This window comes from Dreissena polymorpha, chromosome 6 (assembly GCF_020536995.1).
Source record: "Dreissena polymorpha isolate Duluth1 chromosome 6, UMN_Dpol_1.0, whole genome shotgun sequence".
Taxonomy (NCBI): Eukaryota; Metazoa; Mollusca; class Bivalvia; order Myida; family Dreissenidae; genus Dreissena; species Dreissena polymorpha.
Genome location: NC_068360.1, coordinates 104,521,307 through 104,593,395, shown reverse-complemented (window position 1 = coordinate 104,593,395; position 72,089 = coordinate 104,521,307). Strand labels below are relative to the sequence as shown.

At 33.9% G+C, this 72,089-nt stretch overlaps 1 protein-coding gene and 2 long non-coding RNA genes across 20 annotated transcripts in view; all 3 read right to left on the bottom strand.

The window, feature by feature from the left end:
• LOC127835092 (uncharacterized) overlaps positions 1–2,630 on the bottom strand; it is a 6,050-nt gene extending 3,420 nt beyond the window's left edge. Inside the window, exons 1-2 of one of the 2 annotated variants that reach the window (XR_008028344.1) lie at positions 2,090–2,630; positions 1,349–1,572 (exon numbers count right to left, since the gene is read on the bottom strand). This is a non-coding gene — a long non-coding RNA (uncharacterized LOC127835092). The remainder of the gene's footprint in view (positions 1–1,348; positions 1,573–2,089) is intronic. The other variant, XR_008028345.1, reaches the window with a different exon arrangement.
• Positions 2,631–27,070: 24,440 nt separating this feature from the next.
• LOC127835090 (uncharacterized) lies at positions 27,071–44,980 on the bottom strand. 17 transcript variants are annotated; one of them, XM_052361344.1, is made up of 8 exons: positions 44,853–44,980; positions 43,604–43,936; positions 42,454–42,786; positions 41,303–41,635; positions 38,990–39,155; positions 37,671–37,837; positions 32,772–33,104; positions 27,076–28,470 (listed from the first exon to the last, which is right to left on the bottom strand). In XM_052361344.1, the coding sequence occupies exons 1-8, from the start codon at positions 44,899–44,901 to the stop codon at positions 28,331–28,333; spliced, it is 1,854 nt and encodes a 617-aa protein (XP_052217304.1). In that variant the 5' UTR covers positions 44,902–44,980; the 3' UTR covers positions 27,076–28,330. The 17 variants fall into 17 exon arrangements, with proteins under 17 accessions (XP_052217314.1, XP_052217312.1, XP_052217313.1 ...); XM_052361337.1 differs by having other exon boundaries at positions 27,078–28,470; positions 37,671–38,003; positions 38,823–39,155; XM_052361342.1 differs by having other exon boundaries at positions 27,078–28,470; positions 37,671–38,003; positions 38,823–39,155; positions 41,303–41,469; positions 42,621–42,786.
• A 26,283-nt stretch (positions 44,981–71,263) lies between these two features.
• The window catches only part of LOC127835093 (uncharacterized), a 4,260-nt gene continuing 3,434 nt past the window's right edge, over positions 71,264–72,089 (bottom strand). The window contains exon 3 of the long non-coding RNA XR_008028346.1: positions 71,264–71,558. This is a non-coding gene — a long non-coding RNA (uncharacterized LOC127835093). The remainder of the gene's footprint in view (positions 71,559–72,089) is intronic.

Below are 72,089 nucleotides of genomic sequence, written 5' to 3'. Positions count from 1 at the left end.
AACAGAATCAAAATACAGAACGGTATGTAGTATACGTAATATAGAGTGAGATATGTAAATTCCACGAGGTTAAAACAATTGACAAGAACACATCTTTTCTGAAACTACGTCACTGGCCTTGTTTTATCATGTGGATGGTGCCCATTCCCCTGATAGTGCTTATTATTGATTACGACTCATTAATATACTCTGGTTTAAGACTAAACTATCAAAATGTCGCAAACACATGTTATATATATATGATTTCGAAATGTGTAAAGGCTTATTAAAATAGTATTAAAGAAAAAATTAACTCTCACATGGGCTCAAACCACTGACCCCTGGAGTAAAAGTCTAACGCTTACCCCACTCGGTCATCCGTGCATATACAATGAGTGATGTATTTTAAACTTTATATAAGCAATCTTCGTAGTGTCACAAGATATAGCGACAACAACAGAATTCTTCAAATTATTCAACCGTTTCGAGTCGCAACGCTTTATCAGGTTTTTAAATCGTCAAAGGATGCCTATAATGGATATTTTAGAGCATGGTAAATGTTCAATATTACTGTTTCCTCACAAATATCATAGCTACAACGAAAATTTGCGAATCTAAAACGTTTTTTTTTATAATTATTTGTCTGTTTATCAAAACGTAGAAAGGTCAATTAAATATACAAAAGGTTTGTTTTAAAGAGTTTAACTTACAAAATAACATTTTGACTTGTTACTAACATTACTACCATAACCATTTATAATAATTTTACGCAACTTTTTGTACGTTACTATAATATTTTAATATCTAAATAGTGTGATTGTTCTTCTTACAGATTGCAAATGAAAAAGCTATACTTTTTTCAATTCCCTTCCGTTGTGTGTTCTCATTCTGATTACAAATACAAAACAAGTGTCATCTATAACAAAAATATTCTTTTTCCTTTTATACATTTAGGAAGTAAATTCAAACTTAAATTAAGTTGTAAACAAACATTTATATCATTCGGCTTTTTACAACAAACATTACAACTACTTCCTAGTAGTGAAGGTGATTAGAAAATAAAATTACACTTTATGATGCTAAATCGTATTTACAAATCACGAGATGTAATTGATACATTTTGTTTCATTTCATTTTACCTAGGAAAATTACAGCGCTGGTAATCTACTTAGCATGCGACTGGGAAAAGGCAGGAATACGCCATCTTTAAAAACTTCACTAGTTGTTTATTTAATTAGTTTCCTCGATTGTATAATACTAGCTGACGTTAACAACAATTTACAACCTTGATAATGTTTCTTCAGTTGCAGTATTACAATCTAAACTTTATTTTATACACTGTAAATTATAAATTGCTTATTCCCCTTACCAGTACGCGGCTACTGCTATTTTCACATCCGTTGATGTTATAGTTAGGCTGATATATCGATAATGGTTCTGCTGAAAAGTTCTTTGCCAAGGAACGAAAGTCTAACGTTATCAAGTAATCTGTACAGTTCAGTAACCTGTTATCTGAAGGTTTTAATGAAACATGTGCTCTCAAGTTAGCGTTGACATAAGTCATCAAGCAAATCATCGAGCTGTGACTGGTAGCTGTAATAAAAAGAAATGTGCAATTCATTAATTAAGAGCGAAATACTGCCATAAAGCAGGTGTAGATAAACACATTGTTAACATATCTTTGACAATTTGAAATGTATTGTTTTCAACTGTTATTCATCAATAAATATATGTAAATATTAATCTAAAATATGTAAATTATAATCTAAAACAATAAACCTAACATGAATATGTTTCTTCTTTGAAAGTTTTTAAGTGAAAGAACCGTTATTTAGTTTTAATTTAAAATGTTATTTTAGTTCAAAGGGTTCAAAAACACGAGCGTACACAGAACATTAATGGCTGAAATTAGAAACGCATTAGCGTTTTTGCCTATTCACAGTTCTCTTTGAACATCCGTTCATGATAATATCGTCTTTGTCAGTATTCAAAGTTTTTTAGCTGATTATTCGGTCACTAGAAAGTGATAATGTACTCTGTAGTATGTACTATTTTTTTAACTATATGAAGTTAAATGCTTGGGGGAACATAGACGAATGATTATCCTTACCTTTAAATGACACCACAAGCAATATGGTAAGCCACACGTGTCCAAGCATCTTGGCGAATATGAGTAAGGTATCGATCTACGGACAGACATAACACGTATTTATTTCAGTTATCTTTCTAAGGCAATGAGGTATCGATCTACGGACAGACATAACACGTATTTATTTCAGTTATCTTTCTAAGGCAATGAGGTATTGATCTACGGACAGACATAACACGTATTTATTTCAGTTATCTTTCTAAGGCAAAACATTGTAACATTCGTTTGTAAATCATAATGATTTAAGATGATTACATTTAAATAAACGTGACATTACTTATAACAAGAGAAACTCGTATACTACGTTAAAATAGCCTCATTATCCGTCAACGATGCACACAAAAAACTCTCGTTTATTAGCTTAACGTTAAAAATCCTATTTCCATTCTTTAAATTGTCCTTATAAACCAACACTTTATTACATTTTCTAATTAAATAAGGTAATAATAAACTGTCCGCAATTATTAAAATAAAGTAATAATATTTATAATAGTAGTGAACTGAAAAGTTTGCAAAAGAGGACATTTATAAGCTGATTCAAATTATATCTATATTTAGCTTAAGCTAAACATTATTAGCATATGGAAGATAAAATCATAGATTTAGCAAAAACGTAGCGTTGCAACTCAGTCTCCGTCTGTTACAGATGTATTTACATTTGTTCCTACCTTCTCTCCGCTAAATTCGCCCGTATCTGCAATTTTGTTTGTTTAGGTTTGAATCAACGTGTCGAATCATGAATACTAATTAGGTCGTTTTCGTACTTTACCGTACTCGACCCTAAAATAAAAATCGCTATATTGTTTGTTTTTACGATTTCAACAGGATTTTCAGCGATATCCTAAATAAAAACACGTTTTCTTACGATTCTACCCATAAATATAGCTATGAACGGGGACTTTAATAGAAAGGCTGAAAAGTTCCTGCATAGAATAAAGTAGTTTTCTAGGGTTTAACCAAATTGGTGTTTGGTTCTGCCATCCGGGTAAAAGACTATTGCAATTATTTGCGTGTACTCGTTATGTTCTACGCGGGTTTTTAAACTAACCGTTTAAATTCAATGCCCGGTGTGTAAATTTGGTTTAGGTTGTATAAGATTTAAATAGCACAGCTTATCACAATAACAGTACACCCTAATTAGAATAAAACTTATAAATAGAATTACAAAGATTGCTAGCCTTTTATATTTCTTCATTCACGAAGTTTAATCACGACAACCCGTTGTTTAATAAACCGTTAATTTACAAAATATTATCTTCAAAGCTTACTTCATCAAATGGTATGTTGAAGACATATATTTATCTATTTATATAGTTTAAACTGATAATCACCGTAAAGCAATTGCTCGAAGACATCATTTCAGTACTATTACGAGTTTTCAAGTGTTACGCAGTTTAGCCAGAAAAAAAGATTTGTTTCCATTATGATTTATGGTGTGTTTTTTGTCGTTTGCAACAAACTCAACAAAAAAGTTGCATCTTAGTTATGGAAAACATAAATGAGTCTCGCTCCATGTCAAGATTTCGTAGTCAGGGACGTCAAATTCCGCTTTCATGGTATTTTGAAGTATTTTTTTAACGAAAATCCAGTTTAGGCTGAACGAGCCGTCACTGATTAGCCGGTGCAGACTGCACATTCGAAGCTTGAACAATACGCATATGCATTACGTCCGGTTTTCCCAGTTCTCTCATCACATTTCACTTGAGCTTCTTTCCTAAACAAACTGTATCTGTACATATTATGTACGCATAATTAAAATAATTAGGCGCAGGGCTTCATGTCACATCTCCGGTGTTGATAGCTCCGAAGATACCTGTATGGGTATCTAGCTTGCCTCGTAATACATTACACATCACCACGTGCCAAACAATGCATAAGCTCAAAGTAATGTAAACATTTACGTTTTCATTTGTTTTCTTTGTGACTATTAAGCACCTATTGAAGGATACGTTGACTCTCAATATATATTCACTTCTCCTGTCTTTGAGTAACGAATATAACCTTGACGTAAATGAGTATTAACCATCATGGTTTGTATGTTATCGTGTATTTTTAGTTATGAATGTTACGTTATGCAATCAACAAGTGGTCGTCACCCTTCATATACAGAATATGATTGAACAATGTTACAAGTAAAATCGAAATTTTCTTTAATTTGCACCTTGACTTTTACTATTTATATAGTTATGCTTAACTCTTCCTTAATCTAATCTTAGTCGTTTTGGGGCGAAAAATAAAACAACACAATACCAAGTCATGATTTTTAACTATGATTTAATTGATTGTGGAATGATAGTTAAAATTTTAAAATAGAAATGTGCAAACACAAGGGCAACTCATACGTATTTGTTCGCAGGATCGCCATTTCATTTAATTGAATCTAAAGATAAAACCCGCACATTTTATTTCAAAACATAAACATCAAATTCAATAACAAAATGGTACGATTTTACATTGTACATGAATACAACTTAACACATATAATAGAAGCAATGGAAACTGTATAAAATAAAATACAATAACATTTTTATAATATTTTCTTTTATTTTTTAACTACAATATATACTTCAAAGACTACCCTATGCTCTTTTCTTATTTCAACATAAATGTTTGTTTATAAATAAGTAATGAATTTAATAATTTGAACATAATATAAATTTAATTTAATTAAATAAGTACATATTTAGCCTTTCGAAATACAAATCCAAAAGTTATCATTTTCACCCCTGGCAAAGGTAATATTTTGTCAACGATCATGTAGTGGAGCAGGGTAGAAGTTTATCGTCTATTACAATTCAATTCATACAAATAAATTAATGTACGCAATACAATGTAACTTCCCTTTCTTATCGTTCATTTAATAAGCAACTCAATAATTTAAAACAAAACAAATACAGAATAATATTTTTCAATAACAGAAAATCCATATTCGAACCTGCGAAAAATAGTCACAACTTTTCATGCACAATTGTATGTTTAACCAAACATCACATATATGCAGCATCATGTGATAAACACATACAAACATTATATGTGATATGTATATACATCTTAACAAAAATAACAGCAACATATCGTGGCCAGCCTATGTGTGATGTTATCTTACGAAAGTTATTAATATAAATATAATAGCAAATTTACTACGTTCCGTACAGATGAACATGATCTTGAAAGCCTTGAAACAGCAAGTATTGGCTGGAATCGAAATGAAAAAGACTATATTGCACGAATGAGAATAAAGGAAAAGGAACACATCTAATGAGAAAGAGACTGTGCGCTTGTCTTAGAATTTGAGTAGCCTTATAGAAGGGAGATCAAATACCATCCATCCTTGATAATAAAGTTAGAGAGTGAACCGGCGCCATTTGCGTGTACTTAAAATCTGTTTCCACCCAGGTCAACACGAACATGCGGCAGGCTAGAAAATCAATGCCAAATGCCAAGGATGTGTGTATTTACAGCCAATTGAAGAATTATGAATCTGTTTAAATATCTGCTGTTTGAAAACCGAAAGTCCCTAGTTATTAACAGAGTCATTATGAGCTAAGGCATGTCACGTTTTACAGACATTATTTTTTGTGTTCCGTTCCTTCTAAAATTCAAGAGAAAACATCTGATGAGATATATTAGATTATTTCTTGTCTTCGATCCCAAACTGGTTCCGTTTGTTTTATGCCGAGTATACCGCTTCGTAGCTCATATTCATTTGAATCCTCTAAACGATTCGAAATGATTTGCATTAAAGTTTGACACATAACACCAGAGGAAGCAATCGAGAAAAATGTCCGCACATATGGTATGGCAACGTTTCAAGCTATTCCCCTTCAGGTCATTGACATATTTGCATCGCCTGTGAACGTCTTTACTGCAGCCGTATTGGCAATTCTCAATAGAAGGGGCGTATGTCTCGAGCCTGTGAATGCGAGCCAAAACAGAAGAGCGAACCCCAAGCACAACAGGTGAAGGCACAGCGCTTGTGATTGCTGAAATAATCGTCAATATGGGGTTTAAAAGATATTTGCAGCTTTCTGCATAAACCAAAACACAAATGCATACGCAAACAATATATTCAAATAGGATATATTTATTATAATTTAAAGAAAACGGTATACGTTGCCTCGTATAGATCATTAAGTGTCAAATACAATGGTCGTCATGCTCCATAGACGAGACCGGTTTGAAGCACCTAGTACACGTCCACTCGGCTATTCGTCTCTTGCAAAAAATGTCGACTTAAATGACTATTTTTCTTCATATACGTTTTATTATTCCATAAGAATAAATTTACATCATTTGCGAATGTTGGTAATTAAAATTTAAATGGAAAAAACATTTAAAATAAAATTCGCAACTTTATATTAAAAATGAATATTAAAATATAAAATGTTCCTTTTATATTGTAATTAAATGTTAAATTCAAATGTACTTGAACTTTTTTCAGGTTTCATAGAGCACCTAATGAAGTTGATATTATATGTCTAAAGTGTCATTTTTGTAACCGGCATATGTCAATATCTGAATATCGAAAATCATTGCAACGAAATTAGATGCTTGGTTCCCAGGCTTCTTTGAATTATTAAAGTAGATGCCGAATAAGTTCAATGGCCTATATCTGAGGCAACATACGCTTAAACTATATCAACACTTTGAATCATATAGCCCATATAATCGAGTGTCTGACGGTCGAACTCCGTGATAAAGAAATAATTGTGTTTTAAGCAAAGGCATAACTGACAGGGGTATTAAAAAAAGCTTTTTCTTTTTTTCCGTTTCAGTGACTTTATTCATTACGTTATGTATGCACATACAATCACATTACAAAGACAAGTGTATATATATATAAATATATATATATATATATATATATATATATATATATATATATATATATATATATGTATATATATATATATATATATATACTTATGGAATAAATGAAGATGAAAAAGGTGGTATGTTTTGAACAATAGAGGACACAAACCTAAATAAGTAAAATGGCATATAAGAAAAATATTAAAACATGTTTCTTCTTTTTTCCCTGAAATTTAATAATATATTATTGAATTACAAAATTATCCAATTTCTGTTTATGTTTTTCAGTTTTACCCTTCCAGCTTGCGATTATCTCTTTGATTTTAATTTTAAATTTCAAATATTCAAAAAATCTATCAAAAATTGGTGGACATCGATGATATTTGCATTTAAATATAAAATATTTTCCTAGTAACACAATACAATTGACCCAGTTTGGGCAGTTCTTATTGTTTATAAACATATTACAAAGTGAACTACATTTATAAGACAATCTGAAATCAGTATAAATGCTAAGTTGAGTTTATATATATGCCTCAATGTTGTTCCACAAATGTGAATATTAGGACAATTCATAAACAAATGCATATTTGTTTCATCAGACATTGAACAAAAATCTCGAAGACTAGATTCTTCAATGTCATATTAAAACTTAAACCGATTTTCGTTGTTAGGAACAATTTCCATCAGATATCGATTGTGATTTGAATATAATTAGTAAATATTAATTCCCAATGTAACTGTTTATTAAAAGCATTTCCCATGTTTGTTCTTGTTTTTTTAATGTTTATTCTTTATTAACAGTTCGTTTGTAAATTTGCATATTTTGGTTGTTGGGGTAATTTTATTAATTAGGTAACTGGGTATTTATGTATGACTTCTCTTCATTGTTCTTTTTTTTCTTTCAAGAATTTTGGTATGAAACAAACTAATATGTGATATTTTTATAAATCAGAACGGGGCAAATCATATAATTCTTGAAGTTCTGCGAAGGTAAGAAAATGTTTGTTCCTGTAGTTTAAGATATGTTTAATTTGTATAATACCTCGATCGAACCATATTTTGTATAAAATAAAAATAAATAATAATATACTCGAATTGTTCCAGAGTATATATGTCCCTATGATTGTTTGATTTTCTTTATAGTTCGCGCGGCACCATCTATTTAGGCATTCATTTAGAAATTTAGATTTCAATTCCAAAGAGTCTTAACTCCAAAAAGTTTGATGATTTTAGGTTGCATTTAAAGATAAATATATCGTCATTATTTTCAAGCATGTCACTGTAAATTCTTGCCCATTTTGTAGTTGGTTGATATAGCATTCTTTTCACTCAGCTTGATTTTAGCGCGTCTATAAAATTTTCGAGATCAATCATTTTGAGTCCCCCATTTTTGTACTTTTGAACAATATATGTCTCGCGATTTTATCTGGTTTATAATCCCAGAAAAGTGTAAACATTGATTTCTTTATATCTTTTATAATTTCACTGTTTTGATTGTTTAAAAATTTTAATGGATATATAAGTTTAGGAAAAGCGCATGTTTTTAAAATTGTTATTTTTGCCATTTTTCGAGGCAATTTTTAAACGCTTTGATTTTTGGTTTCATGTTTTACTCGGTCATTTCGTCAGTTTTATTCCTACATGTTATTCCTAATGTTTTTGCAGTTTCCAATGTCCAAGAAAAATATGTTTTTTTTATAGAAAATAATGTTTGAAAATTTCATACGTCCAATGTGCAGAACAGTGCATTGATATGTATATAATCTTAGGCCTGATATTTTTGAAAAATTGTCAAGGGTTGCAATAAGGGTTTATAATGATAATATGGATCCATCCAGGAGGATACATGCGTCATCTGCGAATAGCGTTTGTTTAATTTCGGTATTTTAACCCTTATACGTGAGATAGTTTCATTTGTGTTTATTTTATTTGCCAATAATTCTATACAAATAATACATATAAAAAAAGACAGCGGACAGCCTTGTCTAACACATTTGTGTATGCTAAATTGTTCAGAAAAGTGACCATTGTTTGTTATGCATGACTTAGCATCTTTGTAAAACAAATTAATCCAATTAATAATTGCGGAGTTAAAACCAAATTTAATAAACTGTTCCTCGTGAAAGCATTATTTAGACGGTCGAATGCCTTATTAAAATCTAAGACAAAAATAGCCCATTTTCATTGTAAATATTCACGTTTGCATGAGCTTCTAACTCGCATCTTACATTTTCTCCTACATATATATCTACAATGGCCAACATTACATGTGGGTTGCCTCAAGGTTCACCTTGGTAAAACTGAATCAATTCTCTTTGGTACCAAACATAAGCTAAGGTCAAATCCCAGGTTATATATAATATGTAATGACACAGTTATAGAACCTACAACCGCAGTCAAGTATCTTGGGGCCAGTATTGACCAGAATTTATCATTAATCAATATGGCTCAGTCTGTTGTAAAAAAATATAACTCTAGGTTAAAGTGTTTATATCGTAAAAGCAAGTATTTAACCCAGCATACCAAGAAACGTCTTGTGATGCCCTTAATCCAGTGTCATTTTGACAATGCTTGTTCTATATGGTACAGTGGTCTTACACAGTTTTGGAAGAATAAACTTCAGGTATCCTAAAAGAAATTGAACCTTTTTGTGATTAATCGTGATTCTAGAACTTATATTAGCCAGGAACATTATACTTCTTTGCAATGGTTGCCAGTTGACAAACGTGTGGAGCAAATAATGCTCTCCCTTGTTTTTAAGATAAAAAAAATGGTCTATCTCCTGATTACCTGTCAGACCAGTTTACTTCCCAGAATTCTGTCCATTCCCATAATACCAGATTAAGTAATACAGGTGCTTTCTCTGTACCAAAGGTTAAAGGAAATGGGAAGAAGTCCTTCAGTTACTTGGGTTGCACATTGTTGAATAAACTACTATCTTTTATAACACACATGACAGTATTGTCATGTTTTAAATCTGCAATAAAACAACATCTTTTAAATAGAGTAGTTTTATCTATCTTAAGTTTCTTTGCTTTACCTTTTCCTTTACCCAATGTCTTATCATTTAAGATTAATAAACATTCATAATTAATGTGACTTTTTAATTATTGTTTGTTGTAGCAACCATTACATGTTTAACCCATCCAAATTCAATCTGTGATATGACGATCATAATTGATACATTTGTGTTCATTGATCTGAATCTCAGTATTATATGTATGTATTATTATTAACATAGTATTTAGTATTCTTTTGCTACTAGTGCCTCTCTATGTCGTGCCACCAACAACAAGGGCCACAATGGAAATAAGGGATATTGCTCTTTTTTGTGTAATCCTTGGCGTTAGTGTGCATGCCATAATGCATTATATGCATGTACTTTTTAATTATGATTGTTTTTTACTTCCTATTGTTTTATGTACATGTTGTTTTAATGCATTGTGTGTATGTATGCTATCTCCGAAATCTATCTATCTATCTATCTATCTATCTATCTATCTATCTATCTATCTATCTATCTATCTATCTATCTATCTATCTATCTATCTATCTATCTATCTATCTATCTATCTATCTATCTATCTATCTATCTATCTATCTATCTATCTATCTATCTATCTATCTATCTATCTATCTATCTATCTATCTATCTATCTATCTATCTATCTATCTATCTATCTATCTATCTATCTATCTATCTATCTATCTATCTATCTATCTATCTATCTATCTATCTATCTATCTATCTATCTATCTATCTATCTATCTATCTATCTATCTATCTATCTATCTATCTATCTATCTATCTATCTATCTATCTATCTATCTATCTCTATCTCTATCTATCTATCTATCTATCTATCTATCTATCTATCTATCTATCTATCTATCTATCTATCTATCTATCTATCTATCTATCTATCTATCTATCTATCTATCTATCTATCTATCTATTTATCTATCTATCTATCTATCTATATATATATATCTGTTTATCTATCTATCTATATTTCTTTTCACAAAGCCAGTCTGTTATGTGCCTAAACTGATTGGTAGTTTTTTTTAAATTATATTAGCAATTGTTTTGATGCTAATTTGTAATCACAATTATGTAGAGAAATTGGTCTCCAATTATTTAAAGCTAATAGATCTCCTTTTGGATATAACGTTATGATTCTTTGTTTTTGAATTTTTGATAAGTTTCCATTATCATAAGAATAATTTAGTGAATTTACTAGGTATTTCTGTTTACATCTCCAAAATATTGTATAGAAATCCGCAGATATACCATCGGAACTCGGGCTTTTTTATCTTTCAAGGCTTCCACATTCGTATTCTGTAATATGCTCTATATTATCAGAATTATTGATCCTATTTACATTGTTGTTAAAAATTACGAATGGCTGCTCTCCTCGATATTACTATCTTTTTTAAACAATTTTTGATAAAAACATTTTATATGGTGTATGATTTTCTCAGGATTTTCTTCCATTTTATTTGTTTTATTATTTTCTTTCAGACTTAAATTTTCCAAATTAGCGAAATATTTTGTATTCGTTTCGGCTCCCTTTCCATTCAGCTTTACTTCTTAACATATAACCTGTTATGTTATTATTATTAAACTGATGTAATGATTGTTCTGCAATATTTAATTGTTCTAAAAGTAAATTATCGTTTGTATTTGATATTTACTGATTTTCAATGTTTATAATATTTTGCAGTAGCTCATTTTCTTGTTTATTTTTAATTTTATGTTTATGACTTGAATATTTGACGGTTTTATCCCTTATTCTTCATTTAATGAATAAGGTGTTTGGGTTGGCTTCTTGATTAAACAACTAGATTTATTGCATTTTTAATTTTTGACTGATATTCAGTATCGAGTTGTAACGAATTGTTTAATTAAAAATACCCGGGACTCTTTCTTGGTTGTAAGTATTTAATATCATTTCAACAATAAAATAATCAGAACGATAACCAGGGTGTATTGGGCAGTCCGTCACGAAATTTAAGATATTGTATGAGGTTTAAAAATAATCTAGTCTGCAAAATATTGGTGGGTGTTAGAATGCCATGTATACACCTTTGAAATTGGATTTTGTGTTCTGAATATAACACTCAGATCATAAGTTACTATGATGCTAATTATTTAATTTGATGTTTTATGGTTAGAATTATCCCTTCCATTTAATGTGTTGCAGCTATAGTCTAAAGCGGCATTAAAGTTACCTCCAATTTATAATGTTTCGTCTTCGAAGTCTTTTATAGTATCCTCTAATGTGTTATTGAAATTGCAGAGATACATATGTGAGAAATCTAGTGCTTATTATTTTAAGTTAACATTTATTTTTTAAACGATGTGAAATATCATTCATTAATGTTTCCAATCTGTGTTTATTGTGAGATCTTTGAACGCTGTAGTATACCAGATTCTGCAGTACCGTAATGGCAGCGGTAATAGCCAATATGGCGGTGGTTATTTTGACTATTCTGGCATTGTCTATAATAACACAAATTATAAGAACACTATTTAACAAATTTAAGTTATATACTTTAATAGATTTAATTGTTATAAAATTAAGACATAGTCATCACAAGATACTTCTTAAAAAGCCTATTATGCTTTGTTTAACCATTCCTTTCTGGCCCGTTTAACAGACCCGCAGATCCAGCTGAAAAAGGCCTGAATATAAATGATGCTATGCATGCTGTAAACAATTAAATTTAGGCAATGCAACATTTAACACTTAGTCATCTCTGGCATAGAAATGACGATTGAAGGCATGAAGATGAGTTCGTACCTCCGCAGGCAATTTGTGTACATCCTATAGATCCTTTGTCCCTTGAAGTAGCACCGCATGCCAGTAAATTAGTGCTTAGTTCTTTCAGATACTCTACTCATTTGATTATTTCGAATGTTAGACAAAGCATAAATTTTTCGAACAAATAGACAAAACAAAAATCAATATCAAGATCAGAAATACACAAAGTAGATGCAATTTTGCTAGAAATATTGCTCCGTTGGTGGCATTGAAATAGCACAACTAATTATAATTTATTGGATTTTATTGAATTTATTTTGCACTTATCTGGTTTGGTTTTATCGCAATGCTGATAACGACCAAAGGTGCCTGATATATAGAGAATAACAGGTTACTGCCTGATCGTTTTGTAATATATCAGACGAGGCTTAGAATACAATAACGGCGAGGCTCGCCGAGCCGTTTTTTTTTTCGTGCCGAGCCTGATATATTACAAAACGATCAGGCAGTAACCTGTTTTTCTGTTAATCATACCACTGACACCACTCACCCCGTTTTTCAAGAAATAACGACAAATTATCACTACGCCCTGGAGCCGCTGCATTCGTTAATCGCGTATGACTCTTTCTAAAAATAGAATTGTACCTCAACACGAAAAGCGCCATTTAATGTAATTTAATAACGCTGTTTATTTCTCATTCTTCTTTAATTCTGCAACAAAACTTTAAGCATCAATACTATATTACACATAATGAAATCATATATTATACATTTTAAAGGCAAAACTTGATCACCGTTGTTACACGTCAAGGCCAGTGCAGTCGCTCAATTCTTCGCAGTGTGTCAACACGTGTAAAGAATTGAATGATGTTTTTATTAGAATTTTGAATATATACTGCGCGTTTGGTTTACGGTGGTGGTTGTGCGTAGATATTGAGGCTCTACACGTAAAGTCTAACTCCAAACAATATGCCATTTATTGGAGTTTAGCCAGGAAACTGTGTTGTGAAACTGCCGGGTGGGTGGGGAGAGAAATGTTCATTTCGGAAGTGTTGACAGAAGTGCATGAAACAGATGGACTTGCAGTAGAACATGATGCCAAAAGGTTAGAACATCTTTTTTGTGTTTGTTCGGTGGCTCGGTTTGACAACACTTGGATCCAGACGTCAAATGGCCAAAGTTGTCGTGATGTACAGGATCGTTAACAACTTAGTGGACATCAACGCCAGAAGTGTACTTATACCAGCAGGAGTGCACACCAGAGGCCATGCAAACCGCTACATAGTGCCATTTACCACCGTCAACGCCTACCAGTTTTCCTTTTTCCCAACTGGAATACGCCTCTGGAATGGTTTCCCAGAACACGTGGTCACTTCCCCGTCCATAGATGTCTTCAAGACTATGATGGGAGAGCTGTACACATAACTCTGGACATTAACCGAGAGATAGAGATTTCACTGTAATTGATTATTGACTGCACGTTTTTGTTTCCTGTTATTTGCATGATTTCGGTGGCTGCGATATTTGAGTCCCTTACTTTTTGAACAAGGTGTTTTCTAGCAGAATGATTGTTTATGTTTTTGTTTTGTTTCATAAAGGGCCATAGTGTTCAACATATTGGCTTTTTTTCCCACCAAATTTCTGCCGTAGGTACAACTGATCAGAACTGTCAGTTAAGGGCACGGTTCTTGTTTCCAGGTAGAATGGGCTATCATCAGTGCTGAAGCCAGTTGGCCTTTTATCACTGTAAAGTTTTTACATGTAAATAGAGTCCATATTTCCTAATTGTGGGAAAGAAAATTCTTAGGATATTTTTATTGGCATCTGATGCATTTGCTCCAATGCGGAACTCCAGAAATTCATTTCCTGAAGCATCTGTCTTGAGTTTGAATGGATTTCCTTAATTCTTAGACAGAACACCCTTTTGGACAAGACCTTTCTGTTGACTTTTTTAGCTTGACCCCTGCTTGACATTGACCTTTAGTATCCAATTGCTCAAAAACTAACATTTGCCATATCTGACTTGATACTGAATGGATTAACTTGAAACTTTGACACACACAGAGGCCCGTTTACTTAGGCAAGAACGATCCAGAAACCTTACTGTACTACATTACTGTACTACTAAGAAATTACTGCAATGCTTGTCTTTATCAAAGCTATGTCAAGTTTGGAACTGGGTTGACTTTTTTACCTTGAACCCTGGTTGACATTGACTTTTAGTATCCAATTGCTCAAAAACTAACATTTGCCGTATCTTACTTGATACTGAATGGATTTACTTTATACTTTGACACACACGGAGGCCCGTGTACTTAGGCAAGAACGATCCAAAAACCTTACTGTACTGATGAGAAATTACTGCAATGCTTGTCTTTATCAAATCTATGTCAAGTTTGGAACTGGGTAAGTGTATTACATCGTCGCAGTTTAGCTATCAATTGGCAAATATGATTTGTTTTATAAAGCATCATTTACATTTAACCCCAATAGCTAAATTATATCATGTTGACAGCCTGTCACCCTTCCTAGCTGCTATGGTTGGCATCACGGTGTATAGTGTTTAACGACCACAAGATTTGAGCAAAATCGCCCCTCATTACTTTGAGTACTTTGACTAGAAATTGTAATTGATTCGATTGTTATCCATGACTATCACGACGATCATTCTCAGGATTTTCGGTGTTCATTGGAAAGTAGGTCATGTTTATTTCAGGAATGATGTTTAAATTACGTAACACACGTAAGTAGTTTGTTTATAGTTTAATAGTAGCTTGATCAAATGTGTTATATGTCGCCTATTTTTCAATAAAATGTAAAAAAAATGAGCAAGTGTTTCGTTTGTCTATTAGGTTACTATTTTTAGAACAAGCACGTGTGCATAGTAATAAATCTTAACAACCAATCAGAAGGGCCGATGCTATGAGACAATACATGAAACATATTACTAAAGGGAGCTAAGTTTAGCCAGTATTTTGTCAAAACATTGTCGATTTAAATGCAGTATTGAACAAATACAAAAAACTGGAAACGCCTATTAAAAGAATGTTCTTGGATGCATTACCTAGGTACTAAAGCTCCCCTAGGTATGAATTCTAAAGTTCTCATCTTATTTTTAGTTGTTAAGGTAGTTTTTACTGGTTCATTTAACATTTTCGCATTCAAACTGCATGTTTCCAGTAATTTTGTATCATAACTGATCCTACTTTAATAATCTAGTTAATTAGATAACATATACATATATGAACTATATGCTTTTTATAATTATGTTATATATTATTTTGGTTATATGTTACGCCAAATAGTATGTAACACTTTGACGTTGTTGCAGTTGACGTCATGTGATTGTGACGTCATTTCCTTTATTTTATAACAAAATGTGTACTCCTGATGAAGGTCTAAATTGAATGAAACGTTGAGTGAATAGATATTAAAAAAAAAAACAAGAAGTTGTTTCTCTGTTACATATAATTATTTGTTGTTATGTCGAGGAATACACATTTAACTTAACATTGACATATAACAAATGCGTGTTTTTGAATGTGTTCACTTCCAAAATTCGAAAAATTCATTAAAAGGGCCGATACTACGGATAGACATGCTAACTATTTTTAATGCCTACCATAAATCAATGTGATAACAACGACAGTATATACTATATATATACATGCAACGATAAAACGAAATATTGTATTTGATTTGAGTACACTTCAACACCGTTATTTCGAAGTCGTCGGGACCGTTAAAAAAACTTCGAATTAACGATAATTCGAAATAAACATTTGACAGAAGACTTCTTTGATTCTGTAAAAAATGAAACGTTGTGGAATTCACATGGTTCGGTTACACGCTTACTGAAAAGCGTAAACTAGTCAGATATCAATAGATATCCACTTGTAACAAACGGAGGAATAAAACGATTATTTTTCTTGTTTTTATTTTTGTCTTATTACAGAACATATAAAATATAATGAATAGCACAAATTATCAGACATACATACATAATGATACATTTTCGGAAATTAATTAACATTTTTTTAACTAATACGCGATGTCTCTCTGAACACCGGCGTTCGCGCAGACGACAAAGGTGTAATTATCGGCTTTTGACGAGCAACGACAAAGGTGTGAAATTACGCTCAGTATTTTGCAGTTTTGACTTCGGATTAAAGATTGTTAATAAGGTGCGAATTATAGTGTTGGGACCGACTGAATCACTTCGAATTAACGATTTCTTCGGTTTAACGAAGTTCGGATTAACAATGAATTTTACATTAAACAAAGAAGAACCAATATCGGGACCCGAAAAATACTTCGAAATAACGGTGATTTCGGATTATCGGTGTTCGAAATAACGGTTTTGAAGTGTTTATTAACTCAAACAAAAAACTGTTCAGCACAAATAAAAAATTCTATATGGGTTGCTCTTATGATGACGACGTTACCATATTATGTTTTGTGTGGCGCAGCCAGTTTATTTTGTTCGTATTGAGTGCATAATACGATTGATTAATTGCTCTGCGTAATTTATTATATAGGGGCTATATGATTGCAAGATCGAATCATCATTTTATAAGTGATCACATCAAACATTTTCCAACGAGTAGAAACATCCATTTTTATATGACCACAAATGAAAATATAAACGCTTTTGCTCTGAATTCAACACGTTTTTTGTTTTATTTCATGCTCTTGAAAGAAGATTTTGAAAAATACGCAAATATTCTGAAGCGCCTTTAACATTTGTGTAGAGTATAAATATAACTATTTGACTGACTTTAAAAAATTATTTGTATATTATATTTACGTGTTTTACACTAACGATGAGGTTATTCGCATATTGTTAATATAATAAATAAACAGGAAAAATCATTGGCATTAAGCCAGAGTGAAATTATGAAAGTACGTCATTTCAATCGAGCTAGAGTGAAATTATCAGGTACTCGTTCTCTATTATTGTCATTTACTGCATAGTCCGCAATAAAAATATTGTATGGTTGTGGAATTCTGATTTTTGTGTTGGTATATATATATATATATATATATATATATATATATATATATATATATATATATATATATATATATATATATATATATATATATTTGATTTCAGATTTCGCCTGCCTATGTACAACAAATGCCTATGTACACATGTACACAGTGACCTCGTGCTATACACGTCTCATGCATGCCACACTAATAATCAATTATGTATGTCACACAAAGAAGTTGAACTAGTAGTTACAGAGCTAAACAAGTAAACAATATGTAACATGCATATAAACGAACTTACCTTACTATATGATCAATTGCAACGCGAAGCCAAATAATTATAATACAACGTGGACGATCGGTTTTTATATAGAGTTTGAGTTTCATTTACATGACTTAAGAGAAATGCTTATCTTAAAGGCTTAGGAATAGATCTTTCAAGAATTTGCGATAAACATTTCTACATGGCAATTAAATAAATAGAAACAATACTTTGCATATAATTAAGCTTCAGCGCTTCTGAAGGCACACTATCTTTCCTTGCGTGCGGAATTTCTGTCTGACAATGCAGCTGAGTAATCGCCAAGATTAATATTTCGATAATGAAAATAAATGTGTCTGTATGAGCTATTTCTGCCGATAAGCCTTAAAAACAAAAGCGGGCTTACAACAGGCATTTAAAATTACCATAAATATTAAATGCCATTCTGGTTAAGCTTGTTCCAAAATAATCCGTAAGCAACCGTTGCTGTTGACACTGCAACATGTGCTGCTTCTGCTTCTTTCAATCCGATGCTGTTGGTAATACAACATGAGCTGCAATTCTTCTGTTCAAATTAACACCTTCTACTTATTCTACTATTACATAAACTGCTACTAACAATATTATAAGTACGACTACAAGTACTACTGCTGCAACTACTATCGAATGTATAAAATAAATAAAAATAGAATAAAACATGAAATAAAATAAGTTAATAAATAAATATAAGTTCTCTCAACATATATCACCTTATCCCATCGAGTAGGATTAATCATTTTAAATATTGTCGACACTTTATGTATATATTGTATTTACAAACGTTTTATTTCTTCTGTTTATTGCTTAACAACACTTCTGATTCAGAACTTGTATATTGGATAAGTATCACTTGGCAACCTTCTTAACTAGCAATCTGTGTTATTTATTAAATATTTTTGCTATGTTTACAAATTCCAGCCGAATTATAAAAAACAGATCGGACATAATGATGCTGCATAAGATCGCGACAATACAATTTTCCTGCACACATGTGTTTACGAAGAACACAGTGAGCCGTTGTCATTAACGCAAGGAATGTGCACTGTTCAACGCATCAGGTTTAAGCTCCGTATGTACATCCATTTTTAAGTCTTATATTGTATATTGCCGACAGATTCTTTTTGTTAGCTTCAACATATTGTGTTGCGCATGAGCATTCAGAGGAAGTTGTGACAATCAGACTATATAAATAACTCGAAAGCCTTGTATTAACAAAATATAGGCGTTTATTAATAAAACTTTTTTTAAATCGATACTGTGATTCGCAATTGATATATCATGATTTCAAGATCACACAATTATACATAATTATATATATATCTATTTATATAGACAATACGCCAATCTTATATCTAGGAATAATGACCCTTTATGTCGATCATTACTGTTATTGATTAGTAATAACTGTTGAAATAATATAAATATTTATCCGAAGCAGATCTGTTTATGTTCTAGACCTAGCTTGCCAAACATTATCTACTGTATCTTGTATTCAATACTATCGTAACATTATAGAGCTATTATCGTATCACAAACATATTGATTGCTTTTACTAATTTATGTATGTGTATAAATGAATACGGCATGTATATCACTTCTCACTCCAAACATAAACAACAAGTAATAATGAGTTAAAGCATGCATAAAATGCATTAACGTCATTAAGTATTAATTGTATAATTACATTAATGTGTAAGAAGATCTAACATGTTAACATGTACACTATTTATGTCACGGACCTATGCACGTGTTTTATTAGTCTAACAACATTACGGTACTTTCCATTCAAACCTTGGAATATATAAGCTCCCGACATTTGATTTTATCTGTATTGTCACTGGTAGTGTTCGGAAATTTTTTGAATTGACGTCGCGAAAGCGTCACTCACTGACAAGTTATATTTTGCCGACAAAGTGACATAAATATTAAAGAAGAGTTGCAAACCACTTAACAATAAGAAAAACAAATGTAAAGCCATAAACAATCAGAGTAATAGTTTTAAGACATTAAACAATAAAACAAATAGTTGAAAGACCGTAAACAAAACTACAAATAGCTGTAAGACCGTAAACAATAAGAGAAATAGTTGTAAGACCGTAAACAATAAGAGAAATAGTTGTAAGACCGTAAACAATAAGAGAAATAGTTGTAAGACCGTAAACAATAAAAGAAATAGTTGTAAGACCATAAACAATAAAGAAAAATAGTGGTTAGACCATAAACAATAAGATTAATTGTTGTACAACCGCAAACAATAAGATGAATAGTTGAACGACCATAAACAATAAATGTCAAGTATTTTCATTGACTGGTGCTTTAAATACAAGCTTTTATCAAATGTAGTTAAGGATATTAGTCATACAAATTACACGTTTACAAACTACCTACATATCAACTATGTTTTCGTTATGGAACTGAACATGTTACAACGTGTTTAAGGCCTAACTAAAACGAATAATTGTATCGTGTTTTTTGGGCATACAATGAATGTGTTAACAAATACACAAAATTTGAGGTTAATATCCACAAAACAGTCCAATAATTCACATAACAATATTTTTTTTTGCATTTTTAGAGATTGAATAAACAGCAACTGAAAAGAAATATTGTATCAATATTACATATGCAACATCTTGATCAGTTATGACAGACAGACAGACAGACAGACAGACAGACAGACAGACAGACAGACAGACAGACAGACAGACAGACAGACAGACAGACATTTTATTCAAGACTTGTACATAGTACATCGTCTAAACACATACATTTACAAATAACATGTCAACATGCTAAGACATTTTCTTTTCCGCATTTCCGATATTTAAAAAAAAAAAAAAAAAAAAATAATAACAACAACAAATCAACAGGAAGGAAAAAGGTGTGAAGTAAACATACATGACAATGCCATCTCTGTAGTGGAGATGAGCTAGTAATGAATATACATTTGAATTTGCAAAATATATTTATACAGACGCGGTTAACAATTTTAATAAATACAACTACTATTTGCTCTATGCGTATTTAATCTCAGTTAACGATTTAAATGTAAATACAATTACATTTGTTGCAATCGATCAGTTCAAACAATTGCTCCATGTGTATTAATACATAAATAGATCAACAAACACTATACGTATTGGATATATCAGGAGCATTTAAAATTTCAGACCGCATAGTGAGTGATTCTTTTATAAAAAGTGATAGCTTAATAAGTTCTGCTCTGTTACTTGTTTTAAATAATTCTAAATATTTATATACTGATGCCCTTATATAGTATTTACGTTTGATATATTTTTTTCTTACTATTTCATATCTTGGGCACACACATACGAAGTGATATTCATCTTCTATATCGTTTGTGCTACAGATTAAACAGTGTCGTTCCTGTCTCGGTGTGTTATTTCTCGCATATCTACCTGTCTGAATACGTAATGGATGTGCCGACATGCGCAGTCTACAAAAATAAAACCTTAGACTTTTGGGAAGAGCATCAAGATATATTTCATACTCCAGCGTTTGTTTGAATTGCATATAGATTTCTAAAACAGAGCTCTTTTCTAGGGTACCAAACCATTCTTGTTTGAAGGTGTCAATCACACGTTGTTTAAAAATGTTTACGAATTCTTTAGGGTTAATGTTGCAAACGTTATTAAACACATCAGCAAAACCATGGTTTTCCAACATCAGCTTAATATTATATACCCAGTTACGGTTACCTTTCGAACAGTTATCAAGTGCTTGTTCGTAAACCTTTTTTAAAATAATATTATCTGTAGCTATAAGCTTAAACCAATAATTTTACAAACGGGTGTACCTATTTACATATAGTGGGTATCTACCCAATTCACCATAAACTGTGGCATTACAAGTATTAGGTTTAACATTAAGTATTCTTTTACAAAATTTTAAGTGTACTCTTTCGATTTCTTTCGATTTTGAATATCCCCATGTTTCTGCTGCATAATTTAACGTAGATCCAACAAAGGCATCGAATAATTGGCAATAAGTTCTAGGTTTTAAATCAAATTTATTACACTTACTTAATAAAACATTCATAGCTTTAAGTGCCTTACCCACTAAGTGCTCTTGATTTAGGTTAAAATTACCAGTATAGTTAAACACAGTACCTAGGTAATTAAAAGCATTAACTACTTCAATTTGGTGCCCATTATAATGCCACTTTTCAGATTCTAAAAGGCCTCCACGTTTCCGGAAAACCATAATTTTCGTTTTTTCAATGTTTACATTTAAACCCCATGAATCACAATATTGACAGAGCTTATTTAAAAGATATTGAACTTCACTAGGTGTTTTACCAATAATCGCCATATCATCGGCAAAAAGCAAAAGAATTAAAACAATGTCATCAATAGGCATACCAGATTGAACATCTTGTTGCAGGAACATTTCTAAATCTTCAACAAATAGGCAAAACAATAATGGGGACATTACCTCCCCTTGACGTAAACCAAAGGCATAATTAAAGTAATCAGAGTAGTTAGAGCATGATTTAACACATGATTTTACATTACAATACATATCCTTAACAATTCTTAAAATTTTGCCCTGTTTTCCAGACTTATACAATTTTAGCCACATACCATTTCTATAAATTGAATCAAAACATTTCATCATATCAACAAAAATAACGTAAAGCCTTTTGTTTTCAAACAAATAATCCTGAACAAGTGACAAGGGAATAAATATAGCGTCAACTGTAGAGCGCCCCTTGCGGAATCCAAATTGGGCGTCGGAAATTATATTATTTTGTTCACAAACGTGCTCTATAAGTTTATTTAAAACTGTAGTAAATATTTTAGATAAACAACTAACAAGAGTTATGCCCCTGTAATTATTAACGTCAGTAGTTGAACCTTTTTTATGTAATGGAATAATAATTCCCTTTGTCCACTTCTCGGGGAAAAGCCCGAATCAATAATTTTGTTAAAAATCTCACATAGATGACCTGATAAAATAACAATTGTTTCAATAAGTACTCGTTTAACAAGTTATCACATCCATAAGCTTTGTTACGTTTCAGCGATTTCACAGCAGTAATGATTTCTTCTGTGGTAATCGGATTATCAAGTTCAGGGTAAACAGTATTCGGTATATTAAAATCATTGCTAATATTGAAATTCTCTGCCTCTTCATTTACACAATCGAATAAATTTCCCCCTAAATTCATGAAATAATCTCGAAAATCATTTAACGTTATATTTCCAGAGTTTTTACTTGAAAATAATTTGAAGTGTTTCCAAAAATCCTTTGGCTGACTGTTTTTCATACGTTCAAGCTCACGCATTTGCTTCTTAAAGTTAGCATTCTTTTTCTTCCTTATTATCTGTTTGTAATGTGATTTACATTCACATAGATTAATTCTATTTAGTTCCGATTTTTCGTTATTAAAACTATTAAGGCGTTTATGTGAATATCTCTAGAAATTTTGCATTCAGTATCAAACCATTCAGTATCAAAGCGCTTACACTCATAAAAATACGTACTTTCTTTATAAAAACATTTTTTGGAAAATAGTGGGTTTGCAATCTCTTGCAAAATATTTGTAAAGTCACTAAGCATACTGTCGACAGATAATTTATCAGTACAATTTGTGTTATTAACAATCTCATTAAAGTTTGAAAGATTTACAATAACACCCGATCGAAATTGATCTCTTAACTGTTCATTCCATTTAAATTTTGTTGCTGTAAAAGACGAATCTACTGAAATAACATTGTTACATTGTAAAGAAAACAATAACGGTGCAGGATCACTCCATTCAGTAAAACTACCAATAGTGAAATTGTTAATTTGCGCAAAGTTGCAATCACAAGTAAGCAAATATCATAGAACAACCGTTATGTGAAAGAAATGTATAATTGTTCGAATTGCCTAGTCGACCGTTTACAATGCGCAGACCGGTCGCTATACATAAATCCAAAAGTTTAATCCCGTGGTTATTGTGTCGGACATCAATTGAGGCCCTACCTGAGGTGTTATCAGGTGTGTAATCAATATCATCCATACACATATTAATTTTATCATGTATAATAAAATCATTCTTTTGACCTACCCTACTATTAAAATCTCCAAAAATATACACTGCTCCTAAATTACTATACACATTAATATCATTCTCTAATGCATTAAAAAGGTTGACGTTAAAAATATTATAAATTGGCGAATCTTCAACCCAAATATATGCACCACATAGATAAATGTTTTGTTCTGTGTGAAAGAAATCTCGATCAAGCTTAAGCCAGACGATTGTATCGTAACTGCTCTGAACTACTTCAATTCCATTTTTTAAGTATTCCTTGTAGTATAATATTAAACCACCGCTACTACGTTTAGCATTTCTATGTTGGTATTTTCTATAAAAATTATGAGAAATATAACCGTTTAAATCACTGTTAGAGTTTGAATTACACCAAGATTCATAAATAAAACAAATATCATTTTTACCTAATATATTAACAAATTCAGCACATTCTTTTTTGTCCCTCGTTAGCCCGTGAATGTTCCAGGAAATAATCGAAAGTTCATTTCCTGCGTAGTCCTATTGGTTCACTGGTCGACCATCAATATACAGCGTATCATACGCAATCCAGGCTCGCTTGCTATCCCTCTTGGCTTTCTTCATCTTCGGAACGAGACGCCGCCGTTTCTCCTGAATCTCAGGAGGAAATTGTTCGAATACATTGTAAGGGGTACCTTTCAAATACGGCCACTGACGCCTCACCACCTCACGATCTTTAAAGAAGGCAAATTTCGCAACGACTGAGCGCACCTTCCCTGTAACCGGATGCGATGGTGAACGGTGGACACGCTCGAAGCGCATCGTGTTTGAAAGAACAAGTTATTTTAACCCATTTATGCATAGTGGACTCACCCATCCTGCAAAATTTGATCAATTTATTTCCAAAATTAGGGATGTCTAGTATATTTATTTCTATATTTAGAAGAGTTCTCACAGAAATATATTTAAGCAAACAGCGCAGACCCAGATGAGACGCCGCATCATGCGACGTCTCATCTGGGTCTACGCGGTTTGCCAATGCATTTTTTCTAGACGCTAGGCATAAATGGGTTAAACACAAAGTAACAATTGATATCAGTATTATTAATTTCACTACGAAAAACAAACAGTATTTAAAACGGTTTAAACGGTTTTTATGTTTTTAATAAAAAGCATGTACCTTATTGGCACCTACATGTTATGCTTCCCGATTGTTTATATAGAGCTATCGGTGGTTTGATATACTCACAAATTATGAAAGTAAATTAAGCGCAGGTTGAATAATGACAGGCTTGAATGACGTTATTATTTTAAAGTACTGATCTAATTTTATACGCACAAATCTTTCATTGAAAGCCTTTTATACTTATAAAGTGTATAAGTACCTAGTTTTTGTTTCGAGATTTGTATACATTTATGCTTATGGAAAATAAATACTTGTATTCCTGGTAGCGCTACACGTCAAAATTTCTTTCTCAGATAACTCGTCCATTACAACCGTTAATCGACATAAACTAACAAGTCCTCTTTATTCAATTTCCACTTTTAATCTCGAATTATTGATCAAATTGAACGACATAACAATTATTTAAATTATTATTACAAAAGTAGCAAATTTACGTTTATACCTTGCTACGTTTAGCATCTTTTTAATAAAGCTCCATAAACACTCAACATCAGAGAATAGTTTGTAAAATATTTCGTTAAATATACTTATCACACAAAATTTAGTGTTCGTTATAACAGTAGCAATAGCCAAAGTTTCAACGCTAAATTTAGTGTGGTCACACAGATTTAAAAAGATACAAAACACTGTGACAACATCTTCCATGTGAATTTCACGCAACGCTATCCGCCTACGTTTTGCTTCCGACGCTATCTGAAGCCAATCTTGCGTTTGCTCGTAAATGTTCGGGTATCGTCGCAGGAAATTCGAATGGAATATATTGTTACAAACAAAATAAAAACGAGCATTTTGTATCTTGTTAAATGTAACCAGACTACATCTAGCGTTGAACTTTATGCCATTGCTATAAAGGACACTGATTTTAGTGGGTTAACTTTATTTTACGAAGTATTTTCCGAAATATTCGTTGATTTTGAGTGTTCATGGAGCTTTAACTATAAACCATTATTATGCTTACTATTAATGTTTGCATATTTCAAGCTCAATAACGTTTACATTTGTGCTTTCGTGTAGTACGATTTTCTCGAAAAACTGGTACCATGCCAGTATTTTAGTTATGACTTAATTAATTTATAAATAGCATTAACCCAGGATTACACGTATAATGATCGAAAATAAATAATTGCATTAATGGCTGCTCTACACGTTAAAATGTATTCATCGGATCACTCGCTCATGATAATCGATGTTATCTACAGAAAACACCCATTCCTTTATTTATATTTTCCACTTTCAATCGTAGGTTGGTCAATTATTTTCATCTTTAAAGGGCATGAAAGTTACGTATTATATTATTTTGTTAACGACATGTTAATTTTGTTCAGACATCACGATAGTAGCAAATATATGTTTGTACCTTGCCAATATATCATCTTTTGATTAATTATACTAATGGTCACAATGCAAACCTGAATAATTGAAGAGTTTGTTTTGTTTGCTCGATATCAACACCATCAACAAGATAACTTTGTACACTAGTAAATAATGCGTTTTACCAAAGATCTATCAATTGATAGATCTTTGATTTAACATACAACTAGACAATTATACTGACGTCACTACATTCACTGTAGGTCACGTCGAAGATGATCAAATGGAAACTGTATAGAGAGCGACGAAATAAATACTTGCTTCTTGGCAATGGCTTTACAAGAAAGACATGTCTTATATTATACGGAAATATTTATCCAGTCTAATTAAAGAACGCTTATTTCCGGACATGATGACACAACTGACTGTAATTCAATCAACTAAAGGCGTCCAGTCGAATACGCCTAAATACACTAATAGAATTAATATATAAGTGAAAACCAACTCAGCTTAAACGAAAATAACTAACTTTTATTCTAAGAACTAGTAAAATGAAGAACAATGACAGAGAGTAAGAACAGGTACAAGCCAAGTCTAAAGAATCTAAGTATCATTAAAAATGAACAAAATACAGCGAATACCTTAATGAATGTAAAAGAAAAGAAGTTCACAATCTGTCAAAAACTGATATAATTATAAGTTACTGTAAGTCTAGCAGTTACTTCAATAATCTAGTTTAGAAAATAGGTCTAACTTAATCTGAAGAACACAATTTATGGAGAGTGGTAAAACTCAAGTGAATCAAATGTAAAAATATAATAATTTACTTAAGTTATTTAAATAAAATAGTCTTTCTAATTTAGAAAATAAAAATAATCTAAATAATAACAATAATTTGGAAAATAATGCCGAAATGTGCTGATGCTGGTGTTACAATAATTTAGAGTTTCATTAATTATTTATTTAAAAAATGTCCCACCTTTGACTAAGAGTTGTTACCTTTTCAAGAAAGCACCAAGAAGTGATTAATTCAACCAAAACAGCTTATTTTATACTGTTCTAAGACCACTCACAGAACAGTCTATTTTCCCTTAGATCAGTCCATTTACAGACATTTTGATTGGTTAAAAATATAATCTCTACTCATAGACTAAAAATATAATACAAACACTCAAATCATCAATGTTATTTAAATTGAACATAAACAACATACTTTTTATAAAATATGCAAAGTGCGCATGAATTCAACTATCAAAACACACCAATAATTAATAATCAATATCTTAGCTCTAGGGAACTCTGCAGGGGATTTTCTCAAAGAAGGCTTATCAGTAATGGTTCCCATTATTGATTAATTTGCAAAATACTGATAATAACAGTGATAAAACAATTAGTATAGATTTACACAAGTAAAGTATAAATGTCATTATATTAGAAAAACATGCATTATGAATGATGAGACCTTAAAGTGTTTTGAAACCCAGGGGTTTAACAAATTCCAAAGTTGATCTAAAAATAGATAAGGGAATCTGAGTAACCAGGTTAAACAAGGGAGATAAATACTGCAAACTTATATACAGGTTGTCTTTCTTTTAACTATCTCTTAGTTGATAGGCGTATCATAAGTGCTGATGACTAACTGTTAATTATGAAAAATCTGTGTAATGAAAAATGACATCATATAATTAAAGAAACATAATAATGACATAATAAAACTAAACTTTACTACACATATATTCCGTTATATAGCAGAAAAGGGTACTTTCTATAGAATCATTTTTCAGCCAAACGTTGTGTAACTGCCTCTTTAGACTGCACCCCTGCACTCATTTCCGCAGCCATTGGAACAGCATTTTTGTGCCCCCGGGCAGTCATTATCGGAACTGCACCTTTGCAGGCATATCCCAACGGTACCAGGCCTTGGTCTAGGACATCTGCCTGGTTTGACTAAAATCAGTACACTCACAATAAAGCTCATTAGGTCATTGTCGGCTAATGTACTGGTTAAAAGTACCTCGGCTACCCTTAAGTATACTTTAAAGTACACGGAGTACAGAAATATTCTAAAAAGTACCCTGAGTATGGCCGGAGCCTTCGTATTTTTCCGTACCCGGGGTACATTGTAGTATACCTAAGAGTACCCGGGGTACTTTTAAGTTATACCTCAGCGGACAATGGCTAATTGAGCTCAAGTATAGAGACACTAGCCTGGCGCAGAAAAATACGGTTGACTAATAACATACATTTAATATTATGCGCAAGTTTACAATAATACTTGTTGAGAAATGCACTAATCGTGAAAAGTTTATTTTCTCTAATCCCTCATGAATCGAGTCGATAATATACCTCAAGCAACAAATATACTCAATGTTTTATTATATAAAGGTTGCTCTTTTAATTAACAGATACATTTGAATATGCCGATCTTTGTGCGCGTGTTTATTAACAATGTCGTGTTATTGTATTTTGTTAAAATGTCACCAAGATTCCGATTAAATAATGAAACATTGCAAATTACAAAACTTATTTCGTCAGTTTATTGTTTACAATTGTTAAAGTAAGAATATCGTTTTATTAGTAAGAACTGAACGAATTTAAATTCATGAATATAATAAAATGTGCAAAATGTCCCAATGCTGGTTTAGAATACTACCTAACAATCCATGTCGTTATAGAATAATGCTAGCTTAGAATACCACCAAACAACACATGTCGATGTAAAACAATTTAGGCTTGGAATACAACCTAACACCGCATGTCGTTGAATAACAATGCTGACTTATAATACCACCTAACAACCCACGTCTTTGTAGAACAATACAGGCTTAGAATACCACCAAAGAACCCATGTCGTTGTGGAACTATACTGGCTTAGAATACCAAATAATAACCCATGTCGTTGCAGAACAATGCTGGCTTAGAATACCACCTAACACCGCATGTCGTTGTAAAACAATGCTGGCTTAAAATACCACGAAACAACCCATGTCGTTGAAAAACAATATTGGCTTAAAATACCACCAAACAACCCATGTCGTTGTAGAACAATACTGGCTTAGATTACCACCAAACAACACATGTTGTTGTTGAACAATTCTAGGTTAGAATACCACCAAACAACCCATGTCGTTGTAGAACAATGCTGGTTTAGAATACCACCTGGAACTAAAAGATTTTAAATTCATGAATATAATAAAATGTGCAAAACGTCCCCATGCTGGCTAAGAATGCCACCTAACACCGCTTGTCGTTATAGAACAATGCTGGCTTATAATAACACCAAACAACCCATGTCGTTGCAGCAAAATACTGGCTTAGAATACCACCTAACAACCAATGTCGTTGCAGCAAAATACTGGCTTAGAATACCACCTAACAACCCATGTCGTTGCAGCAAAATACTGGCTTAGAATACCACCAAACAACCCATGTCGTTGCAGCAAAATACTGGCTTAGAATACCACCTAACAACCAATGTCTTTGCAGCAAAATACTGGCTTAGAATACGACCTAACAACACATGTCGTTGCAGCAAAATACTGGCTTAGAATACCACCTAACATCCAATGTCGTTGCAGCAAAATACTGGCTTAGAATACCACCTAACAACCAATGTCGTTGCAGCAAAATACTGGCTTATAATACCACCTAACAACCAATGTCGTAGCAGCAAATGACTGGCTTAGAATACCACCTAACAACCAATGTCGTTGCAGCAAAATACTGGCTTAGAATACCACCTAACAACCAATGTCGTTGTAGAACAATTCTGGCTTAGAATACCACCAACGAACCCATGCCGTTTTAGAACAATGCTGGCTTAGAATACCACCAACTTACACATGCAGTTGTAGAACAATGCTGGCTTAGAATACAACCAAACGACCCATGTGGTTTAATAACAATGCTGGCTTAGAATACCATCAACAACCCATGTCGTTGTAGAACAATGCTGGCTTAGAATACCATCAAACAACCCATTTTTGTATCGTTGTACAAAAAAAACTGGATAATAATACAACTAAACAACCAATGTCGTTGTAGAACAATGATGGCTTAGAATGCCACCGAACACCACGAGTCGCTGCAGAACAATACTGGCTTAGAATACCACCTAGCACCGCATGTCGTTGTAGAACAATGCTGGCTTAGAATACCACCAACAACCCATGTCGTTGTAGAAACAAACTGGCTTAGAATATAACCAAACAACCCATGTCGTTGTAGAATAATGCTTGCTTAAATTACCACCTAACAACCCATGTAATTGTGGAATAATGCTGGCTTAGAAGACCACCTAACAACCCATGTCGTTGTAGAACAATACTGGCTTAGAATACCACCAAACAACCCATGTCGTTGTAGCACAATGCTGGCTTAGAATACCCCCAAACAACCCATGTCGTTGTAGCACATACTGGCTTAGAATACCACCTTACACCGAATGTATAAGCAAGTTTTCCACAGAGGCATGGTTATAGAGGACCCGTGATGCGATGTTACAAAACTTAAAAGTAACATGTGGTTACCGAGAAAAATATATTTTTATGCATACGTTTATTAAATCATGTGACCCTCTGGGTGTTGCCAGTTTTGACATTTAAAAAATTTGGAGGACCACAATCGCATATTAAACACATACGCCTGGTGATTTCAGAGGAAAATATTTTTAAAGCTATTCGGTTCTATAAGTATATATAACATTGCAACTCCCATAGCGTGGCCACTGTTTAACACATCAACATAAGTTCACAAAACTCGGTAGATGAATACTTATATTACGATACCAAATATAACAACTTTGTGGTTTCCGAGCAGTTATTTCGCATATCGTTTAAATTAATAATAATGAATGAAACGTCTTAGTTGAAAAAAGGGAATATTTTGTAATTGTTAACGTAGGATGATAAAAATCACACATGAACAACGTCATGAGAGTAATGCCTGCATGTTTGAATGTGCATAGTGAAAAGTGAGGACAAAACGTCTTTGTCTACGGCCAGACAGACAAAAAGATCGACGAAAAGGCGTACAGACCGGCAATTAAAAAAACAAACAGCTGTCGCGCAGACGTCTATGCTGATTGCACTGTACCCCTCTTTACTTCGTAGGGTAGTATAACTATCCCACAGTTAACGTACATCCAGGAAAATAACAGATTTCTTACCTTACGTGGTATCATTAAATCCGATTTTTTAAAAAGCAAACAAAAATTAAATATACTTAAGCTGGGTTTCCATGAAATTTGCTTTAAGGGTTAATAACACGCGGGGTACGTGACACAAAATGACAATTGTTTTTTGGAAGCCGAAATCATGAGCGGGTTATTTGTACAAACCTGCGAGAGTGCTTTCAATATCATTTTCTTAAGCACAAGATGTGTTTGTGAAACACTATGTCTCCCCCCCCCCCATATATTTGACCTTTGACCTTGAAGGATGGCCTTCACCTTGACCTTTAACCACTCAAAATGTGCAGCTGTATGAGATACACATACATGCCAAATAACAAGTTGTTCAGTATTGCAAAAGTTATGGCCAATGTTAAAGTTTGACGCAAACAAACCAACAAACAGACAGGGCAAAAACAATAAAAAGTACCTAAAATGTCATGGGGTTTCGTCGTAGTTCTGCTAAAATATTGTGTTTGTTTAAATGATCTCCTCATCATCTCTTTAAGCATTATATACATGTATAAGGTTACGTTAAAATCTTCGTATAGTGTCCGTGCATCGCTGATTAACAAGAAAATCGAGAAAATGACGTTATATAAGTAGTGTTTGTTCATGTTTGCACAATAACATAAGCCATTTTCTTCGGCGAAGGAGAAACAGTTCAGACAATTTTGTAAATGAAACACGACCGAATTGAACACAGTTTGGAAGCCGACAAAATGCACCGGCGCTTGCGTTGCTCTTTACTCTTGTTCCGAGATCTCGTAACAAGTAAACCAGGTTTTACAGCTTAATTTTGTATATCATTTGATTTAACAGTACTTAAGTTATCTTTCTCGAATGAAAGAAGTTTTAAAGCATACATAATACGGTTACACTGGAAAGCATTTATACAAAATAATCATTCGAATGCATATTGAAATCGTGCACGCATGCTTCAGATAATTGAATCGAGTGATTTAAATAAAACTTCCGCTTTTGTATAAGCTATAACAACCGTCAACGTAAGTTCTTTCAGTTTTAAGCAATATGGTAATACAAAAGTAACAATTATAAAATAGTAACAGTAACTTACTTGAAAAGCTAATGGTATGAGTGTTGCTGTACATTGTCGTACTATTAATGCTTGCCGAGCAACGCCATCGCTGTCCGTCGTTGGATAAATTGACCGAATTGATCGCGCAGGTAAACAACGTGGAATTGCAAGTACACGTTAAGTTTGAGTTTGGGCTCTGGCTACACCTTCCATTGGAGAATTCCTGAATCACAGCCACGGTTTCAAAATTGTTGCTTTTGTCTGACGAATGCCAGGTCACAATGGTCGCGGCTGATGGCAGGGTGCAATTCAATAGCACTCGTGTATTGAGGAATGCGTCGCCGCCGTTCAATTGGAGTTGAGTATTCGCCGCTGAATTAGATGGAAAACCAATAAGTATTGAATAAATCAACATATACAATATCTTGCTTAGAATAACACCTAACAACCCATGTCGTTGTAGAACAATGCTGGCTTAGAATACCACCAAACTACCCATGTCGTTGTAGAACAATACTGGCTAAGAATACCACCAAACAACCCATGTCGTTTTAGAACAATGCTGGCTTATAATACAACCAAACAACCCATGTCGTTGTAGCACAATGCTGGCTTAGAATACCACCAAACAACCCATGTCGTTGTAGAACAATACTGGCTAAGAATACCACCAAACAACCCATGTCGTTGTAGCACAATACTGGCTAAGAATACCACCAAACAACCCATGTCGTTGTAGCACAATGCTGGCTTAGAATACTACCAAACAACCCATGTCGTTGTAGAACAATGCTGGCTAAGAATACTACCTAACAACCCATGTCGTTGTAGAACAATGCTGGCTAAGAATACTACCTAACAACCGATGTCATTGTAGAACAATACTGGCTTAGAATACCACCCTAACAACCCATGTCGTTGTATAACAATGCTTGCTTAGAATACCACCTAACAACCCATGTCGTTGTAGAACAATACTGGCTTTGAATACCACCAAACAACCCATGTCGTTTTAGCATATACTGGCTTAGAATACCACCTCATACCGCATGTCGTTGTAGACCAATACTGGCTTAAAATACCACCGAACAACCCATGTCGTTGTAGAACAATGCTGGCTTAGAATACCAAAAAAACAACCCATGTCAATGTAGCACAATACTGACATAGAATACCACCAAACAACCCATGTTGTTATAAAACAATACTGGCATAGAATACCACCAAACAACCCATGTCGTTGTAGAACAATACTGGCTTAGAATACCACCTTACACCGCATGTCGTTGCAGACCAATACTGGCTTAGAATACCACCAAACAACCCATGTCGTTTTAGAACAATGCTGGCTAAGAATACTACCTAACAACCCATGTCGTTTTAGAACAATGCTGGCTTATAATACTACCTAACAACCCATGTCGTTGAAAACCAATACTGGCTTAGAATACCACCAAACAACCCTTATCGTTTTAGAACAATTCCGGCTTAGAATAACACGAAACAACCCATGTCGTTATAGAACAATGCTGGCTTACAATACCACCTAACAACCCATGTCATTGAAGAACAATACTGGCTTAGTATACCAACAATCAACCCATGTCGTTGCAGACCAATACTGGCTTAGAATACCACCAAACAACCCATGTCGTTGTAGCACATTTTGGCTTAGAATACCACCTTACACCGAATGTCTTAGTAAATTTGTCTACATAAGCATGGTTATAGAGGACCCGTAATGCGATGCTACATACTTAAAAGTAACATGTAGTTACCGAGAAAAAAATACTTTTAAACATACGTTTATTAAATAATGTGAATTTCTAGGTGTGGCCAGTTTTGACATTTAGAAAATATTTTGGAGGACCACAATCCCATATTAAACACAAACGCCTGGTGATTTCAGAGGAAAAGAATTTTAAAGCTATTTTGTTATATAAGTGTATACAATATTGTTACTCCCCTAGCTTGGCCACTGTTTAACACATCAACATATTTTCACTAAACTTGGTAGATGAATACTTAAATTACGATACGAAATATAACAACCTTGTGGTTTCCGAGCAGTTATTTCGCATATCGGTTATATTAATAATAATGAATAAAACGTCTTAGTTGTAAAAGGGGCATACTTTGTAATTGTTAACGTAGGATGAGAGAAATCACACATGAACAACGTCATGAGAGTGATGCCTGCAAGTTTGAATGCTGCAAAATGGAACGTGGCGAGAAAACAAAACGTCTTTGTGTACGGACAGACAGACAGACAAACAGATCGACGAAAAGGCGTACAGACCGAGAGCCAGCAAAACAAACAGCTGTCGCATAGACGTCTATGCTGATTCCACTGTACCCCTCGTTACTTCGTAGGGTAGTATAACTATCTCACAGTTAATGTACAACCAGGCAAATAACAGATGACTTACCTTCCTTGGTATCATTGATTCCGATTTTTTAAATAGTAAACAATATAAAGAAGTGAAACTCCAGCTGCTGGAGCGGTTTTGAATTCTAACATATAAACAAGGTCTCTGAAAATAACAAAAATAACAATACCGCTAACAGCCTCTGAAGGCTGAAAATATAACAACATCGAAGATGTGTACGGGGATACACGCTACTTCATCCACGCAGCACACATCAAACTGTTGTGCAATTCAATATAAAGAAGTGAAACTCCAGCTGCTGGAACAGTATTTAATAATTATTATATAAGCAAGGTTTCTGAAAATAACAAAAATAACAATACCGCTACCAGCCTCTGAAGGCTGAAAATATAACAACATCGAAGATGTGTACGGGGATACACGCTACTGCATCCACGCAGCACACATCAAACTGGTGTGCAAATCAATATAAAGAAGTGAAACTCCAGCTGCTGGAGCAGTATTGAATTCAAAAATTAAATATGCTTAAGCCGGGTTTCCATTAAATTTGCTATTAGGGTTTAATAACGCGCCGGGTACGTGACACAAAATAACAACTGTTTTTTCGAAGCCGAAATCATGAGCGGGTTATTTATACATACCTGCGAGAGTGCTTTCAATATCATTTTATTAAGAACAATATTTTGTGAAACACTATTGTAACACATGTATACCTTAGTGGTTGGGGTAATGTTTATTTACTGTTTGATATTTAACCTATATTTCGAATGCTGTCTGCAGTTAAGCTTTACAATTGTATGAGACTCTAATGATAACATACTTGAAAATTTACCTGAATTACCAGCTACGAGATTGTTTGAGTTTATATCCATTTTTTTTTAAGTTATTGTATACATGTTTATTTAGTGTTATTTAACCCTAGGTGGCGTTGTAGCCGAGAATGACCTCACTATTACGTAAACAATCTGCTGTCAACTTTTTTATACTGTAATAATTTTTATTGTTTTAAAGAACTATTTGCATTAAAAATAGCAAATATGCAGGTAATTTATGTAGTATTATACATTATTTTGTTGATACATAGTGAAATGTTATATTTTTCATTGAACAATCCAAAGTTATTGGTGATTCTGTCAGTCTTCTGCTTTTCACGTTATGACATTCTAATATTTAGCAGAATTCTGCGGTAACAGAATTTCTGAGGGTATAAAAGGCCGTGATTTCTGAGTTTGAATCACTCTAACCAGAACGGTTGGGTCGGTAGGTGGTAACACAAAAATAAGAGAACAAAAGAAAGACAAAAGCTTTAAAAGCTGATGGTTTATAATTAACATCCTCATTAGAAAAAGAAATTACAAACAAATATAACAGAAAAACTTGCAGAATTTTAACAGAAAACTGGCAGAATTTTAACATAATTATTAATTTATAACTAACTTTTCTCACGTAATGTTATCATTGACATGACTGTATTATGATTATAGATGCGTGATATGAAGAAAATAATAAATGATATATTTGAAAAAAAATACATAATGTGTTTATTTTTTCACTTCTTAACTGAAAGAAATAAGAAAAAAGAAATTTATTTTTAAAATGACATGAATCGCTGCCGCCACCGAAGATATTTTATATTCACAAAAGTCAGAGTCGTGACACTATGCCACCCCCCCCCCTATTTATTTGAACTTTGACCTTGAAGAATGGCATTGACCTTGACCTTTAACCACTCAATATGTGCAGCTCCTTGAGATACACTTTCATGCCAAATATCAAGTTCCTATCTTCAGCATTGCAAAAGTTATGGCCAATAATAAAGTTTGACGCAAACAAACCAACAAACCAACAAACATGTGTACATTTGTACCGAAAATGTCATGGGGTTTTGTCGTAATTTTGCTTTAATATTGTGTTTGTTTAAATGATCGCCTCATCACCTCTTTAAGCATTATATACATATATATGGTTACGTTGAAATCTTCGTATAGTGTCCGTGCATCGCTGATTAACAAGAAAATCGATAAAATGACGTTATTTATGTAGCGTTTGTTCATGTTTGCACAATAACAAAAGCCATTTTCTTCGGCGAAGGAGAAAACAGTTCAGACAATTTGTAAATAAAACGACGGAATTGAACACAGTTTGGAAGCGGAAAAAATGCGCCGGCGCTTGCGTTTCACGTTACTCTTTTGTTCCGAGACCTCGTAGCAAGTAAACCAGGTTTACAGCTTAATTGTGAAAATCATTTGAGTTAACAGTACTCAAGTTAACTATGTCATATGAAAGAAGTTTGTAAAGCGACTACATAATACGGTTACACTGGAAAGACTTTATACAAAATAATCATTTAAATGCATATTGGAATCGTGCACACATGCTTCAGATAATTGAATCGAGTGATTTTAATAAAAATGCCGCTTTTGTATAAGCGATAACAACCGTCCACGTAAGTTCTTTCAGTTTTAAGCCTTTTCGAAAACAATATTTTATTAAATTATTTCCATTTGGTAATACAAAAATAACATATACAATGCTAACAGTAACTTACTTGAAACGCTAATTGTATGAATGTTGCTGTACATTGTAGCACTATTAATGCTTGCCGAGCAACGCCATCGCTGTCCGTCGTTGGATAACTTGACCGAATTGATCGCGCAGGTAAATAACGTGGAATTGCAAGTACACGTTAAGTTTGAGTTTGGGCTCTGGCTACACCTTCCATTCGAGAATTCCTGAATCACAGCCACGGTCTCATCATTGTTGCTTTTGTCTGACGAATGCCAGGTCACAATGGTCGCGGCTGATGGCAGGGTGCAATTCAAAAGCACTCGTGTATTGAGAAATGCGTCACCGCCGTTCAATTGGAGTTGAGCATTCGCCGCTGGATAAGATTGAAAACCAATAAATATTGAATAAATAAACATATACAATATTTATGCATATTTGTTGAAAATGATACTATTTCACGTTAGACTTTGGAATAATGACAAATTGCCGTATGAAATAACCTTTCTTCAATAAAAGAAAATCAAACTCTTTGATACAATAACTATGCGTTCGTTGTTAACCACGTGTTACTAGAAAGTGCATTACTGTATTTTCTCAGTTTGTACTGATGTGATAAGTTAAATTGTGTTAAATGGGAAACAATAATTAAAGGGAAGTGGTTCAACCATTTTTTTAATGCAAAAGCTGCAATACAATGTACATGTTTATTCGTATATTAAGTTTTTATTAATTTATTTGCAGTTCAGACAATTTTGTATATAAAACGACGGATTTGAACACAGTTTGGAAGCGGAAAAAATGCACAGGCGTTTGCGTTGCACGTTACTCTTTTGTTCCGAGACCTCGTCGCAAGTAAACCAGGTTTCCAGCTTAATTTTGTAAATCATTTGATTTAACAATACTCAAGTTATCTTTGTCGTATGAAAGAAGTTTGTAAAGCGATTACATAATACGGTAACACTGGAAAGCATTTATACCAAATAATCATTCAAATGCATATTGAAATCGTGCACACATGCTTCAGATAATTGAATTGAGTGATTTTAATAAACATGCCGCTTTAAGTGTAAGCTATAACAACCGTCCACGTAAGTTCTTTCAGTTTAAGGAATTTTTGAAAACAGTATTTTATTAAATCATTTTCATTTGGTAATACAAAAGTAACAGGTATACAATGGTAAAAGGTACTTACTTGAAACGCTAATGGTATGAGTATTGCTGTACATTGTCGTGCTATTAATGCTTGCCGAGCAACGCCATCGCTGTCCGTCGTTGGATAAATTGATCGAATTGATCGCGCAGGTAAACAACGTGGAATTGCAAGTACACGTTAAATTTGAGTTTGGGCTCTGGCTACACCTTCCATTGGAGAATTCCTGAATTACGGCCACGGTCTCATAATTGTTGCTTTTGTCTGACGAATGCCAGGTCACAACTGTCGCGGCTGATGGCAGGGTGCAATTCAATAGCAATCGTGTATTGATGAATGCGTCGCCGCCGTTCAATTGGAGTTGAGTATTCGCCGCTGAATTATATTGAAAACCAATTAATATTAAATAAATCAACATATACAATATCTGGCTTAGAATACCACCTAACAACCCATGTCGTTGTAGAACAATGCTGGCTTAGAATACCTCCAAACAGCCCATGTCGTTGTAGAACAATCCTGGCTTGGAATAACACCGAACAACCCATGTCGTTGCAGAACAATGCTGGCTTAGAATACCATAAAACAACCCATGTCGTTGTAGAACACTACTGGCTTAGAATACCACCCTAACAACCCATGTCGTTGTAGCACATACTGGCTTAGAATACCACCTTACACCGAAAGTCTTAGCAAGTTTTCCACAGAGCCATGGTTATAGAGGATCCGTAATGCGATGCTAAAAACTTAAAAGTAACAGGTGGTTACCGAGAAAATATATTTATATACATACATTTATTAAATCATGTGACCCACTGTGTGTGACTAATTGACATTTAGGAAATATTTGGAGGTCCACAATCACATATTAAACACATAAGCCTGGTGATTTCAGAGCAAAAGATTTTTAAAGATATTTTGTTATATAACTTTATATAACTTTGTAACTCCCCTAGCGTGGCCACTATTTAACACATAAGAATAATTTCACAAAATTTGGTAGATGAATACTTATATTACTATACCAAATATAACAACCTTGTGGTTTCCGAGCAGTTATTTCGCATATCGTTTATATTAATAAAAATGAATAGAACGTCTTTGTCGAAAAAGGGGCATATTGTGTAATTGTCAACGTAGGCTGATACAAATCACACATGAACAACGTCATGAGAGTAATGCCTGCAAGTTTGAATGTTGCATAATGAAAACTGAGGAGAAAACGTCTTTCTCTACGGACAGACAGACAAACAGGTCGACGAAAAGGCGTACAGTCCGACAACCAGACAAACAAACAGCTGTCGGACAGACGTCTATGATGAATCCACTGTACCCCTCGTTACTTCGTATGGTAGTATAAGTATCCCACAGTTAACGTACAACCAGGACAATAAGAAATGATTTACCTTCCGTGGTATCATTAAATCCGATTATTTTTTAAGCAAACAAAAATTCAATATGCTTAATACGGGTTTCCATGCAATTAGCTATCAGTGTTTAATAACGCGCCGGGTACGTGACACAAAATAAAAACTGTTTTTTCGAAGCCGAAATCATGAGCGGGTTATTTATACATACCTGCGAGAGTGCTTTCAATATCATTTTCTTAAGCACAAGATGTGTTTGTGGAACACTATGTCCCCCAATATATTTGACCTTTGACCTTGAAGGATGACCTTGACCTTCACCACTCAAAATGTGCATCTCGATAAAATACACATGCATGCTAAATATCAAGTTGCTTTCTTCAGTATTTCAAGAGTTATGGCCTATGTTAAAGTTTGACGCAAACAAACCAACAAACCAACAAACAGACAGAGCAAAAGCAATAAAAAGTACCTAAGATGTCATGGGGTTTTGTCGTAATTCTGCTTTAATATTGTGTTTGTTTAAATGATCGCCGTATCACCTCTTTAAGCATTATATACATATATAAGGTTACGTTGAAATCTTCGTATAGTGTCCGTGCATCGCTGATTAACAAGAAAATCGATAAAATGACGTTATTTATGTAGCGTTTGTTCATGTTTGCACAATAACAGAAGCCATTTTCTTCGGCGAAGGAGAAAACAGTTCAGACAATTTTGTAAATAAAACGACGGAATTGAACACAGTTTATAAGCGGAAAAAATGCACCGGCGCTTGCGTTGCACGTTACTCTTTTGTTCCGAGACCTCGTAGCAAGTAAACCAGGTTTACAGCTTAATTGTGTAAATCAATGAGTTAACAGTACTCAAGTTAACTATGTCATATGAAAGAAGTTTGTAAAGGGACTACATAATACGGTTACACTGGAAAGACTTTATACAAAATAATCATTCAAATGCCTATTGAAATCGTGCACACATGCTTCAGATAATTGAATCGAGTGATTTTAATAAAAATGCCGCTTTTGTATAAGCTATAACAACCGTCCACGTAAGTTCTTTCAGTTTTAAGCCTTTTCGAAAACAATATTTCATTAAATTATTTCCGTTTGGTAATACAAAAATAACAATTATACAATGCTAACAGTAACTTACTTGAAACGCTAATTGTATGAATGTTGCTGTACATTGTAGCACTATTAATGCTTGCCGAGCAACGCCATCGCTGTCCGTCGTTGGATAACTTGACCGAATTGATCGCGCAGGTAAATAACGTGGAATTGCAAGTACACGTTAAGTTTGAGTTTGGGCTCTGGCTACACCTTCCATTCGAGAATTCCTGAATCACAGCCACGGTCTCATAATTGTTGCTTTTGTCTGACGAATGCCAGGTCACAATGGTCGCGGCTGATGGCAGGGTGCAACTCAAAAGCACTCGTGTATTGAGAAATGCGTCACCGCCGTTCAATTGGAGTTGAGCATTCGCCGCTAAATAAGATTGAAAACCAATAAATATTGAATAAATCAACATATACAATATCTATGCCTATTTGTTGAAAATGATACTATTTTACGTTAGACTTTGGAATAATGACACATTGCCGTATGAAATAACCTTTCTTCAATATAAGAAAATCAAACTGTTTGATAAAATAACTATGCGTTCGTTGGTAACCACGTGTTACTAGAAAGTGCATTACTGTATTTTCTCAGTTTGTACTGATGTGATAAGTTTAATTGTGTTAAATGGGAAACAATAATTAAAGGGAAGTGGTTCAACCATTTTTAATGCAAAAGCTGCAATACAATGTACATGTTTATTCGTATATTTAATTTTTTATTAATTTATTTGCAGTTCAGACAATTTTGTATATAAAACGACGGATTTGAACACAGTTTGGAAGCGGAAAAAATGCACAGGCGTTTGCGTTGCACGTTACTCTTTTGTTCCGAGACCTCGTCGCAAGTAAACCAGGTTTACAGCTTAATTTTGTAAGTCATTTGATTTAACAGTACTCAAGTTATCTTTGTCGTATGAAAGAAGTTTGTAAAGCGACTACATAATACGGTTACACTGGAAAGCATTTATACAAAATAATCATTCAAATGCATAAAGAAATCGTGCACGCATGCTTTAGACAATTGAATTGAGTGATTTTAATAAAAATGCCGCTTTTGTATAAGCTTTAACAACCGTCCACGTTAGTTCTTTCAGTTTTAAGCCTTTTTCGAAAACAATATTTTATTACATCATTTCCATTTGGTAATACAAAAGTAACAGTTATACAATAGTAACAGTAACTTACTTGAAACGCTAATGGTATGCGTGTTGCTGTACATTGTTGTACTATTTATGCTTGCCGAGCAACGCCATCGCTGTCCGTCGTTTGATAACTTGACCGAATTGATCGCGTAGGTAAACAACGTGGAATAGCAAGTACACGTTAAGTTTGAGTTTGGGCTCTGGCTACACCTTCCATTCGAGAATTCTTGAATCACAGCCACGGTCTCATAATTGTTGCTTTTGTCTGACGAATGCCAGGTCACAATGGTCGCGGCTGATGGCAGGGTGCATTTCAATAGCACTCGTGTATTGAGGAATGCGTCGCCGCCGCTCAATTGGAGTTGAGCATTCGCCGCTGAATTAGATTGAAAACCAATAAATATTGAATAAATCAACATATACAATATCTATGCATATTTGTTGAAAAGGAGACTGTTAAACGTTTGACTTTGGAATAATGACAAATTGTCGTATGAAATAACCTTTCCTGAATGCAAGACATTCAAACTCTTTGATACAATAACTATGCGTTCATTTGAACCCACGTATTACTAGAAAGTTCATTGCTGTATTTTCTCAGTTTGTACTGATGTGATAAGTTAAATTGTGTTAAATTGACAACAGAAATTGGAGAGGAGTGGTTCAACCATTTTTAATGCAATAGCTGCAATACAATCTACAAGTTCATTCGTATATTTAATTTTTGATTATTTATTGGCAGTTCAGACAATTTTGTATATAAAACGACGGATTTGAATACAGTTTGGAAGCGGAAAAAAATGCACCGGCGTTTGCGTTGCACGTGACTCTTTTGTTCCGAGACCTCGTAGCAAGTAAACCAGTTTTACAGCTTAATTTTGAAAATCATTTGATTTAACATTACTTAAGTTATCTATGTCGTATGAAAGAAGTTTGTAAAGCGATTACATAATACGGTTACACTGGAAAGCATGTATACAAAATAATCATTCAAATGCATAAAGAAATCGTACACGTATGCTTTAGACAATTGAATCGAGTGATTTTAATAAAAATGCCGCTTTTGTATAAGCTATAACAACCGTCCACGTTAGTTCTTTCAGTTTTAAGCCTTTTCGAAAACAATATTTTATTACATTATTTCCATTTGGTAATACAATAGTAACAGTTATACAATAGTAACAGTAACTTACTTAGAACTCTAATGGTATGAGTGTTGCTGTACATTGTAGCACTATTAATGCTTGCCGAGCAACGCCATCGCTGTCCGTCGTTGGATAAATTGACCGAATTGATCGCGCAGGTAAACAATGAGAAATTGCAAGTACACGTTAAGTTTGAGTTTGGGCTCTGGCTACACCTTCCATTGGAGTATTCCTGAATCACAGCCACGGTCTCATAACTGTTGCTTTTGTCTGACGAATGCCAGGTCACAATGGTCGCGGCTGATGGCAGGGTGCAATTTAATAGCACTCGTGTGTTAATGAATGCGTCGCCGCCGCTCAATTGGAGTTGAGCATTCGCCGCTGAATTAGATTGAAAACCAATAAATATTGAATAAATCAACATATACAATATCTATGCATATTTGTTGAAAAAGAGACTGTTTTACGTTAGACTTTGGAATAATAACCTTTCCTGAATATATGAAATTCAAACTCTTTGATACAATAACTATGCGTTCGTTGGTTACCACGTGTTACTAGAAAGTTCATTGCTGTATTTTTTCAGTTTGTACTGATGTGATAAGTTAAATTGTGTTAAATTGACAACAGTAATTGGAGAGAAATGGTTAAACCATTTTTTAATAAAATAGCTGCAATACAATGTACATGTTCATTCGTATAATTGTTTGTTTATTGATTCATTGGCGGAATCGCACGGCGATATGTCTTCTCTCTTATTATAGAGTTGTAAAAAATAAACTGAAGAAGGAATATTGATGCATTGAGAACGTAAACAACTTTCTAAGGCCATTAACTTTCCCTACTATGTTCACGTTCAAGTTAACATGTATTTTGGTAATACATTTACGACGGAAACATACAGGAATAAGTATGGTTATTAAAGATATCAATATATCCGAGTAGTGATACATTATGAAGTAATAAGCTTTATCCGTTAGTACCATTAACAACAGTGAAGTATAAACATTCGATCGATTTCGAATCGAACTCAATTTTACGAATTGTTACTATTGAAATAAAAACCTTATTTTACTTTGATGTGCACAAGATTAGGACTTTTCCTTGATGTATATATAGGGTTTTATAACATATATACTTTTTTATATTACAAGAGGAAATTAATGTATACATGTATGGATTTCGATGTTGTGCTTATCTAGTACGTATATGCACACTAAATAAGTTGTATGATACGTAATTAAACATATATGTACATGTTTAAAATAAACAAATACAATTAAATATATCAATTTACCTTTTGTCACGCATATCACACACAATAACAGAGCGACAAAGACATCCATTTCTTATTCTGACTGAGAATTGAATTTGAAACTAGACTAAAGCAAATAAATGTCCGCCTTGATAGGAATAATGGTCGCGTGGTAGTTTTGTTTCAAAAAAGGATACATAAATTACCTGTTACTGATTTGATATTACGTTTTCTCAAATAATTTCCGTCATTAAAACGATTTATTATATGGGGGTTGTCAGCTTTCATTGGGTAGGAGTAGATTTAACGGCGCTTTTAAAAACAAATATTTGCCACGTGAATAAAAGTATAGCTAGTAGCACGACTTAATTTCAGATGCAATGTTTAATTATTTCAGGTTGTATATTTCGACACATACGTTGAAATGTAAATAACAATTACATTAATAATTCGCCTTTTCTCTTTTTTGTATCTGTTTATATCTTTAAAGAGACGTAATATTTGAAGATGGTATGTTTTCATAAATTCGAATCATAAAAACAGGAAAACACGATTGGAACACATATTGTGAAAGCAATACAAATCGGCCACCATTTAAACCGGCGATTTAGGCTTTTTAAACCTATACCGAGCTTATGCGCAAAGACTCGGAAAAGAGCGATACTGCCGATGCTTCCTAATAAATATTCAAAAACAATTCATTTTATTTAAGCAGCCTGTGCGGAGATTAATAAACTAAAACTGTTCCAGTGGATTGAAATATGAACGAGTTCACGTAAAGTGGAATTATGCCGTACATAAGATTTATAATTCTCTAATATCAACTTACATCTCAATACTTCGTTCATTTGATAAAAATGTCTTGATAATCGAATAAGTTTGTTTAAGTTTTATTTACTGACTTTATTGACGAGGAAATAACTCACGTTAATGTCGTGAAAGGATACTATTTCGTTTCCGGTTACGCTCATGTTATTGACTAAACACTCTAGTGTTTATATTTACTTCAATTTGTCATGAATATGCATTTTATGTAAACTTGTCAAAAGAACACTATGTTCACATACTCTGTTTGTTTTCTTTAATAAGTGAAGCAATGTTTTACTGTAGTTACCCTTAGAATAATGTAGCAACACTATGCTGTTTTGACCATATTCCATTAAAACCAAGATTCTCTTAATGACAAAAACACAGTATTGTTTATCAGAAGTTATAATTCATTGCACTAAAACAATCGATCAGTCACCTGTACTTCAACTGTTTTTATTACATTTGCATTTCTGTTAATACATTACGAATTCATTATATTTAGTTACTCGTGTACAATGACAAACGCAAAATTTGTTATTTTAAGGAGAGGAAATTATCACGCACATAATGTTTTACTTGTGTCGCAATATAAACTGTTAAAAGGTGCCACTTGTATGCATCGCATAAATCGTTTTTTCAGTATATCATTGGATGGAGTGGTTGTAAGGATAAATACAGAATGCATAAACGTGTGTCTGACTTTAAATATTAATAAGTGTAGCTGTAATTTGTTTTTTGTTTTTTGTCTGAGAATAATTGTTATAAATGTTGGGTGAAATGCATGGGTTGTGTTTGAGGTTTGTTCCCGACCAAAACCCATTTTAAATTCTTATTGTGTTTTTGACTTGTCACTCCAAAGGCAATAGCCACAGATATAGTATTGGTGGCGTTGTATTTGTGTTGTTTTCCGTAGTTGGCCATTAAGATTAGATACTTTGGACTATGTGGGAGGTTTGAGGGCAGAAAAGTATAACCAAATAAATAGGAATAACTAAAGAAGTGCAGTTCTCGTTAACGCCGGCTAGTCTGAAAACATAACAATACTTTCAATACGACAACTAACCCAAATTTTGTCAGTGAGCGTTCGAATTTATTTGTCTGTGTGTGTATGTTTTTGCTCCGTCGATTTAATGGACAAATGGTCAGTTGCCATTTCAAAATTTCTCTCCTGCTGGTACAACGGAATTGTAATGAACTAGTAATGTGTAGTTTGCTTTTCTAAAATTGCCATAACAGGTAACAGTTTAACATGTTTAAACTAGCGTTCGTATTATTTCGCTAATTGTATATATCTTGTATTTTAAGGAGCGTCCACCGGTGTCTAATCAAAATTAAAATTTATTTAAAAAATAAACGCTTAATGCTGTTCTTGAAATGTGTTCTTAAACTGGGCCACATTTTGTTAATCGTGCAATAAAACGTTTATAAACTATTAATCGTTTAATTAAAGCACAGCACTCCGATACAATTATCTATGTTTTATTATAGCATTAGTATTGATAGGGATAGGGTTGACGTGTAGTGAAATTTTAGAGTCAAAATGATCGTTTTTCACATGGATGCAGACACATAGAGTACCGCATTGATGATTGTACGTCTGTAATCCTTTTTTCAATTTATTCTCATCCAATTTGATCGAAGCTAGTAAGTGAATCGAATCTTGTGTGCTTTTATCCTTAAACTAAATTAGATAGCTTATCCCTTCTTGATTGATGTAGGTTGACGAGTCCTGAATCAATAGGGCAAATTCTAAAGCTTTAAAGAAAAAGAAGGCAATGCAGGCGAAATCGAAGAAAAAGTCAGCCGTCCTGTATGGACACTCAGACGCACTCCGCCATTTGCTTGAAGAACAGACTGGAACTCGTCCGGCGCCGTACCCGTAATCACACACCTTTGAATGGTTCTTTTCGCCGCCACTCTTGTTGCAGTCCCCAGCTCGGTCCATGCTTCGCGTATGAAGAGGTCGGCCACTTCCGGCGGATGTGCCCTACCAACAGAGGTAAGCAAGCGAACGCTTATGCCATGAAGAAGTGACGTAACTGTGACGACCCACCCAAGATCGAAAGTGCTTTATTGTAAGATGATTATCACATTTATGAAATAGATGACATATTTACTAATGATTTATCACATTTATGAAATAGATGACATATTTACTAATGATTATTTTATTAACGAGCAAGGTCATACAGACATTATTGTTTAAAATAGATTGAGAGAAGTTATTCAATTTTGGAAAAACATTGGCGCCAATCAATTTGTTAGTGATTCTATTGAGTATGGTTATATAAATCCTTTTAATTCTTTAAATCAGCGCGGGGTTATATTGAATTTGTTAGGAAATCAATGACAGATTGGTTGGATCGGGATTTTGTTGGAAAAACTAATGCCCCCCTCGTGCTGTTAATCCGCATTCTGTGTCCATTCAAAGTATTTTCGTCAAAAGCGTCTCTTTCTTGATCTGAGATCTGTTAATAGACAGTTAATATGATAACAATCTACTTTATACGAGGATTTGAGATAAGCTTTGATGTTTCTTAAAGAAGGAGGGTTGAGGGTAAAATTTGATACCCATTATGCTTACCATTTTGTGGATATATTCCATGGACATACAAATTATCTTGGGTTTTGTTTGAAGATGATCATGTTCTAGGTAGTTACTTTAGATTCAAGGTTCTTGCATTCGGGTTGGGTGTAGCACCTTATTTTTTCACTAAGCTTACATGACCACTATAGCAACGTGGAGGAGCGAAGGTAAGCGAGTTAGTATGTTTTTGGACGACGGTTTTGATACACATGACAATTATGAGGAGACAAAAAAGCTAGCATGTGACATAAATCAAGAATTACTTCCCTCTGGTTTTATCCCTAATGCAGATAAAAGTATTCCGGAACCGATACAGGAAATGGAGTGACTGGGTGTTAATATTACTACGAGAGATTTTTCATTCAGATGAAAGAATAATTAGCAAGGCTATGAATACCATTCAGACTTAAATTGACTCTAAATATATGCCAGTAAAAAAGGTTTTATTGATACAAGTATTTCTATTAGTATTTTAAATTGCCCTGTAGCTCAGACATTTGTGTATCGATGTTGCGAAAGAGCGCACGTGGCATTCGTACGTTTAGTTGTTAATAGGTAGTCTGGATATATTGACATTTTGGACGGAAACACTCAATTTCCTTAACAAAAGATCGGCTTGCTTGCTCTAATGCAGTTTAAGTGATAAATCTGCTGTGTCTCTTGCCGGATATGAGGTAGGGTCGGTGAATAGTGTGGCGCATGGGTCGCTGTTCTCAGAGGAAACTAAAATGTCTTCTTTTGGGCGGGAACTTTGAGGACTTTACAGAGTTTTAAAGTCATTCATTGCTGTGCTTGCAATCCGCTGCGTTAAATGGTTTACAGGCAATCAGGGAGTGTGTAGTTGCAAAAAGTTCTATGAAAAAGGATTCACAAGATTCAGATATCAAAAAATTCGAATCAACAGCGAAAAATTCATTTCATATAGAAGTTGAATTAATTCTGAGAGAAGAAAACGGATTGGGAAATTATTTGTCTAAGATTGTAGAGATGGATGACTGGGGAATGGGTCTGTATGTATTTGAAATTTTGCAACGCAAATGGGGCTATTTAGATGAAGATGTTTTTGCGTCAGAGCATAATGCTAAACTTTAAAGATTCTTAAGTAGATTTTGGTGCTCAAGATCTTCATGTATTGATGCATTTTCATTTGACTGTAGAAAGTGTTTTTTTTGGACTTTTCAGTCCTCCATTTACTCTTATTCCCGGAGTTTTGAGTCAAATGGCAATATTGTAAAGGCGTTTTGGTTGTGCCAGAATATAAATCGGCTAGTTTTTTACCACTACTATATAATAATTATGGCGAGTGTAGTACATTTGTTAACGATTGTATCTGTTTGCCTACACAAGTTTCTATACTCCATGCAAATTATGTTGGCATATTTGGTACATAATGATCTTTTTTTGTTGAGTTTTAAAGGTTTAAATCGTCATTGTTATTTACCGAGGAAGTTAATTTCGGTTATCATAAAAATACTATCATGATTTAGGCGCTTGCTAAGGCTAATTCTGTCTTAAGCCCTAGGTTCAAAGGAGGGAGATTACTTGTGACAACGGTTATAGTGCTTCCTTTAATAGAAGCTACAGTGGCTTGTTACACACCAGGTGTGGAACTTGCGTGTAAGCACGGCACGACCTGCCGGTATTCGCCGTCGTGGTAGTAATTTACATTGGAATGTATTTGCTTGGTTTTAAAATGTGTGTACTCATGTTGAGCTTTTAATTAACATGAATGGGTGTGATTACATCTGTATTTTCGGAGATATGAGATGATATAAACGCCCTGTCTGACGTCTAGGTTGGAGGAGTTTCCCTGCTGTCAAAGTTACACAAAGAATCAAGAGCTATGAATACATCAGAGACATACAAAAGGGGCTTTAAAATTTGGTGTGATTGGGCTTTGAGTAATAATTTAACCAGTGAGAGTAATTTTCCCGCCAAGCTGTTTCATGTGGCTTTTTATATGACGTCTTTAATTCAAACTGACATCTTTAAATCAAACTGCTCAGTCACCAAATCCTGTTGTGAATGCTTTTTGTAGTATAAAGTGGTATCATGATTTGTGTGACTTACACGCACCAACCGGTTGCAATTTTGATCAAATGTGTTAGAGGCTGCTGAGAGAAAAATGAGCAAACCTTCGGAAAGAGAAGAACCGATTTCTTTATCTGTACTTAAAAAAGTTGTTTACTGTTTGTTTAAATTAACCAATGAGTTTAATCCAAGGACAATTTGTGCGCTGTTACTTTCCTATGCTGCATTTGTAAGAAGTAATGAGCTGTTGAAATTACAGAGATGTGATATTATTAATATTCCAATGTATATGAGTATTTTTTTTAAGTCATCCAAGACCGACAAGTATCGGAATGGAGCATGGGTGCCTTTAGCTAGAACTGGTACTGCATTATGCCCAGTAGTTAATCTTGAAATATATGTATGTAGGCTGAGATACAAAGTGATTAAAAATACTTTGTCTTCTCTCAACTGACAACAACAAACGACAGTTTTAAGAAAAGGCGATGTAATAAGCATTTATCATACAGCAATTTAAGAAAACTTCTAATTGACGCAATCAAACCTTTTGTTAATGATACTAAATGTTATGGTTTACATTCAATGAGAGCGGGTTTAGCCACGGCGGCAGCTAACATGGTAATTCCTGAACGTTTGTTTAAGCGTCATGGACGATAGGCCATTGAGTCCGCGAAGGATGGTACATTAAGGATTAGTGGATGACAGGCTAAGGGTGTCTAAATGTTTTAAATACTGTATTGTTTGACAAGTATTTTATGTCTAGTGGCCCGTTCGTTTAATTTAGCCGGTAGTCAAATCCCAGCGGCTGGAAACAAAAAACAGTTTTTTATTCGTAAGAAATGGGTACGCTAAATTATTTTGAATTATCATGATTAGCTGTAATATGCTTAAGTGTAATAAACTGTTTTGTTATGTCTATTAAATCTGTTCACGAAATAGTCTAAATTAATTTAAAAAATAGTTAAATGGCATTTTTTTTATTATCTGAGACCTATATGTCATATAACACACAAGCAGACGCTTTCAGTAATACGCATATACAGAGCCCTCACTTAAAGCGTGCCCTTTATCTTTTTACTATCGAATAAAACCGTTTGAATATTTAAATTGTGTAAAGTTTGCATATTGGTTTATAGATTTATAGACAAAGTTTGACTTAAGATTCAACACCACACTTGATGCAAATGAAACCAATACTTCCTGACAGTTAAATGTGATTTCGATAAGTGCTCGCGTTGTGAAAGTTGCACAGTTTACGGTTAAGTTTTTTTAATGATCAAGTCTATGATTGAAGGCAGGAGGGTTGAGTAAAGGTTGATTGTCAACAGGTGTAACAGTTATTAATTGAAGCAGTAACTTAATCTAGATTGAATTTGACGACGAAAACTTCCGACAATTAAACATGACTATTATATAATAAACCACATAGAAATAATTATACTTCCGGCTTGACGGAAGCAAGGCTTAACATAAAACAAGGCATTGAAACAGCATACCATCGCTCCTAGCGAGAGGAATCGTGAACAACACATTCAAGAGATACGCATTTCATGCTATTTTCACATAAAACTAATCAAATATTCAGCAACCTTTTTAATTTTTGTTTTAAAAGCTATTAAGTTCGTTAAAAAAATAATAAATTATAAATACAAAATTATAAAATGTGCGACGTCAAACATGGCCTGACCCGACCTCCTCCCCCTTGCACAAACTGTCACACTTTCTGACACCCCTCAAACACCTTTACGGACAGACCCTTCATGAAAACCGAGATATTAAGTACTAGTGGTTATGCGTATTCAACTGCTAACTAACAAATGATGGTGGAATATGGCGAATATTAATTAAAATCAAGTATGCGCTTATACCGTACACTGATAGCGTATAGAGTATGATAAGTTAAGAGTTAATACATAAACAATCGTTCAGGGGGCCTTGAAATGAACCACATCAAAATAGAGATCGAACAAGCCCGATAAATCGGTATCGACTGACAATCAATATTCATAGTTTGGGTTTAATATGAAAATGTTACATTTTATTGTTCAATAATATAATTGCTTCACGTTTACCATATGTAATATATATTGAGCAGTTAACAATGCTGAATTAAATATTACTTGATATGAAGGAAATTTATTTTGGCTATATTTTATCCGCAGTTTTTTTTTCATCTGTCAAATGGGTAAACGCGACAGGTATGCAATTTTTTTACTGCGTTTAATAACACAAGTTAATGTCGTATCGAATGAAGGAATTCCATCATAATTAGTTTCTATTGTGAGTTTTACTTGCATATTTTAGCATATGTAATACAAAATTGTTCTTTCGCTTTCGTTTTCACTACTACTACTACTACTACTACTACTACTACTACTACTACTACTACTACTACTACTACTACTACTACTACTACTACTACTACTACTACTACTACTACTACTACTACTACTACTACTACTACTACTACTACTACTACTACTACTACTACTACTACTACTACTCTTCTACTACTACTACTACTACTACTACTACTACTACTACTATTACTACTACTACTACTACTACTACTACTACTACTACTACTACTACTACTTCAACAACTACTACTACTACTACTACTACTACTACTACTACTACTACTACTACTACTACTACTACGACTTAATCTAATTCAACTAATATAATTAATCAATTATATCAATTTTAATATAATAATAATGATGATGGTGTTGTTGTTGTTGACTACTACTACTACTACAACTATTACTACTACTACAACTCCTTCTACTACTACTATTATTACTACTACTACTACTACTTCTACTTCTACTATTGTTAGCGAACAGAAAAGAACAGAAATTGCTAGAAGTGACAGTTTATTACAACGTATACATGCGTACATTGTCCTTTATACATACATTTTCTTTAGTAATGTTACGTTAAATACATTCATTATATAGCAGAAAAGGGTCACTTCTACAAAAATCAAAAAAACACTATGTTACTGCCAATTGTTTGGTTGTGCGCAGGAATGTCCGCAGCCCCTGAAACAGCATTTCTGTACACCCGGGCAGTCAAGATCGGAAAAGCACACATCCACGCATCTCGGACCCTCTGGCAAAGGACATTCGCCTGGTTTTCCTACTAAAAAAAGTACACACACACACTTGAAGCGAGTAAACTCACAAACTGAAACGAGTAAACTCACAATTAAAACGAGTACATTCACAATTGAAACAAGTGCACTCACAATTCAAACGAGTTCACTCACAATTCAAACGAGTACACTCACAATTCAAACGAGTACACTCATAATTGAAACGAGTACACTCACAATTCAAACGAGTACACTCACAATTGAAACGAGTACACTCACAATTGAAACGAGTGCACTCACAATTGAAACGAGCGCACTCACAATTGAAACGAGTACACTCACAAATGAAACGAGTAAACTCACAATTGAAACGAGTACACTCACAATTGAAACGAGTACACTCACAATTGTAACGAGAACACTCACAATTGAAACGAGTGCACTCACAATTGAAACGAGTGAACTCACAATTCAAACGAGTACACTCACAATTGAAACGAGTACACTCATAATGTAAACGAGTACACTCACAATTGAAACGAGTACACTCACAATTGAAACAAGTACACTCACAATTGAAACGAGTACACTCACAATTTAAACGAGTGCACTCACAATTGAAACGAGTACACTCACAATTGAAACGAGAACACTCACAATTGAGGCGAGTATAGAAACAATTAAAACGAGTAAACTCACAATTAAAACGAGTACATTCACATTGAAACGAGTGCACTCATAATTGAAACGAGAACACTCACAATAGAAACGAGTGCAATTACAATTAAAACGAGTGCACTCACAACTGAAGCGAGTTAACTCACAATACAATAAAAGTATTATTGTGTACGTTTAAATTTGTTTGATGTTGTCACATATGTTTGCATTTGTCAAATATCACATCTGACCTACAGCCTGGGCATTTCTCTCTCTCTGTCTACCAGACTCTCTCTGGCTCTCTAACTCTCTGTCTCTCAGTCCTCTATATATATATTTATTTTGTTATTTATTTATTTAATTTATATAATAATAATCTATAATTTAAATTTTATATATTAATTATTTTACATTCCGTATGCCTGACAATTGAAGGCATGAATATGATTTAATACCTCCGCAGTCACGTGTCGTACATGCCACATACGCGTTGGAGCACCAACAAGTATTGCATTCGTCTCGGAACTGCCTACCGTGCTGGTACCATTGTGATAGCAGTCTGTACAGAAGTGCTCATTTTTTTCAGATACTCTACTCATTTGATAATTTCGAATTTTACAAAAGACAAAACAAAAATTAATTAAAGACTACCAAAGATCAGAAATACACAAAGTAGTCGCAATTGTGTTAGGAATATTTCTCCGTTGCTGGCATCGAAATGGCAAAACGATTTTTATAATTTATTGGATTTTATTGAATTTATTGTGCAATGATCTTGGTTGGTCATACCGCAGAGCTGATATCGACCTGATAAAAAGGTGCCTGATATAATTCTTATATCAGGTAAGTTAAATGATCATATATCAGTCTATGTTTGGAGGTACATCATAGTACTCGGAAACAATGCAAGCATTTAAACGTGTCATTTTAAACTCGTAAATACTAATCTTATCTACAGGTATTATTTAATCAAGAAGCATACAACTAGGACATACGCCGATTCTGCGTAGAACATCCGGCAATGATCGAACATGCCAGAGAGAGTTGCAGCAAGAGATGCATCTACAAACATAAAATAAGAATGTTTTGATTAATGATCATATTGATGACCATAATGGTGAAACTGGTGATGATGGTTATCATGTTCATATTGAAGCCGGGATGAAAAGGAAGATAATAGAGATTTGATAAATTTTAATGCTTTTCGTTGTTTCACATCGTAGTTATACTGTCAAAAAATTCAACGCATCTTTTCCTTTCTTTATACAGATTGCTAAACGTATACTAATAGCTAAAAGTATGGTTATGCAAGCAGCTGAACTATTTTTTATTTCAAAGTCGTTTTGGAAATGCAAATGCAACTTCGATATATCCGCAGTTCGACTTATCCCAACTTGAAGTTGGCAACGTTAAATGGAACTATGCTTGCGATACATTAGGGTGAAACAAATGACAGTAATATAAACGATTACACGAAAAATTTATTTGATTTGCTTATACGAAAACAAACAAACAAAAACTGTTAAGCACACATGCAACATGTTACACATGTGTTTCTCTTAGGATGACGACGTCATTATAATATGCTATTGTGCGCGTTTCCTGAAATCAACAATATTTTTCGTTTCATTCCATGTTTTTTTGAACGAAGATTTTTAGAAATGCAAAAAAGGTTTGTAAGCGCCTTAAAGTGATATTATGCGCATTTTTCATTGTTGAATTTAGCTGAAAAGAATTAACAGGTCAAAAGAGTTGATTAAAAGGTGGTAACTGACCAATTATCTGCAACTCATCTTGCTACCAGCTGTTTATAAAAAATATACATATTATATTCGATATTTTACATGACTGTACAGTCCTCTTATCCGTGCGGAACTGTCTTTTTATTAGGATCGGAGTTTGTGTTCGTGTGTTGTATGAATAGATATGAACGAATCTGCACTAAAACTAAATTTAAAATGGCATCGTACATGCATGATCAGTTGTCAATCGAAGGTACGGTTGATATTCAAATGCCTTATTTTTCTCTTTCCGGGATATTGTTTTCGTATGTTGATGCTGCATTATAAGTGTATACATATAAATATAAGTGTATATGAAGTGAAAACACAAAAAAATAAACAACGGTTGCGAAACACACATATAAACATAGCATATAATGTTAGATGCGCATTATATCACTTTATACGATCGTACAAATTAAAACCATAACGTCACGTGACGGCGAAAATAAAATCTCGCTGCTGTTGTGGAATAATGGTACCATTGTTTCCACATCGTTGTCACTATAATACTAGTATGTTATATAATGTAATTTTAATTTTGGATTATATCATATTTACATATCGAGGTGTACACTACCGATCAGGTTTTCGCATGTTGTTAAATATAATAAATACACAGGAAAAAATCATTGGCATTATGTCAGAGTGTAATGATCAATGCATATCATTTCATTCGAGCTGGTATGAAATTATCAGTCCGTCGTTTACCATTTCTCACAAGCCATTCACTGAATAATACGAAATATAAACATTTTATGATTGTGGAGTTGTGAGTCGCGTTTTGGCATGTATATATGTTATTTCGCCTGCCTATGTACAACAAATGCCTATGTACACATGTATACAGTGACCTCGTGCTATACACGTCTCATGCATACCACACTATTAATTCATTCCGTATTTCACACAAAAAAGTTGAACTAATAGTTACAGAGCTAAACAAGTATTAAATATGTAAAATGTATTTGAATGGACTTACCTTACTATATGATCAAATGCAACGCAAAGCCAAATAATTATAATACAACATGGACGATAGGTATTTATATAGAGTTTGAGTTTAATTAACATGACGAAAGAGAAATGCTAATCATAAAGGCTTCGGGATAGATCTTGCTAGAATTTGCGATAAACCTTTTACATGTGACTTAAATAGAAACAAGATGGTGCATATAAGTAAGCATCAGCCCTTCTGAAGGTGCGCTATTTATCCTTTCGTGTTAAATTATTGTCTTACCACTCAACTGAGTAATCGACAAGTTTAATATTCTGATAATAAAAGTAAATGCTCCAGTATGAGCTATTTCTGCCGATACGCCTTTAAAAATCGAGAGGGATTACGACAGGCATTTCCCATGACAATAAATATTAATTGTCAATCTTCTTTAGCTTATTACAAATAATCCTTATGCAACTTGTGCTTTTGACACAGCAACTTGTGCTGATTCTCCTTCTTTAAATACTGATGTTTATTACACTTCTGTTGCTGTTGGTAACACGAAATCAACTGCAATAGTGTCTTCGACTACTTGTGCAGCTAATGGTCTACATTTTATGTATATTTTTTATTTACGAATGTGTTATTTCTCATATTTACTGGTAAAACATCACTTCTGATTCAGATCTTGTATTATGGATTAGTTTCACTTGGCATCCTTCTAAACTTGCAAGCTTGCTTATATTTTTAAGGTTTCGCTAATTTTACAAATACCGGCCGAATTATGAATACGGATCGGACATAATGATGCAGCACCAGTCCGCGACAATACAATTTTCCTGCACTCATGAGCTTACGAATAACACAGCCGTTCTTATTTACGCAAGGAATGTGCATTGTTGAACGAATAAAGTTTAAGCTCCGTATGTACATCCATTTTAAAGTCTTAAATTGTGTATTACCGATATCATATGTCAACAGCATCTTGTTATGAGCTTCAACATATTGTAATACGCATTAATTATAACAATCAGACTTCTAAATGAATAACGTTAAAGCATTCTATTGAACAAAAATTGGTGTTTATTAATAAACCTATTTGAAGTGTGCATAAAATGCATTCACATCGGTGAGTATTGATTGTATAATAATTATACGATAATTACAATACTGTGTGAGAAGATGTAATGTTTTAACAGGTACGCTATTTATTTCATGGACCTATACACGTGTGTTCGTAGTTCTGATAACATACCGGTTCTTTCTATTCAAACACTGAAAAATATAAGGTCCAATACTTTGATTTTAACCGTATTGCTTTTGTTGTTGTTAAGAGTTTTTGCATTGACGTTGACAAAAACGTTACTCACTGACAAGTTATATTTTTCCGACAAAGTCAAACAGATATGAGAAATAGATGAAAGACCGTGAGCAATAAAATAAATAGTTGTAAGACTGTAAACAATGAGAGAAATAGTTTTAAGACCGTAACCAAAAAAACAACAACAAATAAGTGTAAGACGCTAAACAATAAGAGAAATAGTTATATATGAAGAATAATTATAGAATCGTTAATAACACTTCATTCGACTTAGATTCGATAGAAAATTATGAAAAGTTTTACAAATAAAACACCTAAAATAACGAATTGCCTACTTTAATTCATAATTGTACCATATATGAATCAACTCTTAGTAAAGCATATACCCTCATAGGCCATGTCCTATTAGGGGTCTCCATGCACCCCCCTGGGATTGATTTTCACCTATACCAATTTGGTCAGTGACTCAAGTAAGTTAATTTTTGCACTTGTCCTCAAAGATGAACTCAATTGAAAGTGCTCATATCAACCAGTTTCCAAGGCAACCGCCACTCAAAATTGGAAAACAGACCAGGGCGACTATATCACATCAAGTCAAGTCAATGTTATTGGCAAATACATTTGTACATAGCCAAACTACTTACATAAAACATGTAATGACGGTGTGAATAAATACATATACAACAATGGTGATGAAAAGTATGGTGTATATGATGGACATGAAATAATGATTAATGGTTGTGCGAATGTTGACAAAAAAAACAAACAACAATAAACAATATACATATATACATACATACTACAAATTGTGACTAGATCTTTAATTAAATGCTATTCTAGTAAATCTAGCCAAGTTAATTAATCTTTTTTTATTCGAAGTAGACATTAGTTGCTTAAATTTTATAATAGAAGACCAACGTAGATAATATTTAGGTAACAATAGTTTTCTTAAATCTACATACATTACATACAATGCATCATTATTATATTATATCTTATCGTGATACAAACAAATAAGTGTTTAAACAAAGGCTTCACATTGTGCTTTATTATAAAGACCAAATTATGTATTTATCTCATTTGCATATACATGAATATTAATAAGAAACTAACAACATCGGGAAAAAATAGACAAATATCACTATAAAGAATTAAATGTTTTAAGTACAGATTGTTTTCAGTAAATATGTGAATGTCAGCATAAGCCACTACTTGCAGACATTCAAAAAGAGCAATATAAAGGACATTTCTGGAAGCTAAATAGATTTAACACGGCCCGAAAAGTGGGTGGGGTAAACATAAAAGACAATTAAAATAACATAATCTCTTCCTATTAATTATTGAGTTGCTCATTGCTGCTTTTACTTGTTCTTTTATTTTAAATATACTAATAAACTGTCTTGATCGCCAACTTTTTCCGTCTCAGTATGACTTTCATTTTCTTCTTCAAGTTCATTTGTCCTCAACTACATCAACAATATGCGGCGGGAGTAGATCTCCATCAATCTAAAGAGGTTCAATCAGGCATGTATCAGTGTTTTTGGTCCATCTGTGTACTTCTGTTGCAAGTGGTATATCTGGATCGGGTATGTTTGGCCTTTTCCATATGCCAACTTGATTATTCACTCTACGGATGTGTTGCAGGAGACATTGCTTACAGGAACGCAACACTGACAAGTCTACATTCTTTGACGCATTTGTGCTATCATCAAGACCTCCTTTATTTTAAAAAACGCAATTAATCTACCTAGTCAATTCTAACATTTCCATACATGACACACATGAATATATCAAATTCACCCACTACTTCATCTGCAACAGTCCAGGTATTTCCAAAAGCAGCGATTGGAGCAACGGTTCATCAACTTAATAGGTTTGATATGCCCCTTTCCTTTGAAAGCGCTTGTTGTGTCACAACTGCAGTATGCATGTATACCTTAAAGTGCTGATCTAAACTCTTCAGTTAATCCCGTAGCGTCTTCATGCATGTCAGTTTTCTATGATTGCCAGCACCAGTGTCAAAAGTATATTGCAACAATCAAATAATTGAATGTAGTAAACAATTATGCGGAATATGTCACTGTCAGGGGTTCGAATTTGAATAGTTTTGTAACCATGTTCTTTCCCATACAGGGAATACATAATTACTCTAGTGTCGGTTTCCTCTTGTGTCGATTTCAGGTCTTCAATAAGTGTCTTTTAAGTGATTTCTCCATCTCTTGTTGTGAAATGAAAGGATTTTCCTTCACATACCAAAATCACTTTCCTGCCTTCTAGTTTATTTGCATATTTATCGCTCTCCCATGACTAGAACAGGAACTTCACAAGTTATTTCTTGTTCTCGTCATTGATAAGAAAATTCTTCCAGTCTGCCGTTTGTTTGGTGTTTTCGCCAGAAGCTTTTCTCCACACCCGCGACGTTTCCTATCCATTGCTTTGACAGGCCCTTGCTTGTACATGTCTGTACTAAATATGACATCTGCTTTTTTCGGTGTCATGTTTAATAGTTTTTCAGACATTTGTTTAAAATTTGACGGGTTGTCTTTTATCGAATGAAACAATGCATTACCATCTTCTATAACTAATGTCTTGTGTTTTGGAATAGCTGCATGATCAGTCCCTTCAGTGACGTGTTTTAAACTTTACGATTTGTCAGTTTTGTCCAGAAACCCATCAGCAGTTCCAATGTTAAACGGCACAGTAGTTAGTGATTATTTGAGATCATCCTCTAGATTAATTAACCGGTCTGGTCTTTGGGATTGAACTAGTAGTTGCATGGAAATGTTACATTGGTGTCTATATTGAAGGACTTTGTTGTCATATTGTTGTAACATTGCCATTCAATTACTAGTTCAATCCCAAAGATAAGACCGGTTTATTAATCTAGAGGATCTTCTCAAATACCTTTAAAGTGTAAAAATCAATCAGCTTCCAATAGCTGGTTGTTTCACACAAACTAAGTGTGAAATCTCGAAAGCACACTGTCAGTCGGAGCCCAGCCGCAAATGACATATTCTAGTATTTAATGTCATGGTGGCCTTTAAACTGCACCAGGTGATCAATATTCATTACCGGTTCACATAAAGAGGTTACAGGGCATACAAAACTGCATATATTTTGTAAAAAACTTGTATTTTTAAGGCGGCAATCTGGTCAAAAGTGGGTTCAAAACAAACCGTAAGAACAGATTGCTCAATTTTGGGGTTTATGCTGGAGGGAAAGATTAAAATGAACAAGATACAGATATGGAGGCAAGCATAATAAGCTAAACAACTGAGTTCCGTAAAGTAAAAAGGGCAGACAGGAAGATCAGATCATCTAAGGTTCCAAAAAGGGTTGCTTGTACTTCTTTTCAGGACTCAGCTTTCCGCAGTATTCTCAACACAACACATATAATTACTCTGTCACCACTTTCTATGCAAAGAAAAGCAAATAAGGTCAATTCTGCCCTTAAATTACTGAATGAGAGAAGCAACAACCAAGAAATAGTAAAACTGGTTGCTGACATTGCCAACATTTGTCAAAAAGATCAATCTTAGGTAAATAATGAAGGGAACACTTGCTTCAATAATCCTATTTTGAGTCAGACGCGACACTCTTTCAAGCCGGAGCCATGGCCATAAGCATATTGTGTGAAAACTACACCAAACACAAGCAAATTGTAGGGTTACAAGTAGCAATATCAACCCAGCTGCACTGCATCACTGTTCAGGAATAAACCTGTTCAGTGCCAACTTCTGCTGCCAAAAAGCACGAGCTTTACGTGTCAGGACGCGAAACTATTAATACAAAATGCATGAGGAACTACACGACGGCAAGGGTTTGAGTGACCCAAAATCTGATTATCACAGTCTCCCACACCGTAAGCGTCATAAATATGATTATTTGCGTTTTTACCTGATAACAAATGATAATTATTACCTGTTTTGGCATCAACATCCATTATCAAGTGGCCCTCCGGTCAGCCGCAAACATTCCGCTACCTAAAAAAGTCCAAATGACCAATAGAAATAGATATAAAATATTAAAAAAACATGCAGTCATGTATTTTAGTGTATTTTTATGAACACAATGATGTGTTAAAGGGATCTTTTCACGCTTTGGTAAATTGACAAAATTGAAAAAAGTTGTTTCAGATTCGCAAATTTTCGTTTTAGTTATGATATTTGTGAGGAAACAGTAATACTGAACATTTACCATGGTCTAATATAGCCATTATATGCATCTTTTGACGATTTTAAAACCTAAAAATTATAAAGCGTTGAAACGCGAAACGATTGAATAATTTGGAGAGTTCTGTTTTTGTCGTTAAAATTTGTGAAACTACGAAGATTGCTTATATAAGGTATAAAATACGTCAAGTATGTGTATTCGGCGGAATAGCTCAGTAGGCTAAAGCGTTTTTACTTCAGGACTCTGGCAGTACTCCAGGGGTCACTGGTTCGAAACCTGCCCCGGGCAATGTTCTTTTCCTTTTTTAAATTTTATTCTTGATTTTTTACTGGAGCTTTTACGATCCAATGTTTACATTTATCAAAAAAAGGATTTAACGAATAAGTTAAAAAATGCCAAAATCTGTGAAAAGGCCCCTTTAAAGCTTGTTATATTTATGATTTTACTTAATTTGAAGGCTGGCTCAGTTTCATGCACACTACCATGTCCGTACTGTAAAAATGTCCGCGTTCCATATTGGTGGAACGGGGCTCTGTTGACATGTTTATGCTTTACGCACAAGCTATTGTTGCGTTAGTGGCTCAGGGAGTCCATGGCATTGAATGCTGACTTCATGAAGGACATAAACACTACACGATCAACAAATATGCCTTTGATTTTAAGTCGGAGAGCAACTTAGCAATTGTTCGGCCATTATAGGCTGGTTATCTATTTTAAATACAACTATTGCAGATAAAAATATCTGATTGCATGTATTTTAAGCACTTATTTTCTACTCTGATGCTAGGAAATGAATAATCATCTTATGCACTGGCAGACAATATTTAATTTTAACCTGAAGTTAGTTTAGGTCACAATATACTAAAAGATTTCCTTAACAAATTCAATGTAAAACCAACAACTTCAACGAAAAATAAAGTCAAACTTTTGCGCGAAGACACTCTCATAACCATACCTTTTTTTAAAGAGCTTTCCAAGCCGAATTGATTTAAACAATAACAGAGATAGGTCATGTGGTATGTAAGAAAGAACTCGACGCGAATCAGCGGTCACTGTTTAAGGCAATCTTTTTACCGGCTTATCTCCAGTTGTTGCTGGTTTCCCGCCATCTGTTAAAATCTCATGTAGTCTCCAACCTAAGAGCAAAACACTGAATTTGTAGTATCCAACAATGTTTTTTCTACCACATGCACACAGAAATATTCAAAAGTAAAGTCAAGGCAAGTGCCCATACAGAGAATTGTGTCTTGAAATAAATGACGTTCCATTTTTTAGAGGGTATAGCATTGAACACCAAAAGTATTTAGTATACTGTAACCTGTAAGCAATGTCTCCTGCAACACATCCGTAGAGTGAATGATCAAGTTGGCATATAGACAATGTCGCACATACCTGATCCAAATAAACCACTTGCAACGGAAGGACATGGATGGGCCAAACAAACAGATACAGGCCTGAGTGAACCTCTTTAGATTGATGGAGATATACCCCCGCCTCATATTGTCGATGTATTGGAGGACATGTCAAATGAACATGAAAAAGATAGGAAGAGATTATGTTTATTTTTTCTTGTTTTTTTATGTTTATACCACCCACTTCTCGGGGCATGTTAAATCTATTTAGCTTTAAGAAATGTCCTTTATATCGCTCTTTTTGAATGTCTGCAAGTAGTGGCTTATACTGACATTCACATATTTACTGAAAAAAAATCTTTACTTAAAATAATTCAGTCTCTTTAGTGATATTTGTCTATTTTTCCCGATTTTCGTTAATTTCTCATTAATATTCATGAATATGCAAAATAGATAAATATATAATTTTGTCTTAAAAATAAAGAACAATGTGTGGCCTTAGCTTAAACACTAATTTCTTTGTATTACGATATGATATAATATAATAATGATGTGATATAGATGTCCTGGTCTGTTTTCAAATTTTGAGTGGCGGTTGCCATGGAAACTGGTTGATATGAACACTTTTAATTGAGTTTATCTTTGAGGACAAGTGAAAACATTTACTTACTTGAGTTACTGAACAACTTGGTATAGGTGAAAATTAATCCCAGGGTGGGTGTGCATGGAGACCCCTATTAGGGCATGGCCTATAAAGTCCTTCATTCAATACGCATATGCACATCTTAAATGACCTTTACATAACACCAGCAGATCCGAATGAATACAATCCATTCATTTTATTGGCTGATTTCAGCATAATCCCCTGGAACATGGGCAACATCACCGAGTCTTTGTATTATAGGATGTAACAGTAATAAATGTAGGTAAATGCGGGCTACTCTCTTCATGTTCATTATGACCCATTTACAATTATGCATTACCGGTAAATTCCATCCACAAGACTTTCAGGGTCACTGCTGGGTCAGTAAGTCGTCAGAGGAGGACGGAATGTACTGTACATAAACGCCTTATGTTGATAACTATGTATTGCTTTCAAGATAAAAAATAACACGAATTTTAGGGAAAGAAACGAATGAAAACGGTAAATTTCACTGGTTTTGTATCGTGAGACAAGACTTAGGAAAAAGTATAATGTCCATAAAAGAAGAGAAATCGTTTTATTATTTAAACACACGTGTTTTTGAAATACGAGGTCAATCTGTTTGAAAATCTTTCCTGCAAGCCGAAATAGGCTATCGACATTTGCCAGTTTGCTATATAGCACCCTCGATTGGTCATTGTCGGCTCGGGTACTACTTGTAATGTTTTTTTATTCAACAAATAAAAATAATTTTATTATATATATATTAATACATTTTATAAAGTATGTAATAACCGATTGTGAAATGTTTAACAAATAATTAAATTGATATGCACTTCTTATGTACGTTTAAACACTTTGTTGGATGTTGATTATTAAACTGATATCGGTGGTGTTTAAGCAATCATTTTCAATTCAAAAAATAAAACCTAAGGTTACAATAACAATGAAGCACGAAACAATCAAAGACTATAGTGGATTACTCTGCAGTTTCGTATAAATAAAGGATTTTGAAAGAGATGTCATTTGCATTAAACGTGTCCGCACAACCTACAAGGGCAACCAGAAAAGCTAGTAATTAGCACTTTGATCTCATATGAGCTTAATACGCCACTGGGGACTGGGGAGTCTGCATCTGAAGCGTGGGTGAAAATCTATGCTCCAAACTGACAGCTTATTTCTCACACTGATTTAGTTCTCGTAGTTAAATCATGAAGTAAGATATGCGCTTCTTTGATCATTGTTTCGTGGCTGCAGCACCAAGGCATTGGAATTCACTTAGACGCTTAGACCACTCCTTCATCCGTACATATACAATGAGTGATGTCATTTCATTTTATTCCTACGTCAAAAATTCTGGTTGCTATGGTAATAAAAAGACTAGAAAATGGTGGTTTTCTGGATCCTGCGAAAACTTATTTATATTTCTATCTCTTATTCACAGTTCTCTTCGAACATCCGCGCATGATAAAAGCGTCTTTGTCAGTATTCAAAGTTTTTTAGCTGATTATCCGGTCACTAAAAAGGGATAATGTACTCTGTAGTCTGTACAATTTTTTAACTGTATGAAGTAAAATGCTTCGTATTTTTATGAATATCAATATATGGTGGAAAGTATCATAAGCTTTCATAACAAATGGAAAGTATTATAAGCCGCGTCATGCGATAATGGATCTTATACCATATGAGTTTGCGCAGCTCCACTCCGCTATAAACAAAAATATGCACGGTTTCGTGCTCTCGGTAGCGGTCATAATCAAAGTATTTTGATGCTTAGGCATGGCTGGAGATAAATGATCGGATATGTCCTTTGGACCATTTTTGCACGACGCGACTCATATTCAGCGTCATAATAATAAAGGTTTTATACAAAATAAACTTGTTGGGGGAACATAGACGAATGATTATCCTTACCTTTAAATGACACCAAAAGCAATATGGTAAGCCACACGTGTCCAAGCATCTTGGCGAATATGAGTGAGGTATTAATCTACGGACAGACATAACACGTTTTAATTTCAGTTATCTTTCTAAGGCAAACATTTTAACAGTTTACTCTTGTTTTTCGTTAGTAAGTCATAACGCTTTAAGATGATTACTTTTAATTGAAGGTGACTTTATTTATAACAAGATAAACTCGTATACTTCGTTAAAATAGCCTCATTATCGGTCAACGGTGCATACAAAACGCTCGTTCATTAGCTTAACGTTCAACATCCTATTTCCATTCTTTAAATTGTCCTTATAAACCATCACTTTATTACATTTTCTAATTAAATAAGGTAATAATGAACTGTCCGAAATTATAAGAATGATGCAAGAATAATAATAATAGTTATAACCTGAAAAGATTGCAAAAGAGGACATTTATACGCGTCTGATTAAAAAACATATCTAAGCACATTGTAGTTCGCTTATTGGTAACTACATTAGTCGACTAAAAAAATCTTATCATATGAATTCTAATAAAAAGTCGAATATTGATGTTCATAGCCAATAACTGCCTTGTTCATGCGTAGTCAGTGTCTTGTGCATTTTTCCTATACGCAAGTCGAAAACTGCGATTGATACGACCTTAATAAGAATATATACGTAACACAATACCAAATTTATAAATTTATTATTTCTTGATCTAAAATACATATGAAATACAGACATATAGTTAATGTGATTACATTGCGTTTTAACCCATTGGAAGAGAGCAAGCGACAGGTTAACAACAGTTACTGTGTGTTCGTCAATGTTCCTTATAAGCATCACTTTTTATATATATTATACTTGTTTGGTAGTAGTAGTAGTAGCAGAAGTAGTAGTAGTTGTAGTAGAAGTAGTAGTAGTAGTAGTAGTAGTAGTAGTAGTAGTATTAGTAGTATTAGTAGTAGTAGGTAGATAGTAGTAGTAGTAGTAGTAGTATGTAGTAGTAGTTGTAGTAGTAGTAGTAGTAGTAGTAGTAGTAGTAGTAGTAGTAGTAGTATTAGTAGTATTAGTAGTAGTAGTAGTAGTAGTAGTAGTAGTAGTAGTAGTAGTAGTTGTAGTAGTAGTAGTAGTAGTAGTAGTAGTAGTAGTAGTAGTAGTAGTAGTAGTATGTAGTAGTAGTAGTAGTAGTAGTAGAAGTAGTAAGTAGTAGTAGTAGTAGTAGTAGTCACGGCGTAGTTCGCTCGTCAGTCGTCGTCGTACGTCGTCGTCGTCGTCGTCGTCGTCGTCGTCGTCGTCGTCGTCGTTCGTCGTAGTCGTCGTCGCAGTCGTCGTCGTCGTCGTGCGTCGATCTCGTCGTCGTCGTACGTCGTCGTCGTCGTCGTCGTCGTCTTCGTCGTCGTCGTCGTCGTCGTCGTCGTCGTCGTCGTCGTCGTCGTCGTCGTCGTCGTCGTCGTCGTCGTCGTCGTCGTCGTCGTAGTCGTAGTCGTCGTCGTCGTAGTAGTCGTCGTCGTCGTAGTAGTAGTCGTCGTCGTTCTCCCCCACTTTTTTCCAATATATTCTGTTTTGTATGTTGAAACGAAAGACGTTAAATGTCTCTTGGGTATCCGTTGTGAATAAGGAAGGAAGTACACAAAGGGAGTAGGCAGCCTAATGTTATCATCAATAATCCCTCAGAAGTTGCTTCGTCGCTAATACAATAAAAAGCCTTGGGTACATTACAGACAAGATACTCGGATCCGGTAGGCTGACAACACTTTCATCCCAGGTGATGAAGGTCAAACGCGCTTGTAATAACAGTTTTTATTAAACAAAAATAGCAACGCTTCATTTGCACTGAAATGTCACCCTGATAGTACGGTATTTTCGGTGGTAGGTTGATTATGTTTTTAAACTTCAGTTTGTTTTCTTTAAATATTTTGGCCATTAATCATTAAAACATTGCATTTTATCATAATCATTTCTCCCTTTCCAACAGCTTTTGAAAAGTAATACCTATATATTAAGGTATGATTGGTCGTGATTGTTTAACAGGCCTTCATATACAATTTACGTTGACTTCTTTCGATGATGACATTTGGTGACTGCACTTATTTACGACTGGGAGAGTATCATTATTGTTTTATATGCTACTCACAACTGTGCACGAAATCAAATGGTGATAGCAAGTTAGGCGAGCAAATCAAATATATTATTGAGGAGATTATATGCTACAAATATTTGTTACGATAACCTTACCCACTCTGTGAATGTAACTACTTTTCACACGTTTTTGAAGATGCTGCTTCAGCAGCTCGTCTAAGTTATCATACCATGAACAAATTCTTCACAATTGCGACCTATGTAAAAGACCGAGCCAGTCCGATTGAGATAACTTGATTTTTCTAATCTGATTTCCTCGCTGATTATTATTGATAACATTCTCCTAGCAGAGTTGTATTTCGTGCCCCAACATACAAAAATGGCCGCGCCCATGAAAGAATGTTGACACTCGTGTCAAAACTTTATTACAGCAAAAATCGGCTTGTTTGGCTATTTAGACACTGTCATATAGGATATTTGTGTTATTTATTCACTTAATCTCCGCTTATGACAACAATGGCTGGAATTCGAAGGACATATTCGATATGAATGAAGGGCTTTCTGAATCTTGACAGCTTGACACGGCAAAACTGGCATACTGGTATTTTAGTTATCAATATAAGTCACATTATGCTGTATAAATTGTATTGGAGCATTTTGCGACCTATTGCATGACTATTATACCCGATATCAACATATCATAGGGGATTTGCTGATCACCAAGCTGTCCTGAAATTCAACATTGATTACAAACTCTTTACTGGTTTGTACTCTTTCTTCTTTCTATTTTAGTACTTCATATCATTTTAAAGTTAAATGAACTGTGTCACAGTAAAAGAGTCATTAAGGCGAGTGTGGCCAGTTTGAATCCAGATCAGCCAGCGTTCGCATGAAAGCAGTTTGCTTAAAAGCGGTTTTCTGACAATAACAAATTGGATACTGATGGGACTGCGCTTTTCCTGTAACCTGTTTGTAAACCATATCTGTGTGTAAACCATTTATTATATTGTTTATCCTTGTTATTCACAATATTGATCATTATTTGAAATATGTTTGGTTCATTGCAGGGTTGTTTTTGTAACCACCTTGATTATCACGTATTGGAAATTGGCTGCAACCTACCGCCAATAAATACATAAGAACCCAATACGGTAACAATGGCGCCCAACGTGGGGCCGTGGCGGGTACAGTTTTCCATAGAACTTGCCCGTGGGTTCGTCAGGATCAGTAATTCATTGTGCTCTGTCTCGAATTCGAGGACGAATTAAAACTTGGCACTGCGGGAATTGTGTATTGAAAGCTCATTTTTACCAAAAACTTACTTAAACATTTATCAACACAATTTTAAGTTTTTTGGCTTTCAACTGATGCTTCTTTATCAAAGTTTAAGAACAATAAATTATCCCGCATTGGGCGTGATTTAATATCTGAAAAGTCGTCAGAGAGTGACACGTTGCTTGATTTCAAGTCCAGAATTTCTGTTCAAAGTGTGACCAGCTGGTAAAGGTCGGTCGAATGCGTGTTCTGTATTTGGGACAGTTTTACTTTAAAATCATGACATTCCTCACTTTCAAACTGACGACTTGTTCCGATATCGTTAATTTTGGTTTCGAGTTTAGAGAAGTTCGTTTCAATAATGCACATTCTGGCTTCAACTTCAGTTACGTTTTTGGACATTTTGCTTAAATCACACTTATTTTTGTTCAGCTTGACCAATTTACATTCAAAAGATTCTAGTTTTAGTAAAATAGTCAGAAAATTACTGTTATAGGCCGATGAAAGAGGTGAGTTTGCCGGCGAACAGGTAGTACGCTGTGAGAGAGGAGAAGCAACTCCATTACCCGGTACGATACCTTGCTGATGATTTTGAAAAAATGTAAAAATTACCAACATATCCACTCTGTTTTCGTCATGTTACTGAACATAGGCGTGTTCAACGCCTAACTAAAACGAATAGTTGTTTCATTGTTTTCGGCATGCAATTAATGTGTCTACAAATACACACAAGTTGAGGTAAATATCCACAAAACAGTCAAAATATTCCCATAACAATATTTTTTTTTGTATTTTTAGAGATTGAATAAACAGAAACTGCAATACATATCTTATCATTATTACATAGTTATGCAACACCTTGATCAGTTATGCGTTTTGAAAAAAAAAGTTATTTTAACCCATTTATGTCTAGTTGACTCTCACATCCTGCAAAATTGGATCAATTTATTTTCAATTTTAGGGATGTTGGGTATATTTTATTCTATATTTAGAATATTTCTTACAGAAATTCGTTTAGGCAAACAGCGCTGACCCAGATGAGACACCGCATCATGCGGCCTCTTATCTGAGTCTACGCGATTTGCCAAGGCCTTTTTTTCTAGACGCTAGGCATACATGGGGTTAACACAAAGTAACAACTGAAACCAGCATTATTAATTGCAGTACGATAAACAAACTATTTTTAAAACGGTTGTATGTTTTTTTATTAAAAATATCATGTACCTTATTGTTAACATCATTTTTGCTTCCCGGATGTTTATATAGAGCTATCGATGGTTTTATATATGAGCACGTTTTTTTCTGTCTATACACTTTTTGTTACATACTTAATTTCTTTGTACCCAACTTTTATTGAAAAATAAACATGCATTTATTTGATAAATGTCTACTGCAGTGTCAATCTCACATCAATTACTTACATTTTCAGAAAGGTGAATAAAAATTGTACAGTAGTTTGGAAAAAAATATGCGATTTTTAATAAACACAAATTAATGATGCAACACTGGAAGACACACTGAGAACATGGTTGTTTACAAAAGAATTTTCATTTTCCACGTTCAATACTTAGGCTTGGTTCACACCTATTTTGTAATAAAAACCTATACAACCATTATGTGTAATCACAAAAATTAAGGGGTAAAATTTATTTATTTATTTTATTTATTTATGTATTTATTTATTCAAACAAGATAAAAACACTTCCTCCACTGTACATCACAGCGATCATATGATGTTTTTACTTATATTAAATGTTTTTGGGTTGGTTCAATTTTTGTCATATCGTTACCGAACAGAACACAACAGAAACTGGTAGAAGTGACAGTTTAATACAACGTATACATACGTACATTGTCATTTGTACATACAAATTTACTTAAATAATGTAACGTTACATCCATTCATTATATTGAAAAGGGTCACATCTACAAAAATCGGAAAACGCTGTTAATTGTTTGGTTGTTCACATGTATGTCCGCAGCCATTGAAACAGCATTTCTTTTTATACGGACAGACACGATCGGAACTGCACTCTTCCCAGCATAGCCCAATGCCTGGCTCAGGACACACGCCTGGTTTGTCTAAAACGAGTTAACTAACAATTGAGACAAGTGCACTCACAATTGAAACAAAAGCATTAAAAGTTAAGACGAGTACAATCACAATTAAAACGAGTACACTCACAACTGAAACGAGTGCACTTACAATTGAAACGAGTACAATGACAGTTTAAACGAGTGAACTTACATTTGAAACGAGTATACTCACAATTGAAACGAGTATACTCACAATGTAAACGAGCACACTCACAATTAAAGAGACACTTGTCTACTTATGCCGCAAGAAAACACATGCACAAATAATATATAATATTGTGCAAAAATTTAGAATAATATAAAAAAAATCAAAATGGGCATATCGTGAAATATTATTTGCTTTGATCATTCTTGAATTATTATCTTCCCCAGCCAACAAAATGCATCAATGCAATACAATGTAATGATCGCTCTTTTCATTAACATATGCATGCGAGTATGCCAATGCTTGTGCAGGTGTTTATTTACAACGGCGTGTTATAAGATTCAGATGAAATAATAAAATATTACAAATAT

Bases quoted from the DNA above. Each gene is read 5' to 3' on its own strand.
- LOC127835090 (XM_052361337.1), bottom strand. From the start codon at position 44,901: ATGGATGTCTTTGTCGCTCTGTTATTGTGTGTGATATGCGTGACAAAA. The intron at 43,937-44,852 runs GTAAATTGATAT...AATCTAATTCAG, and splicing joins TGTGATATGCGTGACAAAAG to CGGCGAATGCTCAACTCCAA. The intron at 42,787-43,603 runs GTAAGTTACTGT...AATCTAATTCAG, and splicing joins TCATACCATTAGAGTTCTAA to CGGCGAATGCTCAACTCCAA.